Source organism: Genypterus blacodes, unplaced genomic scaffold, assembly GCF_046128005.1.
Source record: "Genypterus blacodes isolate CSIRO-AG114 ecotype Tasmania unplaced genomic scaffold, CSIRO-AGI_Gbla_v1 ptg000392l_1, whole genome shotgun sequence".
NCBI classification, from domain to species: Eukaryota; Metazoa; Chordata; class Actinopteri; order Ophidiiformes; family Ophidiidae; genus Genypterus; species Genypterus blacodes.
The window spans coordinates 417,947-490,035 of NW_027467170.1; the positions used below are offsets into that span (position 1 = coordinate 417,947).

Genomic DNA, 72,089 nt, shown 5'->3' on the forward strand with positions numbered 1-72,089 from the left:
TCTCCCGCCGCGTCAGATCAGAACAGGACGTCTTCAGTTTGGACACACACTGTACATCACTGCAACCCGAGCCGCCCGACACTTCAGAAACTTCAAAACATCGAGTTTCACAGCAAGAAAGCTAAGACGGGAGGCTCAAGTCTGGACTTGTTGTCTGCTGACTGGAGCACTAACCTGCCAAACTGTGCTCCACACTTAGATAGCAGATAACACTGACAGGCCCCGCCCCCTCCTCAGGTGTGTGTGTGTATGTAAAAGTCAAGTAATGCAAACACAGGTAGTGTTTACAAAAAAAGGATGCTTATGAGCTGATAGGACTCATCAGCAGGTAGTGAGTCACGGCTGTGTTCTTTTGCGTTGCCGTGTCGACAAGCGCGGCGACAGTCCCACCGCTAACGTAGGGAGCGAGGGGAGGCGAGATGAGGCGAGGAGATCAAAGCGCAGGTGGAGCGTCGGCAGCATAGGGGCTGAGGCGGGATCGCAGCACCTCGAGATGAAAGAGACCAGTCGTCTCACAACGCCATAACAACCGCCCCGGCAACGCAGAGAGAGAGAGAGAGAGAGAGAGAGAGAGAGAGAGAGAGAGAGAGAGGCCGGTTACACTGTCGCCTTCAGAAGGTCTCATCTTATCTGGCGTATAAAGTGTCTGCGGTGGTTTTAGTGAGTGTGTGTGTATGTCTTTGAGAGCGTGAAGGAAGCGGAGGTGTGTGTGTGTGTGTGTGTGTTTGTTTGGGCTGGGGAAACACTTTTGGTTTGGTTTCTTTGAACGCGGCGCGGTTTGGTTCCCAACTCTCACCTGTTGTCTCGGTCTAGATCGCAATCACGGCTGATGTGTTTCCGCCCTCGCAGCTCGGGAGTATAAAGGCCGCCGCCGCCGCCTGGCATGTCCAACCGTCCCACATGTCCAATCCAAACTGGAGGACGTGGCTATAGACACTCATTATCCTGAAAACCCCTGAGAGAAATAGTTTTCAAAGGGAAAGCTAAAGTGACCTTAGTAGCAAAGTTAGCACTCTGATCTGAAATGAGCAAAGGCTTCCTGTTTCCTCCTAACAGATGTTTGGAATATGAACGTGTCGAGTGTTTCAGCCTCGATTCAGCTCAGCTCAGCTCGATGTGCCAAACACCTGAGACATCACAATAACAAATCAAGACCGATTACTCTGGAAGAGAGACGGATAATCTGGCCCACATGGTGTTTGGGCCATTATTTACCTCCATGAGAAGAAAAATAAAGTCCAAGAATCTGAGCTGAACACAAGACGGAGACTGAAGTTTGCAACAAAGATGAGTTTCCTGAGTGAATCTCTGGAATCGGGATGAATAATCTCGGAACCGCATCTCCAGATTTACTTTAATAGTGTTTTGGCTTTGTAGTGTGTGTGAGTGTGTGTGTGTGTGTGTGAGTGTGTGCAGGCAGGAGGACGAAATTAGACAAAGAAAGAATCGTGTGTTCCCTCCCCTCCATGCTGTTTGTGCAAATACTGATACCTTTCCCTCTGTTTGCCTGCTCTCTCTCTCTCTCTCTCTCTCTCTCTCTCCCACTCTCTCTCTCTCTCTCTGTGAGGTGACTCTCGAGCTCCACAGCCTTTGAGGCCCGACAAAAGCAACCACTGTATAAACTCAGAGCTTTTCTATAACCAGATTTTGATATTGCCTCGTTTTTGCGGAAACACTGCACACAGTCACAAAAGGCCTGAAAGAGAGAGAGAGAGGGAGAGAGAGAGAGAGAGAGATGGAGAGACACGTTGTTCTTGCCTCTCAGTCGATGCCGACCTCTCTCCCGATTCCCATCTCCCTACGTTTTACGCGGGGGCACGGCATCAACAGCATTTGATATTTGGGCTGCGTCTCTGTGGGAGTGTTTGGGAGGGAGACGGTATAGCGGCGTGGAGCTCTATAGATGATACTCACTGCTCTCCTTCAATCATTAATCACTCTTGTTGGCGAAGAGACGGCTCAATCTTGAAAATGTATTAAAGTTAAAACCCTGACTTGCCGGTTGATGAATTAATGATAATCCTCACATGAAGGAGAAAATGGTGCGATTTGAAGTCTCTGTGCCGTCGCTTTAGACTTTTAAGATCCAGATGAAGGGGCGAAGGGGGCCGGACTTCAAACGCAAATGAGTCTTGTGTGTGTGTGTGTGTGTGTGTGTGTGTGTGTGTGTGTGTGTGTGTATGAATGTGGCTTCTTCTTTCTGTCGATATTGCACTCGGAGATCAAAAGGGATAAAAGTAAAGTAGACCTAAGGGACGGGACGGGACGGGACGAGGAGTATAGACCTGAGGGACATGAGCTCGGGACCTTGTGAGGGGTGAGGTGACGGCACCCATAGGTCTCCACCTGGCTGGGCATTCCAGACACGTACATCTGTGAGGGAGGGATTACGGATCCCATCTAGCCCGGGAACATCTCTGGAGCCTCTAGTAAGACTTGGAGGATGTGGCTAAAGGAGCAGGAGATCCTGTGTGGCTCGGATAAGTCAAGGAAAATGGACGGTTGGGCTGGAGGGAGGGATGGATGCAATGAAAGGGTGAAAGAGAGACGCTTTCAACCCTCAAGCTGGCCTGACATTACGCAAACATTCTGAGTATCCATAATTAGAGAGGTCAAGAGGGTCGGTAATGGAGTTCTTTCCTTTCCCTAACCCTGTGTGCAGGCAGAAGGAAACACAGGGTGTGTAAGTGAGTGTGTGTTACAGACAAAACGGCGGGCGCTCGGCTATAATCAAGCTGCCAGGACCTGCTGCCTCGGCATCTTTCTCCTTCGACGTAGGAGGCGTAGCAACCTGCCAGGTACCTGCGAGCCGGTCGGGAGGAGGCGAGCGCAAAGGTCAGGAGGAATGTTTCTCCACCGAGCCGGACGGAGAGCGGAGCGATGAAAGGTGAGGCGGTTGTAGAGACCCTCTCTCCCTGCTTCCTACACATCAACGCCGGCGCCACCGTGAGGTTTCTGCTGCAGTTATTAGCTCTCTCTGACCTGTTTTCGGCGTTGGGAAAGGTTAAGTGTGAATGATGTCAGACCTGGCAACGTGAAATCTCTCCCAGTTTGCGTCTAAATATTCTCTTTATCTCTCATTCCTTTGGCCCAAACTGACAGCTCACATACTTAACTATCAGCAGCTCAGCAAGCTATCAGGGGGCAGGGGAGGGGTTCAGCTCTGAGTGCTATGAGGCATCGCTGCAGTCAGACAATGCTTCAGCCTGAAAGTGAATCACTGGAGATAATCACCTTGGCTTCTTTGTTCTCAATAAAGTAAACCCACTCGACACTTTCCACCCAAAAGCCTTTAGAAACGTGTTTTTGTGCCTGACCTTGATCATAAAGTCTAATATTATGAGCTGAAAAACTGAGGGTCATTTTATTCAATCTTGTGTAGAAACCTTCACAGAAAATCAGATTAATGAGAGGATTTGTATTGGGAACATGTTTTTGTGGGCTTAAGGACCTTGTGATTTGTTAAAAGGAGAATTTTTCTGCTCTAAACTCAGCCTGGACCTGCAGTGACCCAGCTGCACACTGGAGCTGGATTCCTCAATTATGCATGTTGCTGCAGAGAGAAACTCTGGGCTCATCTGTTGTTCTACAGGCAATCTGACAGCTTCCCAAACCTGCGGATAATTCCTCCGCTCCCGCCTTTGAAGCTGCTCACCGCTCACAGTTGGAACTGTTTTGGCTTCCGACTCTTTCTTCTGGGAACAGGGACGGCTGGCTGCACTGATCCCTTAAGATGACACGGAGACTTATGTGCGTCTGCAAAATTAAACTAATGAAGACGTGCGGGAAAGACGGCTGGTTAGAGGAAGTGCAGGAGTGTGTTATCGCTGAGACGAACTGTGTGATTGTGTTCTTTTCAAATGAAATTGGAGAGAAAATGTGAAGGAATGCGTTTTTGCAGAATCATGATTTAACATAATGAAGCCAAATCTGAATCTGTGCGTAAAGATGCTTATTAATCCCTAACTTAATAAACTAATAGTGTCTAACAGGCATTATTCACACACTCAGACCGCGTGCTGCACATCAGAGGTTGTCAGTTTATCCGCGTGTTCAAAAGCACAAACGCTTGATCCTGAATATCTCGGACGTTGCGCAACAAGCCGGCCAAGCGCAACGACGCACGAGTGTCGGCGAGCAAGCGAGCGGAAAGATAAAACGGGCCTCTGAAAGCAAAGCAAAGACTTTAAGAGACCAAAATAAGCAGCTTTGCGGCGACTCTAATGCAGCCCTGCAATAAACAAAATTACAGATCAGCTTGGCTCCGTTTCACTTTCCTCTAACCCCAGAAGAAGCTGATTTCCTGTTTATTTGGACGGGCAGATCGGGGGGAGTTTAGAGGGGGAGTGGAGGGGGGAGGCGCGGAACTTCCCAATCCGTCATTTGTTGCTCTTGTTGCCCCAGACAGCAACAAGAGCAAATTAACCACTGTGACTCTGACTCGACATCTGCGGCTCTGACACACACTCACGCTCACTCACATGACTCATTAGTGTGCGCATGTGTCACATCAGGTCAGGGGGGTAAAAGTGTGTGTGCGTGTGTGTGTGTGTGTGTGTGTGAGGAGAACAGTCACCAGTCAGCGCTCTTGTCACGGTGTGTGTCCAGATAGACGGACAGATGTGTGTGGGTGTTTGTCGGTGGGTAAGAATGTGTAGACAGGCAAACCTGCAGGACAGATTTCACTCCCCTGCAGACCGTATGAGCTGCAGGAGGCGAGAGACGAGGCGAGGGAGGACGAGGCGAGGGAGGACGCTTGTCACGGCTCAAACGGAGAGCCCGGCCATTTATTTATCAAGCACAGAGGGGAGAAAATACATCAGAATATACAGAGAACAAACCCCCCCTCCCCCAAAACAAGCATTTAAATACAAGCGGAGGAAACATTCAGCCGCTGCAGACTTGACCCCGCAGGCGAATGAGGTCATGGCAGCGATAACAACGAGCCGCTTCAACAGACTTCCCTGTCAACAATGTGGAGCTTGAGTTACCAGTGGATTAGCTCAGAGACTTCATTCACTGCTCAGCCTGTCCTCACGCTGACAATAAGCCCCTGTGACAGTTACATCGCTGTTTACCACCCACTATATTCAGAGGTGAGGAGGAGGAGGAGGAGGAGGAGGAGGAGGAGGGAGGAAGTGACAAAGAGGCCCAGCGGGTCCCACAACTGACCCGCTGAATTAGCTTCTCAGAGGACAGAGCGACCCGGGCTGGAGATCCAATGATGCATTAGGGATCAGAACACACATGTAGGATCGGGAGAGGTGAGGAAGATGATCCGACCTGACAGGAAGTCGCTCAAGGCTCCACTCGGGTGTCAGACGGTGACCCAGTGTCCATGGCGACGGCGCGGGATCTGACCCGCCCCGTTTAGACTGAACAGAAGAGGGAACCCGGCAGAATTCAGAGATACTGTCGACCTTCCCGGCATGTCAGAGGTCAATGTATAGACGATCTGAACGCATGAATGGAGGTTTGTTCTTACTCTTTCACTCTGTTCTCCACTTATTTAAATGATTCTATTCTGAATCCCTCAGAAGTGGAGAAACTGTACAAGTTTGTTTGTAATAATTGGGGGATTGTTACTTCATTAATAATTCAATTCATTAATACATTAATTCCCCGACCTGCTTCAGTCAGAGGCAGGGCGAGTTTGTCTCCATGTTGGATTCCACTCGGCTCTCCGCTCATTTCGCCTCTCGTCTTGGCTTCAGTCCTGCCGTGATGATTGAAAACATAATTGCAGGTTATAACCAAAACGTAAAAAGTAAACACTTTTAGATTGTTGCCCGGGGCTGCTGACTTCTCTTACACTAACGCAGACACACACACACACACACACACCTGTATTTACTACCCTCGCCCCCCCCACCCTCGAGCTGTCTAAATCAACTTTCACACACTTCTCTCACACACACTTCCCTCGCTGGCGGCGCTCCAGCAGGCACCGGATGCACGTCGGCGTTCTGCAGATATAAATCTTCAACATAAACCTCATTAATTAGCACTACTTTACACCGCACACATGGTTAATATTCAATAAACTACACCCCGGGAGTCGGTGTGAAAGTAAATCTGCGGCGGCGGCGGCAGGGGCGGCGGGGGGATCCCACTTGATTACAGACTTTGCGGGAGCGGCGTTTGGTGTAACGACAGGAGTTTACGCAATCTCTCAGAAATGCGAGCGTGTTTAAAAAGGTGATCTTCCCTCAGGCTGAGACTCTGACAGCTTCAACTCTCACTGCTATCAAAATACACGGGATATTCCTGAGCGGAGGCCCAAGGCTAAATACAAGGCGCAGTCGCCCGGCTCGGCCTCCCCGCGTGAAACACAATACAATAGCCAATAAATTCCTCCAACCCTTAAGCTTTGGCCTTAAAACCTTAACGCATGAATGTAAAATGAACTCACTTGTCAGGAAACACCCTTTTAGCACCGGCGGGATGAGCGGCCCGGGCGGGGAAGGGGGGGCGCTGGAGTCAATCAGGAGGCCCGGGGAAAGGATCAGGATCAGGACCTGCGTTTGGTACGATCCAAGGAGGCGAAGGAGTCCGTTTGCTAAACTTACCACGGATTACCAAGCGGGTCACTCAGTCTAAAGCTCCATGTGCCGTATTGATGTCCGGCTCCCTCCGGGTTAATCTATCCGCCAACTGAACAAACGTGTGTGTGTGTGTGTACGGTGTGTGTGGGTGTGTGTGGCTCTGCGGGCTCGCCGGCTGGACCCTGTGGGAAGATCGGCCAGCAACAAATGACATCGAATCACTTAGTGCCACATGTTCCAGGAACTTGACACCATTGATTTGGGTTATTAGACACAGACGTCTTTACGGCTCTAATACGGGAGCCACAGGGCGCTCTCTCTCTGTGTGTGTGTGTGTGTGTGTGTGTGTGTGATCAGTGCATGAGCTCCCACAGTAAATCAGCGACTCTGTTTTTAATCTTTTCACCCCCGCGGGATTGAAAATCTAATAGCAAAAATGCGGCGATTCCACTGTGTTTGGCTTTAAAATAAAACTTTTGCTGTGACCTAAAGGAGCAAATGTGTTCAGGTTAAAGCTTTACAGCCACAAATCACCAAATTTCAATCAGATCTATTTAAGATCAAGAGGAACTCAACTGTCAACGCTTCACAATCCTGTCACTGTGTGATTTTAATAGGAAATGCGGAGATACACACTGAGACACACGCTGAGATACACACAGATACACACCGAGAGAGTTTAGGAGACAACAACATTTAGCAGGGCCCTGAATCAGACGTCCTCTTACTTCTGACCCACTTTCAAACACGTTACAAACACATGGGACCTTAACCGTGACCTCCCTCGGCTCTGTGAGCAGCATTACCGCGCCGAGATAATCTAATAATTAGCGTAAGAAGTGGTGCCGTAGCGATGTAATGGCCGGGCTTCAGAGTGACAGAGTGACCTTGCTGCAGCTGCTCGCTCCGTCAGGCTCAGCCGTGCCACATTCGGCAGCTGAGGAGCCATTTTGGGGCCCGATGCATTCAACAGCTGGTGGTGCCAAAGCCCGGGGCGGGTGGACGAGGCGAGACGGTGGCGGTGGGCGGGGGTGGGGGGGGCGAGGTCGTCTGTTCTGTTAGGGCTGGTGGAAACGCGATGCAGACCATGTCGGACAAACAGGCACGAGGCCAGACGGCTAAAACAATGTTTTGCGGGGAGGAAGAGGCTCTCGCTCTCTCCCTGGATACATTTCTGAAACCTGGAATCACATTAAAGCCGCGACGCTGCCGTGCGACGCGTGTGAGCGGCCCCTGTGAGGCGCTTCAGGAATGAGGGATGACGTCTGCCCATAAAAGCGACCTGAGTGGCGTCAGATAATAGAACAAATCTGCAATTTTGAATGTTTAGACGCTGGAGGTAATGAGAGAAGGAGCCGTTTAGTGGATGACCTCTGTCTTCAAACATCTCAGACCTCCTGCTTCACCTCATTCCAGCTCACTCACTCATCCACAGCCAGATGTTCAAAGCCCCTTTTTGGTTATTCTTTCTTTCCTGGCGCTGTTTGGAGCGTTGCGGTGCTCGTTGAGCCTTCGCTTGGCTCCCAGCGACGCCACATGAAGGTGCAGCTCCCTGGGACCATGTTGATTCTTTCCTCAAATGTAAATCATCCCGGACCTCTGATCAAACACACACACACAAAGACACACATACACACACAAGCACACACACGCACTCGCTGGGTCTCGATCTTGCAACCTGCTGCGAGCGTTTGTGCCTCCCCATCCCTCCTCGCTGTTTAGACGTCACACTCGCTGTACTGTGTGTGTGTGTGTGTGTGTGTGTGTGTGCCGTGTGATTGGACCGGCGTATGCAGAGATGACGAGGCAGCTGAGCAAATGAAGGACATGCGGACGTGACACACCAGGTGGATGATGATGGCGTTGTGACGAATCACTCTGTGAGCTCAGACTCACTCACACCGATTGTGTCTTTAGACAAACAACGGAGCCTCCAGTCTTGATTTTCTGTCACAAACTTCCAGACATCATCAGCATGCATGTCGTCTCTCTCTATAGGCGCCAATCCACCGTTGGTTACATCGCTTAATTATGCACCAATATGCAAATGAACATCACACGCCACTCCATGTAATCTGCTCACGGGGTGGATAAATGTGTTTCTGAGGGTTTGAGTGTCAAGATCCTCCTGAAAAACACGGTTAATGCTAATGAAACCTGTGTGTGTGTGTGTGTGTGTGTGTGTGTGTGTGTGTGTGTGTGTGTGTGTCTCGCCCTCCCACCATATAGAGTGTGTGGTACGAGCTAACATGGCGTGCTGTATGTCTGTGTAGATCCTTAAACTTCACTTTGAATTGATCAGAAAAGTGCCTTGTTTTCACTCAGCGTGCACAGCAGCATGGATTGATGTGATTTTTTATTTGCCACGTTAACGACAATAGGAGCCTGGAACTCAGCGGACGCGTGTTCTCCTGTACCGGGCTTGTTTGTGTGATTAGATTAGCGTGGATGAGCCCATGCTGCCACGTCCTCACTGAACGCGGCGCCCACACACTTCAGCCCGGAGACCCCCCGAGGTGTGCCAATGAATATATTCAGGGATTGAAGAAAGAAGGGGGATATTATTATTCCCGACTTAGAAGTGCTGGCACAGGCTGCGGCGCTACAGGTGGGGCATTAGCTTCAGGCACGCACAGGGCAGCCAGGTAATGCACTGAGACACCGCTGTCTCAGGTCAGATCCCCTTCTCCTTTCCTGCTCCGATAAGAGAAGAAGGTCACAAAAGACGGAAGAAAGGGAAGCGTGTTAATGCAGAGCTGCGAGTCAAAGTAGCTGCCAGCACGGATTAGCCTGAACGTGCTTTGGCTCAGCTTCGATCTCCAGATGAGCGAAGGCGACGCCGTCACTTCAGACGCTTCCAAGTTTCCTCTCGAATTCTTTACGGGACCTGACGGCTGCCCCCCATACACACCTCCTTAACATCTGAGCTCCTTATCCAATCCCCTTACCTTAAACGTTTAGATGTGAGTGTGTTACCTTCAGTGTTCCAACCTGCAGATGTTTCTCAGATGCTAATCCAAACTAGCAGGGTGACTCAGGTTGTTCTCAGACGTATGGGGGAGGATTTCTGCTTAGCTGTCGCATCGTCGCGTCCCACTTCTGTTGTATTCCGGCTCAAACCTCTTTTCCCGTCACAATGACATCGCCGCACAGAGAAATTGCCTTTAACCACTCGCTGTACAAACACTTTGACGTAAACCATGCGTGAAAGCTGGCGAGGAGCGTCTTCACCCCCCCCCCCCTTCCCCCGCCCCCCCGAGCTCTATTTTAATAAAGGAAAAGGCACAAAGTATAAATGTGACACCCGGCTTTGATATAAAGCTCTGCAATCTACGCACGGCTAAACAGGCGATAACGTCGGACGTGTTAAACAGCGGCGCCGGGATCTCATAAGTATGTGCAAAGCGTCGAACCCAATATTTGGATATGAGAGGCGCATTATGCTCGGCTGCCAGCTCTGAATCTGTAAGAGGCACTTTGACTGCAGCTACAAAGGAGCCACGAGCGCTATTCACGCTTCTTTCACTGGCATCCATGACAATACATCTGCACGTCGAGTATCCGTCTCCTTTCATGTGTCTTTCCCCCCCCGGGGCTCCCAGGCCGCTATCACGGCCGCTATCCGCCGCATCCGCCGCCGTTCTGCCAATTTATTTTCCATGAGGCCGCGTCACTCAGGCTCTTAAATAATACAGCCTGAGTGCCGGTAAAAACGTTTTAGTAAGTCTAAGTAAATAGGGCCGCCTCCATATGAAAGCCGTCCCCATGGCACCGGCTTTCAGCGTCGTTTGTCGTTGTCGTCATGCGGTTGCCGTGCGGTCTGATGCTAATCTTCTCTGCGGCCTCGGCCTCTGCGACCTCGACTGAGGGCTTCAGGATTAGGAAAGAATGGGTTTGACTGTATTTAATAATATCTCTCAATGATATCTGCTATTCACCAAAATTAATTTGTGATTAAAGTCTCTCTTGGAGCGTTTTTCCCTTTTTCTAATCTGAACAATACTGGACCTGTGTGCACCCAGAGGAGGGAAACAGACCTGAGCATGGAATACATCTGGGACTAAATGGACCAGACTGGACCAGACTGGACCAGCTGTGTGTGTGTGTGTGTGTGTGTGTGTGTGTGTGTGAGAGAGAGTGTGAACTGGGTGCTGGAGAGACTCAGGGCTGTTTTTCTTTGGCGGTAGCGTGCAGCGAGAAGGTTTACGTTGTCGCCTTGCCATGCGCCGGGCGGAGGAAATGGGCCTTTATTAATACGTTTAAGAGCGTCAGGCCCCCGAGTGACTTATGAGCTATGTGAGCCCATGTGAAGGCGCATTGTCGGCAACTCTGACAAATAAAGACGCAGGCGGAGAAGAGATGGAAAGAAAAACATTCTCCAGGGGCCTCTGTGGAGCGAGAGGGAGGGGGGAGGGGGGAGGAAGGGGGCACTGGCCGGTTTTGGAGGCCCCTGTGGCGAGGGTGAGCGAGGCGTTTCAGCCGAGCCTCTGCGTTCCAGGTGTTGCTTTTTAATTGGCAATTCCATGAGCAATAAAGCATTTTGCTTACTTTTCGCTTGTAAAGTGCTTTCATTCCATCTACAAAATGATGTAATTACCCTCCATCTCTCTCTCTCTCTCTCTCTCTCCTTCCCTCTCTCTCTCTCTTCCTCCCCTCCCTCTCTCCTTCTCTCTCTCTGTCCACCTCCCCCTCTCCCCCCTCTCTCCCTCCATCTCCCCCCTCCATCTCTCTCTCCCTCTCTCCTTCCCTCCCTCTCTCCTTCCCTCTCTCTCTCCTTTCCTCTCTCTCTCTCTCTCTCTCTCTTCCTCCCCTCCCTCTCTCCTTCTCTCTCTCTGTCCACCTCCCCCTCTCCCCCTCCATCTCCCCCCTCCATCTCTCTCTCCCTCTCTCCTTCCCTCCCTCTCTCCTTCTCTCTCTCTCTCTCTCTCTTCCTCCCTCCCCTCCCTCTCTCTCTCTCTACACCCCCCCCCCCCCCCCTCTCTCTCTCTGAGCAGCCCGGTGAAGGTTTCCTGTAGTATGTTTTCATTTAGGAATCCAAACACCATAAATTCAGCTTGTGGCCGTTTGCACAATAAATGTGCACTTTAATTTCATTTCTTAGCTCTCCCGCTGCTCCGCTGTAGCTTTCCTGAGTCATATTGCTACAAACGACACAAAAAAAGGGAGAGAAAGTAAAAAATACAGGTTTGGAATGTGGTTTGATGTCTAAAGTGGGACGGGAGGCGTTTCCTCTCCGCTCACAGACGCTAATGGTGATGGATTTAGTTTTGCCATAAAGCTGCAGGAGCACATTCTTGCTCCGGTCGCAGTTTGAGGTCAGATTTTGTCGTATTTAAGTGAAAGATGAGTAAACGCCTTCGTATGCTTCTTTTTCTCCCACACTACGTTTGGCACCCGTCTCCTTTATGACATCAGACAGAAAACGGCCTCCAACGGTTTCAGAAAAAGGAACTAAGGCTCCAATTGCAAATATGCAAATGAGCTCAGTGAACCCACAGGGCGATGTTATCTTTCAGAGGTGAAAGAAAAAGGGTGTAACTCCCTCTGAGACGCAGAGAAAAGGTTAAGAGCAAAGCCAAGTGTCTGTGGGCCAAACCTGTATTGTCGTGTAACTCGAACCCGGAGTCGCTTGGCAGAGACAGATCTCGTGATCGACCTGAGGACGGCGAGTTCAGCCTGTCAGCTCGTGGCACCACTCAACATCGCCCGACAGCGGGGGCGAATAACGCAAATTCTGCCGAATCCGCGTAACCAAATAACCCAAAGGCGCCTGCGAACACGCGGAAGAGAAAGTCAAAGGCGTCCAGGCGTAGGAAACATTCCCCTCGTAAGGCCGACCTGGCAGCGCGTCTGCATATCAGACCTCCACAGCGCCTGTCACTATTCCAGCAGAGGCAACATTGCCAAAAAACACAAAAACAAGCTGTTCGCTATCACTGCGGTTCCCATGGGAACAAGCCCACAGAGGGTGTGCCCGCGCCGACGCTCATCTGCACAAACATCATGAAAGTCTACTCCCCGCAGCACGTTACACAAACCGTGAGCCCGGGCGCCGCCAGGGCCGCAGCCTCCTCCTCCTCCTCCTCCTCCTCCTCCTCCGCCCCCGGGCCCGGTTCTCCCAGCGCCGGGGCCTCACGGAGCAGCGCCGCTATCAGTGTGAGCGATTAGCCGGGCCTCCGCTCGGTGCCACGAGGGGGGAAAAGGGATCAAGATTCCTGAGATGTCGGGCCTGCAGCGCCGGTTCACACACACACACACACACTTCCTCTCCCTTAATGGAGACCACACAGATCTCCAAAAGGGGGCCGGGTGCAGCGCAGGGGTCCGGCCCCAGACGGCGGATTCAAAGGGCGGCGGAGAGCTGAGAGAGGAAAGGATGGAGTAAACAGAGCGGAGGAAGAGGAGGAAGAGGAGGAGAGGCAAAGCGGTTAACAAGCCGAGGCCAGGCCGCTTCAATCAGACACGCTTATTAAAGAGCCGAGCTGTGAGGAGGAAAGAGAATCTGATGAGGCGTCTTTGTCTTCCTCTTTCAAGTGGACGCTCCATGTCGTCACCTTGAAACGAGGAGTTAAAGCTTCGGTTCATAGCTGAAGATGATTTGATGGAGGATAGCTCTCATGTAAATACCATCAAAGGTAGTGGAGCTCAAGTTGAAGGTATGGAAAGAAGAGAAGCAGAGTGAATACATGAGAGATGTGTGTGAGAGGATTCAGCTGCTTTGTGTTTCCTCTTCCTGAATCTGAATCCAGAACTTTTAAGACCTTTTTACTAATCTCCTCTAAGGACCCTAAGGAGGATTCACTTACTCACTTCTCACATTTAAGCAACTCTTTCAAACTTTCTCACACATTTGGCAATCTCCATAGTTACGCGCTCTTTGTTTCCCCTAGCAAGTCGTCCTTGACATGTACTCGCTTCTTTATTCTTTCTTTAAAGGACATCAAATAACAGCCAACGCAACACGCCGCCGCCTTCATATCTACGCCGCCGCTCCCGGAAGAAGATCACACGGCTGGAAGCTTTTGTCTGCGTGATCAAACGGGCTTCAGGTGGTCGTCAGGAACTTTTTGTGCGTGCGGACACTTCAGTTGTCGAGGCAGAGACGAGACACAAAGCTCTGGACCCAAAGCTCCTCTCTCTCTCTTCTAGTCCCCCCTGCCTCTCTCTCTCTCTTCCTCCCCTCTCTCTCTCTCTCTCTCTCTCTCTCTCGCTCTCCCTCTCTCCCTCTCTCTCTCCGGTTCTTGACGCGAGTGAAGATGAAGATTGTCGGAGACGAGCTGAGAGAAGATGAAAAGTGAGGCAACTTCAACATCTGTGTGAAACGTCTCCTCACATCCTCGGCTGCACAAATAAAGGTAGATGTGTGTCTCGGTGTGTGTGTGCTCGTGTGTGTGTGTCCCTGCGTGTCCGTCCCGTCGCTTCCACGCCACACGTGTGCTTTAATTATAGAATCTGCATAAGTGGGACAAACATTGTGCTGCGGCGTTTGGAGACGTTACAGAAAACTTCACCCACCCCTGAGGTCTAAGTGAGCAATAAATCTGGCACTTAGAGAAAGGATCTCTCTCTCTCTGTGTGTGTGTGTGTGTGTGTGTGTGAATGTACTCGCTGTCCTCATGTCCATAGCCTCCAGTGCTGTCAAATGTGCTCTGGCCCCCACAACATCCGTAACCTCCTGACCCCTGTAACTCCTGTTTTGTTCACAGCACTCCAGACTCCTCATACGCTCCCCCACATGACTCACATGACTCACACACACACACTCACACACTCACACACACGTACACAGACACCCTCTTCTCCTCTTCACCCTCCGCTCCTCCACACTACCCGAGTAGCCTTTGACCTCCCCGGCACCTCTGTCTCTCTGCCCTCTGCATTCCCGTCAGGCTCACACACACACGTACACACACACACACACACACCCCGCCACCCCCCCGTCACTGTAACCTGAGCCCGTGATGAGATCATCGCCTAGCCCGCGGAATAAAGAGTTAAATGATACCGAAAAAAGAGAGAAAACGGAGCGAGAGAGAGAGAGTAAGAGAGAGAGAGAGTGAGAGTGAGAGAAAGAGAGAGAGAGAGGCAGGCGCTGGTGTAGGACAGGTCTGGAACTGGTTCTGTGTGTGTTTGCCAGGGCTCCTCGGGGGTTAAGTTACACTGGAGAAACAGAGGAGGAAGGAAGAGGAAGGAGACGGAGAAGAAGAAGAAGAAGAAGCTGCCGGCTCGCTCTTCCAAGTCTCAGGCTTTTGTCTCTTTCTTTCTTTCTCTCTTTTTTTTGCTGCCTGCCGTTTCCTCCCGACACACTCCGGCGGCCCCCCCCTCGCGTCGGCTCTCGTCTGAGGGAGAAGAAGAAGGAGGAGGAGGGGGGAGATGTGAGCGTAACACCTAGGAGGTCACCCTCCCTCGCTCCCTCGCTCCCTCGCTCCCTCACTCCCTCACTCCCTCGTTCCCTCGTTCCCTCGCTCCCCTGCTCCTCTGACCCCGACGTGACCAACGATGGTAAGTGTCCCTCTTTAAAAAGGTCTTACAGTGTTTGTTTGTGTATGTGTGTGTGTGTGTGTGTGTGTGTGTGTGTGTGTGTGTGTGTGTGTGTGTGCGTGTGTGTGCGTGTGTGTGCGTGTGTGTGTGAGGATAGAGAGCTGAGTCTCTCTCTGTTCTGTGCGAGCTGGGCATCATTGTGATTCACGTCTCGCTTTGTGTCAAGTATCATTAAGAGGCTTAATCACCACAAACATAATTAAACCAATCAGTGTCTCACTCAAGCTGAGTTTGGAGGGCGACTGCAGGAAAAAAAGGAACAGAAGAAGAAGAAGCTGCTAAGTGAGTGAAAGGAGCTTTTTATCCACGAGTCCAAAGCTCAAAATGAACTTTGCAAACTTTCATCAGAGCCATTAGATCAAACTGCTCACACACACACACACACACACACACACACACACATACATTATTCATGGACGCCTCGTGTTCTTTTCTGGTTCACTGGCTGTTGTCCTCTTCGTCTCCTCCGCTCGTCCTCCTGACCCGGCGCTCGTGTTCCCGTCAAGCCTCCGATGTGACAGGATTCCTCGGGAGCTCCGCCGCCGTGTAAAGGTGGAGCTCAGCGGCTAAACGGCGCGACAGCCATTATAAATATTCAAAGCGGTTTTTAAAAAAAGGCCAGATTCCATTTGTAAAAAGCTGCCACCTTCCTTCTCCTTTCTTCTGCGGAGCAATTTAAAATAATGACGCCTGTTTCCCCGCAGTAACTTCAAAATAAAAACGCTAACAATCCTAATGCTCTCATCGTTATTTAAGTGGATGTGAAGTCGAGTAAACACGCCGCCGCCGCCGCATCGCTGTGATCAAGAGCTTTCATTTTAGTTTTGTATCTTTTAACACCAAGTGTGACTGAGGAAACATGAGGACTTGGATGGATCGTATACGGGACGTTTACATCTTTGAAACCTGAGCCTTTATTCTTATTCTCTCTGCTCCTAAATGACCCAGGCTCTGATCCTCATTCGTCCAAAAGGTCAAAGGTCAAAGGCCATTAGTGCTGTGACAGAATTTGAGGATGATTTGACTGAAATATAGAAGCACCTGAATGTGTGGATTTTCCTGAATTAAACATGAAGACGAAGACAAGATCGAAATCTGCGAATATGTTCTTTAATCTTTAAATCCGTTATTTTTGGATGTAATGAGAAAATTCTGTTTTTTATAGATTCAGGTTTGAAGATTAAGTGCAGATTATTTTATATTTAGTGTATCAGCTGGGGTCAGTGTGAAACAGAGTACATTAGGGAGAGGGCGGTCGACCTTTATGGAGGGGGGGGGGTCGACCTTTAGGGGGGGGGGGGGGGGGGTTCTTCCACCTCCGACTGCTGCAGGGGACAGACGAGCTCGTCGAGCCTGTTCTCTTTTTTTCTCTTCAAGAAGAAGAAGAAGTGCATGAACGAACACATCTGACAGCTGGAATGTGCCTTTGTGTCTTAGCGGGAGGGGGAGAGAGAAAAGAGAAAGACAGAGGACAAAGTGGAGCCTCCTTTGTCCTCCTGCCGTCCACCTCAGGTCCAAGAGCGCGAGGAGGCCGAGGACCAGCCGTGACGTTACAGCTCAACGCAACAATAGAGACGTCTCACTCAGCCTAGCATGAGTCAGGACAGATAAATTGGACAGACAATGGAGCCGGACGCAGCCTTCCCCCCCCCCACACACACACCCCCGCCCATTATCTGTACAACATGCCAGCCAGATGAGGAAGAGCTTCCCACAGTCTGTACATTAGCCAGAGGAGGGGCAGCCTGTGTGTGTGTGTGTGTGTGTATGTGTGTGTGTGTGTGTGTGTGTGTGAGCTGAGTCTGCAAGAGAGTCCAGCTGACCTTTCAAGTTCAAACAAGTCCACCGGGCTGAACTTGGCCGGCTACAATAAATCACTAAACGAGTCCAACATGGAAATCAAAATCGTACATTTCCTGCCTCTTAATTATGGGACTCTTATTTTGGTAGATTACTTTCTTATTTGGACACTTAGGCCGGAGTATATCAGGGGGCCTGGCAGGGGGATCGAACCCGGCCGAGCCCCTCCGATAGCCGTGAAGGAGCGAGATGAGCGGCGGCCAAAACCAAAGCATGAATCAGACGTTGTCTGGCGCTGGACGTGACATGGGGGGGGGGCACAGAGAGGGAGAGGGGGAGAGAGGGAGGTTCTCAGGGAGCCCCGGCACAAGGAGAAGCTTGTTCCCGGCCCTCCTGCGGGCTCGGAGCAGGAGGAGATGGCCTCGGCTGGTTGAAAGACAAATAGAGGCGAATACCAGAGGATAATGTGATTACAGGCAAATGGGAGAGCGAGGGTTAATTGGAGCTAAGTGTCTATAAAAAACATCTTAATATAAACATCTGAGCGCCGGCGTCCACGTCTGCCCGCTGAGCTCCCACTCTCAAATAAACACATAATTCAATGATTCTGGAGGAATGTTACCGATGTGTGTGTGTGTCGAGGAGAAGGAACACGCAGCCGGACCGGACAGAATCCAGTCCTGGTTTTATATCACACACTCAGGCTAATGCTGTAACTCTGCATAAAAGTTAATACATGTGTAGGAAAATGTCAGGCTTAGAATATTCAAAGTTCATAAATTTTAAATAAAAAAATAAATTAATAAAAAAAAAATGTTTGTACTGTTTTTCAATTTTAGTCAGCATTTCAAAAACTACATGTTGCTTATTATATATGAAAAATATTGAAATTAACACTTTAAAATACCCAAACCTCCTCCAATTGATTAGCATTAGCACCTTGGAAAATATACTTAAAGCTAATAAATGTCATCATAAAGGTGAAACGTCTTGGTGACATCTTGGCTCACAGTATTTTAATAAATGCCTCTGAAGGCGACAAATGATTTTCCTTTCCTGAGCGAACCTTTCTGGGTTTACCGGCACCTTTTCTGATCGTACTTTACAGCTGCGGCGTGAAAAGAGGAAATCACCCCTTTGATTGCCGCGCTAACAATGCGCTGAGAAAGCCATGTAATTTCAGCCACTTAGGGACGAACCCAACCCCGTAAACACTGAGCGCAGACGTTTCTATCTGACTGTCTTTATGGATAAAGACCAGCAACTGTAAATAACAAATTACTGTAATAACAAACGGAAATGGAAGGGTCCTTTCTCTCGTCTGGGCTCTAATCCCCCTCAAAGACCTTTTCAGATCTATTAACCATCTTGAGATCAGCTTGATGGCGCTAAGTAAAGACTTAATGACTTTCTGTTCTTTCTCGTATTTCCTCCTCATTCTGCGGCGTTAGTAAAGACAAAGCGAGGCTGCATTTGTCTACATTACTTGACTTGGTGGGCCTCAGTCGTGTGTTCAGTCTCTCCTTCCTCTCTGATATTCCACACGTTTCTTAAATCAAAACAAGATGATGTCGCTTATCGCAACAATCAGAGCGTTAAGTTAAGTTATGTAATGATGTGCCAGAACCTTCCAGAGAATATGACAGAATGAGGCAGAGAACACACACACACACACACACACACACACACACACTTCACAGTAGCTTTGAGCAGATACTTCTCTGCAGTTTGAAGGCTTTGAGTCATTAACCTTGGAAAAGAGATGAATTTGAAAAAGCTAACTATCTAATTTCAAGCACATTTAATAAAATTTTTTCATGGCTTATGTGAAGGTAAACACACTTTTTTTGTGCGGTTTTTAATTTCTTAATCTCTCTGCAGGTTAGTTGAGCGCCGCATTAGAATCGAGAGAGTCCGAAAAATTTGGCGACAATTTTCAGAAACAAAACTGTGTTGTTGTGATTTAAAGGCATTGGATTTTTTTTAAGTGAGTAGATTAGATCTTGTTAGGAAGATCATGTTAGGAGATATGGCTTGTTATTGTACATCAGCTGTGCAGAGTTACGTGTCATTAGTTGCTGTGGTAACGTATGGACACGAAGCAGCAGTTTACATGAAGTCCTGCCGACGCCTCCTCTCCTCTCCTCTCGCCCCTCACACTGCAACTCTCACGGCGACGGCTTCACACACACACACACACGCTGCTGGAGCGGCGGCGGCGACGGCGGCGGCGGCCAGGTGTGATGTCACCCTCATGTGTTCCGCGTTACGATTCCGCTGAGCGACCCCGGAGCTTGAAATCCGATTCTAGGCCCAATTTTAGAAATGCGATTTGACTCAGATTTCCAACCCGGCGAGGAACGACGACACGTTTTGGCGGCGCGGACTGAAGAAAGCTAAACCTGATTCCCATCTGGATCTGCCCAAGAAATCAGACCGGGGCGCCAAGCTAAACATTTCACATACGCCTCTTTATGCGTCTTAATGCGTCTTTATGCGCCTCTTCTCGCTCTCACGCTGCAGATAAGCTGGCAGAGTCACAGTGAGGCTCAGACTCATGACTCAGCCAAAGCAGGTTGACTCAAAGGTTTAGTCAACACGATACATCAGCTGCACCTCCAAACCAAACACAGCACAGATGTGACGCCGCTGCAGAGACTTCCTGTTCACCATCATCAACAAAACGTTATTATTAAACGAGACGAGTCAGCAAAAATAAATTAATTGTTTTTAATAGAAAATTAATAGATGTGCGGATTTCTTGATTCACTGTGATGATGTCACTGTTTCTCCGCCCTCGCCGCTGCTCCTGGTCTGATGTCAACAGTGTGTTTGTGTGTGTGTGTGTGTGTGTGTGTGTGTGTGTGTGTACGTTCGTCACATGTGATGAATGTGCTGGAATGTGTTTTTATTTTTTTACGCCCTCGCTGGTTTCTGTGAATCGATTCCTCCTTTCCCTCCTTGTTTCCCTGCATGTTCTGTCCGTCTCGTCACTCCCGGCACTCTGGCAGCTCTGGCACTCGGCCGCCATTATTCTTCCGTTTTGCACGCGGCATGCTGAGTTAGCTCGCACACTCGGCCGCCCGCTGACTGATGCGCTCCCCTCCGTCCCCGCAGCTCCACGGTAATTGCTGGGTAATTGTCCGCTAATGCAGCTAGCATAGCTCCGTCTCTCATGGTGTCAGCTCAATCGTCTCCGGCGGAGTTCAGACCTTGTGGCCATAAAATCAGCACTTTTATTCCAGAAACGCAATTATTCAAATAAGCTCTGTAGAGACGAGGGAGTGGCGCCTCTCCTCCCAGTGCGCTGGACATCTCTGGCTTGTTTTGAAGATAAATTAGCCATCTTGACTGAACACAGCCTCTGGCAAAGATCCCGCCGGGCCGCATTCCACATTCACGCGACCTTTTGGCAGACCTGCCCCCGAGCCACAGCGAGTCAGAGTCCTTCCCTCACCGCGCCTCCGCTTTGCCCAGCCTGCATGATTCAAGGCCTCTCTCTCTCTCTCTCCCTGTCTCTCTCTCTCTGTCTCTCTCTCCCGCTCTCCGGCTTTGAAGTACCTTTATCTTATCGTCCTCGGCCTCCGCTCGCTGTTTACTAGTTTGATTAAACTCGGCCAGGGCTGCAGCCTGGGCTTGTGAGTTACATTTATGTGTGTGTGTAAGGTTGTTTTTATGAGGACGGACGTGACCGCGGCAGCTGCTTTGAACTTCGTCAGGACAGAGGTCGTGTTTAACAGATGTTGTCTGCCTGGACATGGACATAGATGTTGTGATTCTCCTGCCAGATAAGGATAAATGGCTTAAGTTTAATAGAACAAATGTAGGAGAGTGGTGCATTATGGGTACTGCTGCTGTGTGGAGATGTACAGTGAAGTCTCCGTGTGTTGATGTTGACATTTACGTCTTTGTTGTCGTTAAATCGGGTTTGTGTGTGTGTTGTGTCTGAGCTCTTAGCGAGGAAGATAGAAACTTTGCAGGAGCCGGCCTGCCGCTCAGCAGGGGGTAAGCACTCGCCGCTCACAGATGAGTTTTATACAGAATACCTCCAGGAATCAACTCTAAATCAAGCAGCGGCACTACAAGCTCCATCTGTGGACTCGCCTCTTATTTACAGCCCGACTCTGGATAAGAGAGGACACGCAACAACGCCGCGCTCCCAAGACGGGGAAGAGAATTGGCTTGTGCAAATGAAGGGGTGCGTGTGTGTGCATGTGTGTGCGTGTGCTTGTGTGTGTGTGTTTGTATTGAAGGAGCGACGGAACTGCTCGGAACTTTAATATCCCCAATAACGGCGGAGAGATGAGGCATCTGCTCCAGGATCCCACATGAAACGAGACAGCGTGTCAGCGCAGGGTCACCCATACATTTCCCTTCTTCTTCTTCTTCTTCCCATCAAGTGGCGGTAGGCGTGCGGGCGTGCACGGGGAGCCGGCAAGCGGAGGGAGGAGAGGGGAGGCGTGTAGATCTGTAGCACCGCCGCAGTTAGAACACGAAAACAAAATCTGCCAAATCAGCGATGGTATCGGAGGATCTGGTTCTGTTCTTGTTCTGTGGCGGCGCAGGAAAGGTTTGGACGTTTTCCCCCCGTGAGGGCATCTGGAGGAGATTAGGGTCCAACCTGACACTGCAGCCCCCCCACACACCCCCCCACCCTGTGAAACATGACTCAGGGATGAATGGAGGCTTTTAGCTCGGCGTCTGTCTTCCCACACGTTGCTCTGCTATCCTTTATTTGTCCGTCACCCAATAAAACACGCACGCCGTTATCTGATACCCGGGGAGTGCGGCTCAGCCGGTCGCTCGCCCCTCTCTCCCTCTAAGCAGCTCACACTTTATTGCTGCTGTCTACGCCGGATATTTTTATCACGCAACAAAGAGAGGAGGAAAAAAAAACAAAGATGTCACTGAAAATCGAATCACTTTGACGGAACGCAAGCAAGGCGTCTGTTCTTTCTCTTGTAACGGCAATGAGGGCGAGCGGGGGCGGGAACACGACGGAATAACTCCAGTTTGAGCTCAGCCGAGGCCAAATTACCTGCAGAGGAGTTTGTTCGGTGTTCTGATCCAGTCTGGGCCTCTGAGGGTTTTGGATCCTGGTAGTTAGGTCTTAGGCCTCCGAGGGGGGCGGGGCCTAACCCGTATCACCGACGCCACCTGCAGTTAGAGCAACACTGAGTTGACCGCCGCTCAGTCGGCAAGTAGCTCTGAGGTGGGCGAGTCCCAGTGATGTCAACACATCCCCGTTGTGTTGACGTTGTGTTACGACCCGGTCAGACTTCCATCGCCCAGTTTATCCCAAAGCTGTTGTCTTCTCGGTGTAATTGCTAGAGTAGATGCTGCCGCCTCTCTGCTGTCCACGTCTTTGGCACTTGTTTGTTTTTTTTTATCGTGAGAAAATGTGCAAGGCGAGGAAGTGACTTGACATCATACACACACACACACCTGCACACATACACGCACACACAGGCATATCTGCTGGCCTGCGTGCTCAGCCTGACAAACATTACCTCTGGGCCCTGAGGATATGTGTGTTTGTGAGCGTGTGTGTGTGTGTGTGTGTGTGTGTGTGTGTGTGTGAGAGAGAGAGATCCTACATTGTTTCCATTTCTTTAAACCGAGCAGAGGCAAGAACAGTCCCAGTTTATGATTTAATGATCATTTAAAAGCACATTCGGGTTGCCAGATTCTTGTGCGTGTCTACAATTATCAGCCAATTAAAATCCCCCAAAGTTTCCGTGACCTTTTCATCACGATTTGATTTAAAACAGCCTTTACAATTAAGGCCATAATTCATGTTTTTTGCAGATGACTCGGTACTTTAAATGCGACCGTGACGATTCATAATTTTCGTAATTACACTAAAAAAAAAAATCGTAAAATTGTCTCCTAACAACCACCAGTGGCAGACGTAAACATATCTTAAATGTTTTCACGGCTGTGTCTTTCTTGACTCTACCAGATTGTAACAGTTCTTAAATCGTAAAAAAACTTCCATGTCTTTTCCATCACGACTCAGAAAAGGAATTCTGCATCATATCCAGAATCGAGAATCGGTTGCGTTTATTGTCAATCAAGTTGTGCCGTTGTGGCTTGGAAAGCACATATTTTCCAGAATGCAAAACAGTCCAAACAATCCATCGCAGGGGGTCGGCGGGACATTAAAAGGATATTAAAAAAACAAGGCAATCAAATCTGGCAACCCAAACGCTGACTTATCCCTCAAATATGTCTCCGCCATTTCATCGCGGCGCTCCACTTCGACATTCTAAATATTTTCTCAGCGTGCCTTATTAGAGAGCGGTTCCCCGAGTCTCCCACCGTCGTCTTTGAGAGCGTGCCACCGTCCCTGCGCACCGCCGCCGCTTTCGGTTTCAACGCCGTCAGCACATCGGGGCCTTCGCAATTGCTTCCTACTGCAATTTATTACAGCCAAAATTGAAAGATTCCACGGCCCGGCTCGGTTTGTGTTGGCGCTCCGACACGCCGCCTGGTTACTTACAGTCATTTACTCGACCGCTCCCTCTCTCTCTCTCTCTCTCTTTTACATGGCTACAGCTGCTGAGTTGTCCCCATCTGGGTTTCTGTAGTTTTTGTAACCAACTCCTCGGATACAGACGGGAGCGGCGGCTGAGGGCGGGCGGGAGGGAGGGAGGGCGGGAGGCAGAAATTGCTGTTTGCCGCTTTTCCAAAGCAAAGAAGAGAATGGCGGCGGTCCCATTAGTTGACCCCGCGGGCGAGCTCTCATATAGGCTTACCAGCGTCAAAGGCGTAGGAATATGCGGCGGAGCGGCATCAAAGCTGCAGCGGCCGGGAGTTCAGCTGATAGCTTGCGGTGACATCGCCGCTGCACTCTACCGCCGTCATTACAGCCAGATCCCTCACATCGTCTATTTATAATCAATTTTCCATTGTGAAAACATAATGCGTCTCTGTCTCCCATGTGTTTTCGAGGAGCGAGAGAGAGAGAGGGAGAGGGAGAGGGAGAGAGAGAGAGAGAGAGAGAGAGAGAGAGAGAGAGAGAGAGATGGGGACAAGCAGGAGGAGGAGAGAGAGGAAGAAGGGAGCTTGGTTAAAACCCGAGTTGTGTATTTTGCGAACACACACTGGGGGAGGAAATTACCCAACAGGGAGCGTTCACATAAACGGACCCAGACGGTTTAGACCAGGCCGTTTCTCTGAAACCGGCTCCTGCTTCAGATCCGTCCCTGCTTTGAAATCGCAGGGGCGTTATTTTTGCGTCATCACGGCCTCATTTATACGCTCAGAGCTTTGCCAGCCGGCCGGCCTGTGGGTCGGGCGGTCGGTGTGTGAGGAGGGATCGTTCCGTCCGCTGCCATTCTCTCAGGAATGCTTTTACAGCGAGATCACAGCCGGTGTCGCTTTACACATTTTTTGCGTGTCACCATATCGAAAACGCACCCGCGGCTGGAATTTGCTTTCGCTTCGGTTTGATCGAGGAAGGAGACGAAGCATTGGTGTGTGTATGTGTGTGTGAGTGTGTGTTCTGGTTTCACTGCCTCCTCCCTGAGACACGGCGTTCTTGATGGAGGTGATGAACCCCCCTGAGATGCAGTGACGCTCTCTCTCTGTGTGTGTGTGTGTGTGTGTGTGCATCGTGTTATGTGTCTCCGAGTCGCCGTGCTGTAAGAGGAAGAGGAGGCAGCTCGAGCCCATTACCGCGACAGGGATATATGACCCCACGGCGAGACAATAGGGGTCAAGTGCTCGGCTTTTCCCTGCATCCTAATGGCTAATGCTCATTCAGGGACACACGGATGAGGTTGTCGGCCTCGCGTCTCCTCGAGGCGACAGTCATAAGCCTGAAGGTGTATCCAGTTTTAGAAATGATGCAGGTTAAGAGAAGAGGACGCCATCGTTGACCTTTCCGTTAATCCCTCTCCGCCTCTGGTTCACCCACAACATTAGAAAAGCGAGGAGAAAGCGGTGACACGGCGCCCGCCCAGGTTTTCTCGGGTTTAATTAACTTTAGTGTGATAATCTTTGACATTTTCGGGGGACAGATTTCGACTTTACATCTCTCAAGTAGAAATGAGTCAAAAGTGTTTGTGGAGGAAAAGAAGGAGACTCGTTTTCCCTGAGGAAGAGAAAGTGACGCTCGCTATTTCCAGCAGGAGGAAGTGGAAGGTTTGGATGCAAACAGATGTGAGCGAGAGCAGAGGGAGAGGAGACGGACACGTTTGACTGACAGGCGATCGGATTTTTTAGGTGGTATAAGACAAAAGGAGGTATAAGACAAAAACGTGGATTGTCACGTTCAAGTTCAACAAATCGCGGAAAACCATCTGCCCAAACAAAACACCCAAACTTCCTGTCGGTCTGACTTTACGCACAAACTCAGCCTGGATCAGAACGTTCGGAGTTAAACGCCAAACGACGGCGTGATCGGAAACAAAACTGGAAAAACTGGATCTCCTCTGAAACTCCTCTGATTCTCTTTACTTTGCTGACGTAAAATTATAATAACTACTCAGTGACACAACATGACATCATTAATATCTCTGATGTCATCGTTGGTGGCTTCGCCTGTTCCTCAAACAAGGTCAACCTCCAGCGGGTCAAAAGGAACGGCAGGAGTTTGTTCCCTCTCATCTAGTCTTCAAGCCAACAACGTTTCATCCCTTACGATAAACATCAGCAAAGAAGAAGAGAAAGGCGCCGGCCGCTGCTCCTGATGTCGCCGTCTCCGTTACGATAACAAAGTGACTCAGAGAGACGAGCTGAGGGGAAAAGAGGAACAAACATAAAACCAGCATGGGCTCCTCCATCTGCTTCCTGCACTCAGCACACACACACACACACACACACACACACGCTCTGCCTACTCTAGAATTATGGGAGTGTTTGATGAGTAGTTGTGTGGAGTTGGAAGGTCCTTGGCGAGAGGCCTTGGGCGCCATTTGGAGACTATCAGGGTGCAGACTCATTAGAAATCCCTCATCCTCCGCACTGCCGCCGCCGCCACGGAAACGGCCCGGCCTCCGATCTCAGCAGTCTGAGCGAGGCCCCGAGAACGGATCGCCCTCCGTCTGGGGTCGGAGATTGGAGAGCGAGCGGGAGGAGCGCTGGCCAAAACGTCGGCACACAAAGTTATGTGTTCCCGTTTATGGAGCGCTGCAGAGATCCGTAAACGGTTTCAAGGCAGAGGAAAGTTTGGAAGTGTTTCCCCCATCAGCACTGCAGCCATTAGAGAGAGACAAGTGACCGCCATCAAGGTCTGAAGTGACCAAGGAGACAGAGAACAGACTCAGACTCAGACTCTTCTTCCCTCTCGACATTTTCCCATCACTTTTGAACCGACAGACTTCAAATCCAAATTCCTTTTTTCTGGAATCCTTCTATCCAAATCGAGATTTTAGAATTTTTTATACTCATATAAAATGTTATCTTTGTAATTTTACATGTAGAATACCCCCACCAAGCCTGACAAAAGCCTAATTTTTGAACATTTGATCAAAATGGCTGCAAACACCAATGGGCCTGGAGTTCTTTGGTCAATAACTCTGGAAGCAGACGGGGGCGACATAAAAGTGTGTCTTAAAAATGTACAACATGTGCCAGAGTGTGTGTGTGTGTGTGTGTGTAAAATAGTAGTAGTTCTGGTGTGTTCCTGAACAGATAGACCCACAGTGAGCCACATTGTGCTGAAGGCTGGTTGGTGATTGGATGCACCTGTGTCTAATTGCCACAGCTGCAGCTGATTAACCAATCAGACGCTGACCTATTTCGTCTTGTGGCAGACGCACTGACAGACAGACAGCAGAGAGTCGTCGTGCGGGGAGAGTTTGGTTGTGGTTGGTTGAAAAAATCTGCTCTTTTATTTTCATTTCTTTAAAAAACAGGAAAGCATGAAGGTTGTCAGTCTCTGATCTGTGTGGCATCAATGAGCTCTCATGTGACACTTAGGAGGGGAAACAAAAGCCTGGCATGTGTTCTCACCCTGCAGCCATCAAACAGAATGCATGAAAGACTCCAAACCAAAGATAAACACACTGCCTGATGCAACAAGTGTATAGAAATAAAAGTATGAGACTGCATTCAGTCAGAAACACAGAGAGAACTATTCAGCCTTCAAGTACGTTTGAGCTCACACCGTCCCTTTAGTGCCCTTACCTCTCTTTAAGTGTCCTCAGCATTAAAACATCTAATTAAGAGAAGTGGAAATGTATAGACAAATGTGAAACTCGTTTAGAAAAGTCGTCAGCGTCCTTTTAAAGCAGCTGGATGCGTCTCTTCAGGTGTTAGACAGCTAATGAAGGACATGCTAAGCTCATTCACAGGCGGCGGCGGCAGTCACAGCGTGTTCCCTCTGATGAAAACAATCAGGGCGGAGGAGCATAAATGGAGCTGTGCCCTTTCACTCTGCTGCTTAATGTAGTCGCGCTTATTCATATTCAACCAAAGTCTGTGCGGAGATAAAAGATGTTTGACAGAGAAGAAGAAGAAGAAGGTTTGATGTCACGCTGACAGATGAGAGAACATCCAGTGACACAGACTTCAATCAAACTCTGTTTACTCCTCATCTCTCATCACAGCTCTGCTCTGTGTAAATATATCTGTATATGTGTACATTCAGGGAACATACCTCCACCCCTGCCTGTGACCTTTGACCCTACACATGGACTTATTGTTTGGGGAGTGCAGGTCTGAAATCTCTCCTTTTTAAATGAGATACAAATGCAGCAAAACACTCAAACCCATCCTTTTATCAGCCGTACTGTTCTGGAGTAGGTGTGCAGGTATACTGGAGGCATCTGATGAAAGATGAACTCGTAAAATAACCATAAAAAAAATATCTTCAAGCATTTTAAGTTGAGTACAAAAATATAGCATGTGTCGAAATCTATAACATCTTTATCACAAATATAAAATGTAACATAATAATCCCATGAGTGACTTATTGGTTAAATTAAAATGTCAGTAATTATTCATCAACATCTACAAGCAATTACACAGCAATTATGTCGTCAATGGCAATGTATGGAAACATACTAAGCTCATAGTGAGGACGCAGCTACAAGAGTAGATGCTATATGCATAACCGTATACTAAGATGTTCATTAGCAACGTGGTGATCAGGGCTCTGTTACTCCAGTCACAGTCTCAGTCTCAGTATAAGACATGGATCAGATGGTTGACTGACGTGTTGTTCTGCGTGGGTTAAGTGTTTTGAATCCGATCCTCTGCTCTGATATCTCCTCCATGTTCTCGGCTCCGGTTTAGGTTGCGGTACTTTTGCTCTCACGAGGTCACTTTACATTAGAATACTGACATTTCTGCTCCACTAAACAAATCCAGCACTTCTTCCCTGGTACAGTAACGTGTGTGTGTGTGTGTGTGTGTGTGTGTGTATTTATATACGTATTTAATTCCTTGCCCTCCCACCCTGCGTTACATTCCGTTCTTAACTAAGCACACAAATACTGCGAAAGCCCAAATGATCTCTGTTACGTGTAAACACAATAATAATCTGTGTGATGAAAGTAAATTAATAAGGAAAAAACATTAAATATACATTGAAAGTGATGGATTGTGTTCAGCTTGGAGGCCAGATGCTTCACACTCCAGGTTGGGTAGAGTGTGTGTGTGTGTGTGTGTGTGTGTGTGTGTTCAGTAGCTTGTGGGAGCAGACAGTAACATCTCCCCACTGTTCACACACCAGACGGGTTTAGACTTTGTGATGAGTCATAGTAGCGTTACGCAAAATTATAAAAAACAGCAGAAATGTTTTTCCTCTTTTAGCGCCTTGCCTCCGCGCTGAACTGCAGACACACTTTGCCAACATACGTGACGAGCAGCCGAGTGAGTAATGCTGCACTCGACCTCGCCGCTCGCCGCTCCATAGAGTGGGAGCCGGGGTTCACACACGAATGTACGCGAGAGAGGGGGAGAGGGAGAGAGAGACAGAGTTTACTTTAACTTTACCTTTCCTCAACTCTATCACTCACACACACACACACACACACACACACACACACACACACACACACACACACACACACACACAGGCGTCGTATCTCTTGCATATCCTGGTTGAAAGGTTCATCTTACCACAGGGATCATAACAATGGCTGCCTCTTCAAGTGTGATTGAGGTGCTGGGACCAAGAGCGAGACGGGCCCCCCTTAATTTCAGTACTGTTCCAGAAGCCCCCTTCCTGGGTTTGTGTGTGTGTGTGTGTGTGTGTGTGTGTGTGTGTGTGTGTTTATCAGCCTGCAGGTTTGGTGATATTTGCATTTGAGTATGAGTCCTTCTGTCTGTTTGTCTGTGAGCCCGATGGTTGTGGAGTGTGTTGATGTTTGAGTGTGCGTGTGTGTGTGTGTGTGCGTGCGTGTGTGTGTGTTTGTCTATCTGCTGGTCAATCTTTCATGTTTGCATTTCTCTCCCGAGTAATATTTGTATGTGTGTGTGTGTGTGTGTGTGTGAGTGCATGGGTCTGTGTGTGTGTGTGCGCTTAGTAGAAATAAAGCACTCCATTGATACGAACAAGTTCTTCTTGTTATCATATCAGCAGAACTGGACCAGGGCCAGCGCCGAGGTCCCGGGGGCGTCGTCCTACACAGCCCCCCGCTCTGACACGGCACTTACCGCTCTGCAGCCCGTCCATCGCCCGGGAACACAACATGTGTTAACACTCTCTCTCCCTCTCTCTCCCTCTCTCTCTCCCCTCCTAAGAGATACATCGGGACGTTGAGCAATGTTTCTCTACATCTCTCCAGCGGACGCCTGCTCCGCCGTCGCCCAAAAAACGCTTCCATGTGCAGCCGGTGCATTCCGCCCTACCTTTGCGAGGCATTCCCAGACTCTCCCCTCAGATACCCGATACCCAGGGGAAAGCAGATAGTCATGAGAAATACCTGCTAGCCCTGAGTTGCCATAACAGTTTTAAATAACAGCAGGGGGGATTTTTGCCATTCCCCCTCTGCTCCTCTCCGCACATGTGCCAGCTATTGTTTCCCTCCTCGTGTACGTCGTCACCGCGGCTCTGTCTCCGCGGCGATTTTATGACAGTGGTAATCACCGCCCCTGCCGGCTGCATGGGGACATCAGCTCCAATCTGCCAGGGCCGGGCACACCTCACTGTCAAATAAAAGTGTCTGGATGAAGGTCGGTGGGAGAACAAAGAGGTTCAGTGTGTGTGTGTGTGTGAAGTGTGTGTGTGTGTACGTACGTATGTGTGTGTTTGGAATAAGCGGCGAGCGGGGGCCGGCCAACCAACCCGCCGTCAGTGTGTGTGAACAGAGAAACAGAGAAACAGAGGGAGAGGGAGAGGGAGAGGGAGAGAGAGAGAGAGAGAGAGAGAGAGAGAGAGAGAGAGAGAGAGAGAGAGAGAGAGAGAGAGAGAGAGAGAGAGAGAGAGAGAGAGAGAGAGAGTCCTGCCCCGTCTATTTGTTTAAGCACAGCAGACCTCAGTGGATGTGGGGTAAAACACACACACACACACACACACACACACAAACACACACACGTGCTCGACAGCCGGGCCTATCGCAGTAAATCCGTGCACGGCCACATAATTAATCACAACAGTGGGTCGAACAAGTGGATCCACATGACGAATGCGTGCGGGCGGAGCGTGGAGGGAGCAGCAACATGGCGCTGAGCGGACACATTACATACGCCGCCTTTAATAAAAGACAGGATGCATTCAGATGCGCTCGGGTACGACCGGGGCAGAAGCTGGTAGGAGAGCTGCGTCGCTAACATCTGGTTCTACGGTCCGATCAGGAAACGCGAGGGCATCCGGGGATGAACCCGACCACAATGACAGACGAGGGCTTAGTTTCCTGCGTCTATATTTAATACATTATCATCCCTCAAACCTTCACAGGCTCTGGACGTTTACATTCGTGCGGACAGATTGACCGACGCCGCCCGCAGCGCTGGACATTACACGCAAATCCAAGCGCTGTGAGTTAAAAGGCGGCGGGACTTTGAAATGTATCCGCAGCTCCGTCGCCACCGTGGCATGCTTCCCATTATCCCCACTGTTTAAAGCTTTACCTCTTAACATAAATGTAAAGCGACAAATCCAAAGGGGTTCACACACACAGGACGGGGGGAACAAGGGGGGAGGAGGGGGTCTTAGAAATGGAATTGTCCCCATGGGCAATGAGCATAATATTCAGATCAAACCCGATCCATCTCCTGCTTGAGTTTCTAACCATGCAATCAGGGGCTGTGCCAAGCGAGGGAATACACCCTGATCAGTGTGACGATAAAGAGGGCGAGCTGCGGCTTTGTGCGCTCGTTAGGCTATCAGACGTCGCGAACAGATCGGGGATATTAGCTCATGTTAAACCACTGCTGAGGAAAGTCTAAAATCTCCTCTGACGGGAACCGAATAATCCGACGAAAGACACGACACACGCCGGGCTTTAAAAAGGACAAAACGTACACACACACACGCTCGCGCTAGCACGGCGGTGCTGTAATCAATCCGAGCGTCTGCGAGGTTACTGTGAGGTTTTGTTGACATTGTGTCAGAGAGGTGTTGATGCAGCTTCACGGCCATTTTATGGAGGCCGTGCGTAGCGGCTGAGCTGAGAACACACGAGGAGGGGAGAGCTTTGTGTTCAAATGTTTCCTTGGTTTGGAACAAACTCTTAAAACTTACTCTGTTACTAGAAAATGTACTGGAAGTCTTAAAATATGCTCCTTGTAGATTCTGGAAATGATTCAAATACAACAGCTAAATAAGACAAAAAGATGGAAACGAGCAAAGGACAGGAAGGGTGAAGGAAGGAGCAAAGAAAGAGAGAAGAGGAGGGAAGCAGGGATGAAGCAAGGACTGACTTTTCTCTTGTAAACTCATGTAAACCTTTCCATGCGGTGGACTCTTAGTCTGAAGTGTCACTAATGCATCTGGGCTGAATATTCATCAGACTCCCATGTTCCTTAATGGCCGCCCTCCTGCTCTGTCCTCTTGTTTTAGTGCTGTTATTCCGGGCAGCGGCTCTTATAAATAACTAATAAAGACCCGAAGCTGTGACGCATTGGTCTTAATGCCGTGCGGCGGCGAGGGACAGGTGATCTAGCTTATTCTTACCTTTCTTCCAGACGGCACCATTAATCTGCTTTGTGCCACGTTGGAGAAAGAGGAGAGGAGAGGAAGCTGGACACCAAGGAAAGGTGGAAGTCATGAATTATTACAGTGAACTGAAAGCGGCAAAGGGCTGATTCTTCCTCTGTCCACCTCTCTCCCCCTCCTCCTCCTCTTCCTCACCTGTTCTCTCCATCCTAACTTTTATGTTGCGACCGCTCCCGAAATAGAAAGCAGAAGCGGATCGGTGATTGAGGGATATTAGCCAAACTCTCCGGTCCCCTTCCTGGCCCTTCCTCTCACTCCCCCCCTCTCTCTCGGCACACGTCCTCCCTTTGTCCTCTCCCTTCCACGAACCCGGCTAATAAAAGGACAAAGCAGATCCATCAGACGTCCCAGAGTGCAATGTTGTAGCTGTGGCGTGTCGTAGGCGTCTCGTCTTCAAACTGGGGCGACGTGCTGCGGCAGTCAGTGAAAGCGAAACAGGGGGGACTAAAGAGGCGAAGGGCTCCACCGCAGAGACCAGATGGGACCGCAGCTCGTTTTAAAGCGGGCTACTGCCTCAGCAAAACCATACGGAGCTAAAAATGCTATTTAGCCAAATCTCAATTCTGTTTTTCACAACATGATGAGCGGCGCTGTAGGGTCTTGTAAACAAAAAGATAAACTGCTCTGCGTAATGAAAACGTGCAAACGCAGGAGCCTCGTCAGTGTGTGTGTGTGTGTGTGTGTGTGTGTGTGAGAGAGACTCTCAGGGAGGGGGGGGCCCAGACGTTTGATTTCAGCAATATTTCAAAATAAGTGCAACTAACCGCTTTGCCAAGCTGTAACACCAGAACGCATCGAGTTACAGCGAACGCTTTGCCAAACCCAATACTGCACGGCTGATTGTCGCTGGAATAAATAGTCTGAGAAAAACGTTGATTATGATGAATTAAGCAGGCAGGGGAAAAGAAATGTATATTGAGTAACGCGGTAAGAAATATAAAATGACTACATTGGAGAGGAAAAAGACAAGCAAACAGCGATGAGATGCAGCGTCTGACAGCTCAATTAGGTCCTCAGATGTCTGTTTCTGTGAGGCGTCTCACCTGCTTGTGATTTCATCTGGATTCAAATATGGATTGTTTGTAAAACTAGACCTTGTTTGCAGAAACCGGGTGATATTTAATTGAAATACAGACGTTAATAAGCGAATTTAGAGCCGCGCAATGTCGTGTCAGACGCAGGGACGAGCTGTCAGGGGGAGCGGCGGTGGCAACGGCGGCGTTGGTGTTGCGTTGGGTTTAGTTAATTAGTTAGACGGGTGAGCCGAAGATAAACACAGATTTTCTCTGGAGCGCAGGCAGCTTGTCCAAACACTGAGCCGCTGCTGTGAATTATTGATCAAAAATCCAGAGAGTTTGTCAAAGTTTGGCAGGTTGTTGTGGACGAGGCGGCACGCAGGGTCAGGTTGCGCAACAACGTGAAGATCGGCGGTAATGTGCTGTTTTTCTTTGTCGCTTGTGTAACAAATAGACACTCTGACTGGACTTTCTTTACTGAAAAGACCGGATTGATTCATTGATTGATTGTGTCGATGCAGATTTGGGTTGTAAGCGTTTTGGCTCAGCGGGAACAAAGCTGAGCTGACAATGACGGACGGGAATCGATCCGGAATATGCCAGGAAAAGAAGCGTAGGTTGACGATACACACTGTTGTGTTCCTCAAGATGCAGATCTGTTGTTAGACGAGCTCGTATCTGCTGCGGACAGTCTATGACCAAGCGACCGCTGGGACATATGTGTGTGTGTGTGTGTGTGATCGCGGCTCCCCTGTGAGGAGGGGTGAGTCCTGGTCTGGATCTCATGGTCTTGTCAGGCCTGAGCTTAAGCGACTCATTGATCTGCAGTATTTGTACAGTTTAGCCTGGGAGGCAGAGCGGCCCCCCGAGCCCCCCCACCCCACACACACACACACACACACCCAGGGTATCCGCATGCTAAGACTTCCTCTGTGCAGGGGAAATTCAGCCCAGATGTCGACTTCAAACAAAGGAAAAGCTGCAGGGATTGGAGGTGGGATCAGACCCATCCTCCGCTCGACCCGGGGACCTGCTCCTTCCTGGCATCTGTCTATTTTCCTCCCGTTCTCCTCTTTCGCCGATCATCCCTCCTATCTGTGTGTTCCCCTCTCCCTTCTCTTTTTCTCACTCCTCCACAGTTTCATGTTGCCTCTTCCTCACGTTTTCCGCCTGCAGTAAACGGCGTAAAATGCGGCGTCCGCCCAAGTGTGGCGGCGTAATAGTTTGACCAAATAAGGTGATTTTTGTGGATTTGTGAGGTTCCTAAAAACTGGAACGCCCTTAAACCTTCAAACAGCTTAGGATCTGTTTCCTCCGGTGTTTCTTATTCCTTTATACACGACAGAAGAGAACAACAGAAACATGTTATCATGACACATTGATGTACGTGTAAAGTCAACATATAGATTACATTAAACAATAAACATTTAAGGTCTATAAAACTAAGACATCTAGGAAAACATTACACATGTTAATCTGTCACATACATTGACATATCATGTATTTTAAGCATGATTAATATACTTAATATGCCAAAATAGTGTGTATGAATAGTGATTCATGATCTGTGAGTGTGAGTCACATGGCGCTGAGCTCTGGCTGCTGATTGGCTGCAGCTTGTCTCTAATCACCACAGCTGCAGCTCGTTTATCAATCAGGCCCTGACCTGTTTATGTGTGTGTCTAACAGGTTCACAGTAATTGCAGGCACAGTGTGGCGTTCATGTCCATGTACATGTTCATGTATGTGGAGCTGTGAGTCTGAACATGTTAGGCTGGCTCATAGAAATGTGTTTGAGAAGAGTGTTGATTAGAAATCCCTCATGTGGGAGCTCGGCAACGTCGCCGTGGGAGATGAGGAAGTAAAATAAATGGAGACAAATACACAACATGTAGGTCAAATGAATGTGTAAATAAAATCACTGCGCTGGAAACCAACAGAGACCGAATGAAGACTAAATCACTTATTTTAATTCCATTTAAGTCCATCTGGGGTTTGGTTGTTCCTTTAAGATAAATATATACAAACATCTCTTTTCTAAACAGAGTCAAGGACGATGAAGCGTCAGCACAAAGCGCTCGCAGCTTATCGCCACAATTAATGAAGATACGTCGCTTTGTCGTTAGTCTGCAGTTTTAAAACCGAGTGACGCAACCGCCACATGTCAAAATCTCTCTCTCTCTCTCTCTCCCTCTCTCTCTCTCTCCTCTCTCCCCCTCTCTCTCTCGAACTACAGGGGTTTGCTTGTTGTCAACTCAGTGTTTTTACAGCCTGGCATTAGCACAGGGCAGCATTCAGACTGGACTCACGTCTCTCTCTCTCTCTCTCTCTCTCACACACACACACACATACACCGCGTGGCGTGTTTGTTTGGCTGATGAGTAAAAAGGCGTCCCTTCTCCTGAGGGCGAGTCCCGCTGTGACATCAGATGCATGTAGATTGATAATCGACAGGGGCAAACGTAATTACATCGCGTTGGGGAAAATTAATGAATCCATTGATCGCGCAGCTCCAAACATAATTGGTGTATTTTTCTTTGGGGCCACTGAGATCTCAGCGAGGAGTCCGGCGATATCGCAGCTTCGCCAATTTGCGGTACCACAGAGGTTTCAAAGACCTCCACCATAATTGCACGACAGGCGTTTAAGCGCTGATGTTGACACCTATTCTCTGCTTTTTTAAGTGCTTTTCCAAGTGTCCAGATGTAAATTCATGCGCAGGGGGAAGGAAGGCGATAAGCTAATGACGTCCCCGGGGAGCAAGCACAGCCGGGGGAGGGGTAAACATATCTGCATATCAGAGTGGACTTTACTTTCTCCCCACCTTTTTGGATAAACAGCTTGTGGCGTGGACGGCAGCAGATGGACGGCGCGGGCTTTGATGTGTGCAGCGCTATCGTGCGGTTTCATCGACGTGCAGTGCAGAGTAAATACGCCGCACCAAATCTGTGGGAGGGGGAATTCCACTTTCTCTGCATTTGTGCATTTGGAAACCTTAAACATGCGTATCGGTACCGGGGCGGAGTCGCTCGCTGTGTTTACACACGGCGAATAATCCGAATTCTTTCCGTCCCGTGATTAACAAAGGGAGAGAATTAATAGGATTCTGCTGTTTTTCCGACATGTTGCGTAATCGCACACACACATACGGCACGAGCAGAGTTTGCACTTGTAGGTTGAGCTGAATTGGCGTCGCTCCCATCCCGTGACTGAGTCCATCCCCGATCTGTAGCTCCTCTCTTATCCCACTCCTGTTCACGTATTTCATGTGACAACAATGAACAAATCAAATTAACACCCCATGGAAAATGCTTGAATACATTCTCCTGCCCCTCCGCCTTTTTTTTTTTTACCCATTTAAGTGTGTGCCTTTGTTCCCCTGTTCGCCTGGCAGAGAGAGACACTTCACAATGCCTCCCACAGCCGTGGCGGGAACGCCGACGGGAGCCGAGCGCCGCCGCCGCATAACATGTCCATCAAGGGGGAGCAAATAAAAATAGGCTGTTTCCTCTAAATTCATCCAATCAATAATTCATACCATCGCAGGGAAGCTTGATTTATGACTGGATTAAACGCTGCAGACTGGATTGGGCCCGTTTGCGAGCGCTGCGCCATAATTAGACATGAAATAGCAGAAGCGGAGGGGGATGATGTCGTCGACGGCTGACGGGTTAGAGAGCTTCACCGCCGCGCTTGCGTGACTTTGGCCGATTGGACGCGAGCCCACGTGGATTTGCTCTAAAACCCCTGAGTTATTATGTACGTTGAAGTGGGTCACCAGATGCCCAACGGCTACATTAATATTAGCTGACAACTGAAGCCAAAGATCAGAAAGAAATATGTACCTGCTGACCTGTGAGGATCATGTGACTCCTGGTGCCTCTCTGACACGGGATGGAGCTATAAACTAGCATGGAGACCCACAACACGGCACTTTGAGTGTGTGTGTGTGTGTGTGTGTGTAGCTGAACATCTGTGTTTGTGTATAGGTGTGTGTGTGTGTGTGTTGGCCCAAACCCTTTGACTTTGTAATTCTGTGTTTTCTAATTAAACATAAAGGAAAGTGACCTGCTCTTTTTTCCAGGCTTCACCTCCGCAGGTCAACACACTTCTACTTTAGTATCCGCAGTAAACGAGCTCATTGTGAATCATATTTTATTCATTGTTATGCATCTGGTGCTGCAGATTTTTAAAGCATTAAGAACTTAAAAATAAAAATCCCCCAAATCCCCTCTATGGGGTTTTTCATCTCTAACTTTGGAGCAGAATAGAACAGATTCTTATATTAAATAATAAAAAAACTTCTTCATTCTTCCTGCTCGCTTGAACATTTTTTGAGATGATGTATTGTGCAGTCAAACTAAAACAAAGCTGCTGGCCCCTGGAGGCCTGCAGCACCAAGCCCTGTGTAACACGGTTACTTACTGTTAGACTCCAAGAAATGATATATACTTTTACTTCAATGTGTATTTCTGAATGTTTAAGCTTATTCCTCAAAATATCAGGACGAAAATATGAACTCAAAGGGTGGGAAGAGAGTAGAAGAAGAGAAAAGAGGGTGAGGGGGGAAAAAAGATAAAGTTTGGGGTCCTAAGTTGAAATTCTTCTTTGGGCCCCTAAAACTCTAGAGCCGGCCCTGTGTGAGATACACAGCTACATGCCTCACTGATCGTCTTATACCTTTACATTACATTATATTACATTACTGCATTGTAAAGATGTAATGGAGTAAAAAGTATCTCCATGTATAAATAAAAAAATATCACCTGAGTAAAAGTTTAAATGAGAACTAAACCCGGAAACACACGCCACTGACAGCTTTCTAACGTGTGTGTTTTAGTGGTCTATGTGGCGTTTGAAACTGCACCTAGTGCGAGTGTGTGTGTGTGTGTGTGTGTGTGTGACTGTGTGGACAAAGCAATAATGCAATGCTGAATCAGTGTATAGCGCAAAGCAGCGCAGTCAGATGAAGCCTGTGGCTGTCAGTGCGTCTAAATGAGGCAGAGGAAGCTCGGAGGAGACCTCGCTCTCCACTCGGGCCTAATTATCCCGCTGTAATTAAAACAACCCTCACTAGACGGAAGAGAATCCTTTAATTGTCTGTAGCGGCTCAGATATTCCAGTAAATGGCCGCTGTAGGCGCAGTTACACCTCTGACTTTAGGCGTTCAGACGCACAGCGGACCTGCGCGTCGGAGTCGTGGAATGTGTGAGTTACAAAAACGCCTTTTCGTGGCCAAAACCGTAGATCCTCCTCTTGGAAACGGCCGTCGAAGCGCCGAGACGCAGTGCCGCTGAGGGAACGAGGCGCAGGGTTACAGCGAGAACCGAGACGCAACTATTTTCTGCAGTGTTGAGGGCAGCAGGGAGGATCTGTGGCGAGGAGCCATCACGGAGCTGCTGGAGCAGGAGGAGGAGGAGGAGAGGCTTTCTTTATTCTGAGGAGGGGAGGAGGGACTGAAGGAGGGAGAGAGGGAGGGAAAGAGAGAGAGAGAGAGAGAGAGAGAGAGAGAGAGCGAGAGAGGGGTGAGCAGATCACACTCCGCGCACTATCAGCCGAAACCATCTGAGAAAAAACAACTCGCAGGGAGTCTGACGCTCCGACGCTCCGTCTGCACTAAAGGCAAGTTTTGATCCCCCGCACCGATATACCGACACCTCCAGCACAGCGGACGCGGGGCCGTCATGGCCCGAGGCGGATCAGGCGGCGGACACCCCGGTCAGTGCGTCCTCAGCGCTCCGGCGGCGGAGTGGAAATTAAGGGACATCTGGGCACCGCGACCCGCTCCGTCTGCGCTCCTCTCACGCACGGTGCAGCCGAGTTACTAAAGTGCGGACCGGACCTGCGACCACAACCCGGGCGGGGACACACACACGGGAACCGGGAGGGGGGGCAGACAAGGCACACAGATATGCGGCTCCGTAGTCTCGCCGGTTTCGTGCTGCCGATCGGAACCAGCCCGCCGCACCAGCGTTACCGAGCGGACCTTTACGCACGATCTGTTACCAGGACCGCATGAAGGACAGAGGCGCAGAGGGGGGAACGGGAAAGTTGAACGCGGTAGCCGGTTTGTAATGGAGAAAGACTCGGCAAAGGTACAGTGGATGTTTGTCATGAACGCATGGAAAGAGAGAGAGAGAAAGAAAGAGAGAGAGAGAGAGAGAGAGAGCACAGTTTAACCTGAGGCCTGAGATATGAATCAGCGCTATATAACAAATGATAAATGTGGGATTGAATCGATGACGTCAACATTGATCTGAACCAGCACAGATCCATGTGTGTGTTCAGTTTTCACCCCTAAACTAGCAGCAACTTCTCGCTCCGAGCGCCGCCGGAGGAGAGCCGTCGGCGGGCGGGCAGCAGTTGTCATCCACCCGCCGAAACCCGGAGACTTTAAACATTAATTAAAACCTTTTGTATAATTTATTTGGGCGGTTAATGAGATTTTCCACCGTGTCAGAGATGATCGCGGTCCGGAGCGCAGACCTGCGTGTGTGTGTGTGTGTGTGTGTGTGTCTTTGGAAATAACGCATTGAAATGAACAGCGAGGAGCCTTTGAAGTCCAGCCTGATCCGCCTCTTAAACACCAAATTCACCCTTTAAAAAAAAATACTCTTTAATTAAATTTTCTTGTCGTCTAATCTTGAAAAAACTCGACTTGGATTTTTTTTTTTAACGATAAAAGCAAAAAGGAGGTGAACAAATCCAGCTTTCTCTCTTTAACACACACACTGTGGACACTTCTGCTCTTTGATATCGATTTGTTGCCAAATATCAAAGGTTTTGCATGAAAAGCAACTCTCTCCCCCCCCCCCAGATTCTTATTTGGGTTTCTTCTGGTGTTTTTCTGCTGCAGCTATAATCATCTCGATGCTGCCGCTGCTGCTTCCTTCTGCTGTTGATTCTGCTGCTGTGGCTGCACATTTTATCGCCTCATGTGGTTGCTTATTCCTTCTCTTTCTCCCCCCTCCCTCCTCTTCCTCACCCCCCTCTTTGCTACCCCACCCCAAGCTTATTTGATTAAATTTAGCTCTTTCAATTTAGAAAAGTAGATCACAGATGTGTGTCAAAAAGATTGTTTCTCCGTCTCTCTCCCCCTCTTTCTCTCTCTCTCTCTCTCGCTCTCTCTCTCTCACCGCCACAAGGAGGGTTGATGCAGGCTGCATCTCATCAACAAACATCACGGCGTATTTGAAGAATCAGAGCTTCCCGGGGAAACAGATGGATTTAATTTTCGCTTCATTTTATTCCATCTCTCCTCCTCCTCCTCCTCATTTTCTTCCTCCTGGGCTTAGACATATTACACTCATATCTTTATCTTTACGTCCCCCTAACTGCCCCCGTTCCCCAGCACCTCCCGGAGCACCTTCACCCACATTCATGGTCACTCCTGTGTTTAACATTCATCCCTCCTTCCTGGCCGTGATTGCGTCACGTCAGGCATTGACTTAAGGAGGAGCCGGGAGCAGTTAAGATGAAAGCCACGATGACAACAACTATCTTTCAATCATGCGGAAAAGAGGAAGAAGAAGGGGGGGCTGAAGAAACGGTGTTTGATAGGTTGATAGGTTACAAAAGCTGGAATAATGGAGCCGGGGTTGTGCTGTGGTCCTGTGGCCTTGTGCTGAAAAATAGCCTGTATCGATCATTTATCCCAGGTAGAAGGACTAAATTATTTTCCAATCCCATTTCATGTGACAGCCTGTGTATGTCACTCTGCTGAGAGGAAGGAAGTTGATGTGTAAGGGTCTTTATTACCCCCCTCCCTCCCTCCCTCCCTCCCTCCCTCACCTTTAATTCCACTCGGCGGAGCCTTAATTCACCAGTTTGACGACGTGTGTTTGAGTTCTTCACGTTACATCCTCCTCGGGCCCCGCCGGCAAAAACATGGCCTCCGTTTACTGTAAGCACGGCTGTGTTTGCTCACGCGCCCTCTGTGCTCCGCCGTCGCTCCAGCACACACAGAAAGGCAGTTGTACCTCTTTTTCTCTCTCTTTTTTTCCCTTCTTTCTCAGCCGTGCATTGTCGTGTGTCTTGTGACTTCTTGTTTACTCACTTAAAGGAAAACCAGCCGATGTCTTGATCGGCTCTTATCTGTTTTTATCTCTCGGTCTGCGTGTTTTTCCGCTGAAGATGTTGATATGCGGCTTTAGAGCCTCTTCTCAATCCTCAACTGTGTGTGTGTGTGTGTGTGTCCAAGCAGTGCTCTATTCCCTCCTGTGATAGAGCGCACGGAATAAAAGCCTCCTTTATGTGTGCCAAACCGGATGTGAAAGAGCTGTTCTGAATATTTATCAGATGGTTTGGCATTTTTTGTTAGAAATAGCCGGCGCATAATTTCAGTGCAGCAGTGAAGGCTATGTTTTGTGACTCGGGTCTGTCTGTTTGGGAGAGATTGAGGGCGAGCAAGAGGAGGAAAGAGCAAGCGTGTGTGTGTGTGTGTGTGTGTGTGTGCGTGTGTGACAGACACAGAGAGAGAAAAGGAGAGCGAGAGGCCCTTTTCCTGAGAACAGGCCAACCCTGAAACTACTCATCTAGCATTTCTTTGTTTCCCTGCAGGTCTGTGGATCCAAATGTCACCCCACTTGGACTTTGCCCCGGTCGGGCACCAGCAGTGTGTGACGGAACAGGCAAGTGGAGCCTGCGGTGGCTCTCGACTGTGCGGCTTGAAATTGGCCCTGGCTGGGCTCTGCATGGAGCAACGAATGAAGAGTCCTGCTCTGGTCTGATGTCTCAGCATGGATGGAGTCAGTCAGAGGACTGGCCACCGCTAATGAGACCATCGCTCTTCAGCTGAGGACTAGCATTTACAGGATTACTCCCACAGTTTCCTGCTCTTTTCCCAGCTAACTGCATCATTACCAAACCCTGCGAGGTGGACTTTCCTGGGTCTGGGTTTTTAGTGGATATATACTTAATTGCCTTTTTTTGAATTTCCTATTTGCTTTATTCACCGTATTTCTTTTTTTATTACGGGTTTTCCTTTTGAAGTTTTTTTCCACTATGGAGTTTCTGGTTGGACCCTGGAATAAAGATTGGGCTTCATTCTTGCAATTTTGGTTGACTGTCATCCTGAGCCTCCAGATGCAGTTCAGGCCGGGCGCCTCTTGCCCGGAGGAGTGTCGTTGTGACAAGCCGTTTGTGTACTGCAACGAGCGCAGCCTGACATCAGTGCCTCTGGGGATACGGGAGGGCTTCAAGGTTCTCTACCTTCACAACAACCAGATTAACAATGCAGGCTTCCCCATGGAGCTCCACAATCTAGAATCTGTGGAGACGGTGTATCTTTATGGTAACCAGCTGGACGAGTTCCCCATCAACCTGCCCAAAAACACCCGCGTGCTGCACCTCCAGGAGAACAACATCCAGACTATCTCAAGGGCGGCCCTGGCACAGCTGACGCGCCTGGAGGAGCTGCACCTTGATGATAACTCCATCTCCACAGTGGGGGTGGAAGAAGGGGCCTTCAGGGAGGCACTCAGCCTCAAACTCCTCTTCCTCACCAAGAACCACTTGAGCAGCGTTCCTATCGGTCTTCCAGAGGACCTGAAGGAGCTGCGTCTGGATGAGAACCGCATTGCTGTCATAGCAGAGGAGGCCTTCCAGAATGTAACTCGCCTACAGCGCCTCTTGCTGGACGGGAACCTGCTCACCGATGAGGGTATCGCACCAGGGACCTTCCAGGACCTGGTGAACCTCCGTGAGCTGGCCCTGGCCCGCAATTCGCTCACCTTCCCCCCTCCCCTGCTGCCTGGCCAGGCGCTGGTCAAACTGAGCCTGCAGGAGAACCAGATAGACCAGATCCCTGTGGCTGCCTTCTCTGGTCTCCTGAGGCTGGAAAAACTGGATGTGTCCAGCAACCAGCTCCAGACTCTGACGCAGGGTGTGTTTGACAGCCTGTCGAGCCTCCGGCAGCTCACCGTGCGCAGTAACCCCTGGCGCTGTGACTGTGCTGTGAAATGGGTCGTGGTCTGGCTCAAGTCGCTGCCGTCCTCCCTCAACGTGCGAGGGTTCATGTGCCTGAGTCCGGAGAAGGTGCGCGGCATGGCCATCAGAGAGCTCACGCTGGATAATATCGAGTGCCCGGTCGACGCCGACCTCCCGCCCTGGCCCACCCTGCGCTCCACTCCCCCTCCCCCACCCACCACCACCCCCCTCACCACCATCATCACCTCCCTCATCACCACTTCCATCCCGCCCTACTTTGACTCACCCTCCCCTCCTCTACCTCCCATCCTAAACATCCCCTCTGGGCCGCTGCCTCCGTACGAGGACCCCCTGCAGATCTCCTACCATGTGGTCAACTCCACCTGCATCGAGGTGAGCTGGGCCTCTTATTTCACCGTCACGGCCTACAAGGTCACGTGGGTCAAAAGGGGCCAAAGCCAAATAACTGACGGCATGCGTGAGAGGACTGTGAGCGGGGAACGCCGGCAAACCAGCCTCACCAACCTGGAGCCACGGTCGGTGTACCGGATCTGTGTGCATGTGCTGGACGCCCTCAACTCCTACCGGCCCGGGGAGGATACTATCTGCTCCGAGGCCAGGACCAAGTCGGCCTCCACTACTAAGCCGACGGGCTCAGAGCAGGCGGCTCCCGAGGACATCAGCTCCACGCTGATGTTGGCCGGGATCATAGGCGGGGCGGTGCTTATCGTCCTGGTAACGCTACTGAGCCTGTTCTGCTGGCACATGCACAAGAAGAACCGGTCGGATTCGAACAAGTGGAAATACAACCGGGGCAGGAGAAAAGACGACTACTGCGAGGCTGGAACCAAGAAGGATAACTCCATTCTGGAGATGACTGAGACCAGTTTCCAGATTGTGGCGCTGAACAATGAGCAGCTGCTCAAGGGCGATTTCCGCATTCAGCCCATCTACACACCCAATGGGGGCATTGGATTTAGAGACTGTCACCACAGTAACAACAGCATAGCCTACTGCAAGAGCAGCAACGTGCCCAGTACAGAGTTCTGTCACACGTGATGCAGCAGCAGCTTGCCCGGCAGCGTGTACACACGTTCTCTCACACACACACACACAGACACACACACACACTCACACATACCTAGAAACACTTGATGCACATACATGCATAAACACAGAAACACACACACACACATTATTTGTGTAGGCAACAAAAACATTTTAAAAAATCTAGTGAAATATAACTGTACTATATATATTTCCAATTTCTGTCTACGATGTAATTTATACTGTGGATAATAATGTGGGATTCTCTGCTATCTTTTTTATTCTTAGTAAAAGAGATACAAGTTTCTTTTTTTATAACCAGCAGGGTTTTGGAAGTTGTTTTAACGGTCAGTACTGTACATGAACATGGATTTGTACAATCACGGCACCCCGGGCGTCGCTTCTGACGGAACGCTGTCGGCCTCGCAGCCGTCGGGCGCTGGGAGGGCCGCGATCCTTTGCTAACCACAGAAGCAAAACACGGCCTTTTCCTTTCTGCGCTCGAAAACACTGCAAACCTTCTGGATGTGACAGAACGGTAGAAAAGACAACACAGCACTGGGGGAAACACAAACACTGCTGATTAGAGCGCTGTGGAGCAGAATAGCACCGCTTCATAGAGAGAGAGGGAGAGAGAGAGAGAGAGAGAGGGGGGAAAGAATGACTCAAAGTGCACTTTCTTATTAACGAAAACCATTGCAGGAAATAGGCGAAGGTGGGAATCACTTGGGAGGGATTGGGAAAGGTTGTGTGGAGGGAATGTCACCGGTGCTGCTGGAAAAAAGAGGTCGGGTGTGATTTTCCAAAAGTGCCTTAACACTAAAGGCATCACTGTTCTATTGGCTCATAATGGAACAAAGGTGAGCTTAGTGGGGAGACGCTTTTGGAAACAACCTCTCCTCTTGAAAAAGGACGTGTCGTTTCTGCCGCACTTCACGTCAATTTAGCGAGGAAGCGTGAGGATTTAAAAGGAGCGCGGACGAGATCAGAGGGTTTATGGTGGAGTGTGTGTGTGTGTGTGGGGATGTGCTGTGAGTTGCGGAACCTCCTGGAGAATTTCCCCTCTTGTGTCACCTTCAGGCTGTTCTCTCTCTCTCTCCCCTGCTCAGACTGTTATGGCGAGTGTGGCCACAAGGGGGCAGGCCTGTGCGGCGACAGGAGAGGAGAGAGAGAGAGAGAGAGAGAGAGGGAGAGAGAGACAGAGGAAGATCACTTTACCTCTCACATTCCCCTGGAGTCCATTACCCAGACGGAATTACTCATCTTCAGACAGCATTGTTTAGAGTATTAATGCTCCCGGAGCTCCTTAACGATGTGGAATCATCTCAGAGTAACGCGTGACTTCAGTGTTTGGAGGCTAAACGATCTGGATTCTGGTCTCAAACGCGTCGGAGCAGGGCGGCGACACGACGTGATCAATTTTCCACCAAAAAAACGGCAAACGTTATTACACGCTGGCTTTATTTCTGCCCCGTCGCCGCGTTCATTAGGATTTATGATGGATGGGTGAAGAACAACAGGAAGCTCTCTCGCTCGTCTGGCTCCTCATCATTTACTTCATTGTCCTCGTTTATGAGTCTGTCTATTTCATTTATGGCCTTCCCTCACCTGAACAATGCACCTGTGCTCTTCACAACAAACTCCATTAGCGGCCACATTGATTAGACCTCACACTCCATGCCCCCTCCTCCCCCTCCTCTTCCTCTACGTCTCCTGCTCATCCCCGTGGCGCTGCAGCTCTCGGGGACATGGTGGCAGCTTCTAGAGTTCTTAGTCTTCTTCAAACCTTACTTGATTTGACGAGATTTAATCTTCGAAGCTTAATAAATTCCCACCGCTGACCCCTCTGCCTCCCCCTCCTCCTCCTCTGCCTCCACCCCCTCCTCCTCCTAATCCTTTGTCCAAAAAAGGGAGAAAAATATGTAGACCTAGAGATTCTCACTTGGCTGCACAAATCTCACACCAGGAGAGCGAGAGAGAGAGAGAGAGCGAGAGAGAACATGGAGCGAACAAGGAGTGTGTTAACTCCTTGCGAGGCTCCAGCGCTCCCAGTTGAACACATAGAGGCAAACATCTAAGGGCTCCTGCAGGGCGAGGAGTCTTGTTCCTGAGAGGATCTTACTCCTCTCAGCGTAGTCGCACACCTGTAATCCCAGCAATAGATCAGATCAGACACACGGGCAGGAACATACACCAGACCCCATGTTTAAACTCTGCTGGAGCTTGAGAACGGTTCTGTGTTAACTCCTCATTTATTGCCACTTTTACGATTTCTATTTGTGTACAAACACCAAAAATGACCACAGACAAGTGTTTGTGCGCTAATTTACAGTGAAAGGACGCTTGCTGATGTTTTGTTGCCGTTGTCATGACTCCTCCCTGTTATGCCGTGTCTCTTGCGACACACAGAAAACACACTGGCACCTTCAAGCGACCCTCAGATTGCATCTTTGAAGAGTTTTCGTGATATGAAAGCTATTTTCATTTTGTCAGGGTTTTTTTGGTTCCCAATGAGGAAGAAGCCGTCGGGGGGGAAATGTAAATTAGGGCTAAAAGCGCTTCACTGGCAAAATAAGATGTTAAGACTCGATGAGAAATCACTTCTTAAGATAGAATGGTCTTGCTTTGCGGATTTATTATGATCCAAATCTTCTGTGGTTATCAAAGCGTTTCCACTTTTTACTTTCTCCTTTTCTATTAATATCCACATATCAGCAAACCCGACACACACTGTCCATCACGCAGCGCCCCCCCGACCCGCTTATCACACAGCTGTTCAGCCATTACGTCCCCGTGTGCTTTGCTCCATGTTGTACCAGCTGGACATAATCTCACGCGAGGAAACATTCGATCCTTCACGTCTTGACTTAGTTAACAAACGAGTACCGGTTTGTTATCTGTCTCTCCCCCCCCTCCGTCTGTGAATGTGTATCAGAGACTGAAATTTGCCTTAATGCAGCACTGAATGAGCTCCAGAGACTTCCGAGTAGAACAGAAAGCACATTTCTACCACCGCAGCGGCGAAAACAACAGTGAGCATGACGAGACTGTTCATCTGTGCAGCAAAGACTCGGCCAATGAGTCGGGACAGGAAGGAGCTTTGTTGAGTTATTTAGCGGCGCAAGTTACTCTTCGTTTCGTACCCGCTTGATGAAAGATCACGCTTGCGGTGCAGCGAACGATTGCGTAGCGGAAACGTCTTGCAGAATGCGAGCGTCGGTTCCCTTAAAGCTCATCGACGTCTGCGTCTTGGCGGTTGAACATAACGACCCCAACGCTTGAGCCGTTCAAACCCAACAGCAAATCTTTCTTTCAACAAGCTTGTTTTCATCCATTTTCACACGACTTCACAGGTTTCATTTCCTTCCCGAATCCATCAGGTTTGGGGTTTAAGTGACCATCCGGAAGGTTCTTGTGCGGTTTGGGGTGGAATCGTAAGTGCATGTAAATGGGCTCTGTTTGGATTCTTTACCGTCCAGGCTTCTCATGGAGACACCACAGTGTTTCAGTCAACCATCCGCAACAAGACGTTTCGTAGGAACCAAAGTTTAAAGTTTTCTGTTGTCATGATGAAATATTGATGTTGTTCCATGTATGTGCCTTGAGGTTGAACTTACAATGTAAAGTCCTTGAAAACCTTTAAATGTTTTTGCACAAAATGTAAATACTTAAGTGAAGCTTTTTGAAAATAAAAGAGCCATTGGATTTGAGCGATTATTCATTTTGCGTTTCATGCATACAGGATCGATTGATAAGTTCTGAGCCAACCTGGAAATTATAAAATTCCTCAACATTTTGCAGATCAAATTTCACTCAAGCTGCATGATTCTAACGTATGTGACTATATGCAGTAGTTACTTTATGTACACTTGTTACTATGACTACCGCAGCCCCCTCCCTACTCACCCGATTTTGGCCCTCAACACAGCCTCCTTCCAAGAACACGTAAAAGGTTTTAACATTCCACTTCACAAGATGTCGCCTCGCCATGTCAGCCGTGAAGGATTTATTTTGGTTTGGTAAAAAAAAAAGCTCCAGCACTAACAGTTCTTTCATCACTCCAACTCCAGATTTACAATCTTAGTGCCTTGGCCAAGGGCAGAGGCAGAAGCATTAAAGTAACACACCATGGTGGAAGAAAATGTAGTACCTCAAGGAAACCCACAAAAACATGGGGAAGAACATGGAAACTCCTCACAAATGTTGTTTAGAGGCCAGCAAAGGGTTCAAGAATAGGACTTTACTGTTGGGTTAGTCTTAAAAAACACTATTTGTTATGTATCCTGCTATCCTGAGCTAAATATACTTACATTTTAGGGAGGCATTTAAAAAAAAGTCCTGCATTCTCCTCTGGATCCAGATGAGTTTGGGGAAAATTGTTTTGGAAGTTTGTGTTTTTTGTGTTTATTTTAGCAGGATTACACAGAAAAACAGTAAAAACCTTCCTGACAACAGAGGCCCAGAACTTATCAATCAAGCCTCTGAAATTTGTTTATCAAAGAAATGATCCTGTTTGGTTTGGTGCGCACGCTTTGTTGGAGAAACTCCGGCCCGGCTCCGTCTATTTTGGGGTCGGACTAATTCTGGGTCAAACGCTGTGAGCTGCTGTAGGAACGCCGTGCCAAGTCTTCCTCTTATACTTCCATACTGGAAGCCTGGAGACATGTTAGTGTAGCCACCGCAGCTTAGCGTTCAGCTGGGGAAAATCCAGCATACTCTCTTATTCTCCGTGTACGGCAACAATAAACCCCCCCTCTCCCTCTCTCTCCAAAAACCCTGCGTTCTTCCCAAAATTCCATCTTTTTTTCCCTGGCTGACCACATCCCAATGTTGCCTTTATAACCTCCAGCCCGCTAAAACCCACATTAGCCCAATCTTAATTCACTATGACAATTAACCACAATGTATTCAGCTGAAACACAAGAGGATACGCCGCTTTGGTATTTCGAGAGGGGAAACTGGTATTTTTCTGAAAATCCCAAAATGTCTAAATTTGATTTGTTATTGCAGAGGCGTAGCGTGTGTGGGGAAGGCCGAGAGACGGGAGAGGAAAGAGGCTTTGGCTCTCAACTCATCAAGTTTCCATTTTCCCTTCTTTGTGTTCCTTTGCATGAGGAGAGATCCGGAGGCGTCTCACACCTGCGCGTTAATCACACTGCAGCCTTTATCATCAACAGGGAGAGAAGCGGCGTCACCGCAACGTTTTCCAGCACATTTCGTTTCCGGACATATAAATGTGAGCGCCGTGGGTCGTTTCATTCTGTGGTTGTCAGATTCCATTTGGGAGCGGTGACTGAAATGTGGAGTTCTGCTTCTGAGTTGTTGAAATGTGTTGAGTGGCGTTTTAATTCTTTCTTTCCGAAACCAACATGTACGTTGTTTCATAAAAAAAGCTTTTTATGTAGGAAAAGAGAGTAACATTTCTCAAAGGTAAAAAAATTGAGAACAAGATAATTACACAGATTTTCTGCCCAATTTTCGCCTTCCAGCAAATCGCAGAATCATGTTTTAGACTTTATTCCTTAAACATTTTCTACAGATTCTGCAGTTGAACTAATACTATCACAAGAGAATTCAAAACCTAAATATTAAACAAGCTCAAGATCTAGTCTGTTTTAATACCGTGCACTTAAGTTTAAAAAACTGAGGTGACATGGGAAAGGACGATAGCCGATTAGCAGCTAAGCTAAGCTAACTGAAACAGTGGGGGGCTCAGAGATTCTGACATCACAATTAGTGACCTTTGATATTATGAATCAAAGTCATGACAGCAACTTTCTTATTTTCTGTTTTTTAATTTGTGAGAAAGCGTGGAACAGACAGCTAAAAGCTAGCAGCTAACACAGCTGTTTAAAGTGTGTTTGTTCTCCACACACTACAAGCGCAAACGCTGTGAAAACAGGGCTCTTGTGGCCACACTCTCTGAAATGTTCTCATTTCAGGCATTACAGAACCGGACATCTGGCAGATGTAACAGCCAAAAGGTTCGTCTTAAGTCTCCCCGCTCTCCGTCTTGCTTTGCCCTCAGTAGAGTCTAATTAGCGGCTGAATGCAGGTGAGGCCTCTGCTTCTTTCACAGCGCATCAGGCTAATGCGTGTCAGCTCGGCTCTCTGGATCTCTGCCCATTTGCTGCCACCTCTCAGTGCCGTGCACATTAAGTAAAAACTAACCAAATCAATTCACCAGCGCTGTGCTTTTGTGCTCTAAAATGACATTAAACAGCAGGTACTTGAAGCATCTTTCAGAGAGGCGTTTGTGATGGTGAAAGGGAGCGCGGCCTTGATTTCTGTCCTCCTGTTTCCTCTTTTTAGCTGAGATTTTCTGGGCTGAGACTAAAAACTCCACAATAACACCAGAAACACTGAACATGGGGGATATTTCATGATATTTCCTTAACCATCATCTATTTCTAGGTGTAAATAAATTGTCCACGTTGCCTATAGCTTCATGTCATGTCAGCAAAATCCTCAAAATGTCCCAGATTTCGGAAAAGTCATGGAAATTTGTCATGATGATTGTAATCTTGACAAGTCGAGAGAAATCCACTCCCTTGTGATTCCCTATGGAACCATCACTGCTGTAGCCAATGGCCACTAAATGGTAGAAACCCAGAGCGTCCAGCGTGTGTGTGCGTGTCGTGTGCGTGTGCGTGTGTACAGCACCAAAACACAAACTCATACTTTAAATATGAGCGAACCAAATTTGACAGAAGTTCGTGTCTTAAATCAATGCTGTTCATTTCTCTGCCTTTTATGAAGCTGCAAATCTGTGACCAAATTGATTCCAGACTAAGTTTCCTCCCAAGAAGCCACTCGTGCTTAAAACGGCAAGTACAGCTGTGTGCACAATAACAGCATCACCCTTAAGCATGAATGGATTTGAACTCCTTGCTCATTTCAGGAGCTGCACTCGGTGAGATTTCTGTGTTTTTGCTAAACGGCGCCTGTAATATTTATTTACGGCTCGGGTCACAGATGTTACCGAGTCCCAGCAGGGGGGCAAGAGCTCGTTCACCTCCACAATTTACAATTCATTTCCTGTTCCCGTTTCATGACGCCGTCCTGAACTTCGCAATCGGTCAATTTCATGAAGTCAATCGGTTCCCTGAGTGCGTAAACAACAAGAATAGTGACTCTGCCCTCATTACACACAAAATATATACAATGAATATCTTTAACCATCTTAGAGTTGAAAATAACAAGGTAATGTTTTATGTAGGCTGTAGATCATGCATACAAAATAAACATCATTATTAGTTTTCCTGGTTATAGTAAGCTATCTAATCTAATCATGATCATGATTTGTTTTATTTATATATTTATCATTTTCATCCCATGATTGACAATCATCAGAAGTGCAGTTTGATTCAGATCTAAATTCATCAGATATTGTTGATTATTTCCATTCAATGCAAAGAAGGTTGAGGGTTTGAAATCCTGTGCTGCCCGTGGTTTCTTCAGCCCTCCTCATGTTGTCTGAGTTTCATGCTCCAGCAGCGTCTCGATCACATCTCACAGCGTCCCTTGTTGGTTTACGTAAGGGTGCAGTCTGACAAGTTGTTATTATTGTTAAACACTTAAACCGGCGCTCAGGCATCATGTAAGCAATCAAGCCATCCCAGCTTTTCCACAGGTCCGTCTCCACCTCTCTTGTCGGTCTTTGCTGCTGCTTTGCTAAAGAATTCTTGACTGAGGTGAAACTTGTGAATTTTTGCATTCTAATTGGAAATTTCCGTCCCTGGGAAAGTGAGTCTGCTATCATGGGCAAGGTGATTCTCCAAACATACAGCCGTATTTTCGAGGGAATAATTGGCACGAGTTTGTAACGAGTCCTCCGCCTCGCCGCTCTCGATTTGAAGGAGTCGCGGTTCCACCAGCGGCCCCTGTGAAATGTGTCAGAAATCTTGCGGAGCGTTAAGTTTGCAGAGAGCAGAAGTTATTTCAGATGGTGATTAGAGTTCATGTTTATGCATGAGCCGCACGCAAGGGCACAAATGGGAAAAGGCAGAGATGCTTAAATTGACTTCATATTTGCAACAAATCCGCGGCCTTGCCTGCGAGTTGTTGCCTTCCGCGAAGAAAAGTCGCCTGTGACTAAACTCAAAAGTGAACCGGGCGTTTTCAATAATTAAAACGCCACCTGTCAGGGAGGCGAGGAGATAATTCCCTGGTAGCCCGACGGATTAAAGTTTAACTTCCTCCCCTGGACCGCATGGAGTGTGGCGGCTGCTCCATATGTGTTGGGCCAGCGGGGTCGCGGGAGTCGCAATTCGCAGGTGTGGGAGAGCAGCTGTGACCTTGAGCGAGGCACGCCGTCGCTCGCTCAAGCCCGTAATGAATGACGACGGTGATGAATAGCGAAGGGAAATGACTTGCAGGTTTTTTGGAGGTGAAACGGTGACGCTTGTGTCCCGCTTGGGTTCACGCCGGAGGCAAAATGTGTTATTAGAAGCGAACTGACGTAATTAAAAGGAAAACACAAACTAATTAGGTGTTTCTATGTCTTCAGGGGGTCTTAGTGGGACCACAGACACCCTGGGTTTGATCCCTGGTCCTCTCTGTGCGAGTGTGTGTGTGTGTGTGCTCCAAGTAGGTAGGGTTGGTTGTGAAGAAGAGAGGGGTTGATTCAAAGAAGATTCAAGACAGATTTGCACTTGGCTCGTTCTGCCCTGGTGGAGGTATGAGCTCGAGTGGCGTCAGCAGTCAGTCGAGGCAAATGTGGGTAATGAACCCTTAACTTAAAGGTAATATCAGCAGAGGCTTGAGATTAAGAGTCCTGCCTGATGTATACAGAGTGAATTCTTTGGGTCGTAGTCACGGTGGAATATCTGTGGAGTGCTGAAGTCTGCGGTGCTGAAAGGCTCAGAGAGAAACGTTCTGCTGTTTGTGATGGAAAGACCCGACTAAGCGTTTGTTATTCCCATCGTGCCTGAGAAACAGCTGCAGCTCATCGAACGCTGGAAAACGGCTTTCAGCGCGAACTCGACTAATTTTTTCGGAATTAGAATTGAAGCAAACAAGAAGCAGAGACGTTTGGCTGCACATTCATGACTGTTAGACATCCTGCTGCATGAAAAGACTCTATAACTGAAGGAGGTTGGCTTTTGTTGATTCAAAACAGTAATTATTGTGTTGTAAGCCCATCCTTGCAAACAGGTGTGTGTGTGTGTGTGTGTGTGTGTGTGTGTGTGTGTGTGTGTGTTCTAAAGTACACACAGGCTTTTCCTCCGCTGGCTTAAGTTCTGTCAGTGGCTATAAGAGGTAAACAGGAAACCTAACATCACTATTTCCTCCGGGTCTTGACGGCATCAAACTCAATCTGTCTCCAAATGCCATCCGCTTCGATTTGCACGTCTTGCCAAACTCGACGGGAACAAATCCCTGCAAACTCTGTCGCCTAAATATTGAGAGCTCATTAGAGTCTCGCAAACAATCCACTGAGAGGGGAAAGAAAAGCCAGACATTATGAATTGATTTCTCCATGTCCCGACCGTAAAAAGCCGAGTGCATTAGCGTTAGAGAAGATGAACATCTGAGATCAGCAGAGGGGCGAGAGAGGGCTGAGAGAGAGCGGCGTGGAATTAAGCAGACGTGTTTAACAAGCTGTTAACAAGTCTCACTCTCTCTCGCTCTTGTAAGGTACAGAGACGAAAACCAGCTCCGGCCCGAACGGGAGCGAGATCCCGCGAGGAACAAAACGTGGCGGTCGGGTCGATGGGTTGAGGAAGTCCCAACCCAAGACACAAAGCAGAAGCCTCTTTGTCTCACAGCTGGAGGCGAACGGCGGCGGCTGCGAGCTGCTTAAAAACGTTCCGGCGGGCAGGAGTGGTTCTTAGGAGCCGCGGGTCCGGAGTGCACATTACACGTTAATGAGTTGGAACGCGGACAGCGGCGCAGAGGCTCAAACTGCCAATTAAGCATATGCTGCAGACGCCACTGGTGTTCAGACGCAACCATCTGATAGCGCTCAAGCTTGGCCCGCAGATCCGAAATCTCTCTCAGCGGGATGTGGAGGCGCTCCAATGGTGAGTCATTAGCCACAGACATCCCTGAAAACCACCACGGAATATAAGCAGATGCTGATTGGATGCCCCTCGTTCGCCTCTGTCCTCCGTCTCTCCTTCTCCCTCTCTCCATCACTTTCTTCTTGGGCTCAGATTACCTCCGTCTCTCTTCTTCTCGCCCGGTTTGTTTAGTCTGACTCTCGGCGATGATGTTGTGTGTCTTTCCGACGAGTAAACAAACTGCGCTCCAAAGCTTTTTCGGGTTTCCGTTTCGGCCCCGCGGATGCGCAGACGAGCCGAAAAAAATCATTTGTTTGTTATTATGAAACTGTCAGGACAATATTGGGTTGTTATTAAGACGCCTGGATGGGAGTCCAGATGAAGCCACAACAAAGAGGCTCAAGTTACAGACGGGTCACTGGTTCTTCGTCACGCAGAGTCCATGAAGGCGTCGTAGAAGAAGAAGCAGATCCGCCATCGCTCCGAGCATATCTCTGGCTTTCGTCTGTAGTTGCCATGGCGTTTATCACTTGTTCGTTTCTTTTATTCGTTGTGATTCTTGTCCTGCTGCGGTAAAATGATTTGTATACAGTCACAGCGTCTGACTTGTGCTGCAGTGGGATGCCAGATCTTTAAAATCAAAGGGAGGATGGCAAGTCACATTATGAAGCCACATGGGGATACTTCACAGGGTAGCAGCACCGCCGTGCAAGAGGGTTTCTTAACTTTGTCACAATAACAAGCTTTACTGGAGGCATGCCATCGTTTTTTGAAGAAAGTTACAAGGTTTTGTCTTCTCTCGCACGCTCCGTCTTCCTCCGCAGACATGTTAGAGACGGAGTTCTGAGCTTTCACCGTGACTTAGACGTCTGCGAGGAGTCGCCAGAGACCCCAGGTCGCTCCTGAAGACTGGAAAGAGACATCATGTGTCAGGGACGACCACGGTGTCGACCGTAGTGTCAAAGACTGAAAAGAAAAGAGGAGAGAAACGGGCCAAAACAAACTGGGAGAGACAGAGGGAAACATCCCAAAGCAGTGCCAGTGTGGCAGCAGAACACGGTCACATGATCTGAAACATACAATGTGTATGTAGCACGTGTTCACAGGACAGAACTTGAAGGCTTTTTCGGGTTTCATCTGCTAAAACCTCTTCAACAAAGTCTCACAGATCAAACGTCTCTGTGGCTGATGTCCTTTGACGTTTTGATATGATGATACATCGATTCTAAGCGGCCGCTCTGCTCGCCGTCTCCATGTGAAGCGTCTCGCTGGGTAAACACGGCGCACACGTCTCGCTCTCTCAGTCTGCTCTGGTTCTTTGTGTCGTACACGCCGGCGAGCAGGACCTCATATTGTGCTATTGTTGAAAGTTCATTTTCTCCTCAATATGCAAGCGGCAAAATCAACAGTGACAATTCAATTTTCCCCGTTCTGGGACGGCTCAGGCGCTCGGCGGGGCCTAAACCGCACGCATCTGCTGATAAGCGTCTCCGCCGCGCCGAGCAAAGTTGGTGCCAAAAGCAGTTTGCGCGGCATCTTTTTGACCTTGGCGTGATTGCCTCTGAGCCACTTTAATTTAATCAGCTTCCCCGAGCTTGAAGCTGTGCTCATTGTTGAGGAGAGCGGGAATGAAGAGCGACACACACACACACACACACACTGAGAGGCGTGCTCCTCCTTGCACTGAGGGAAGGTTAGCTACAGACCAAAGCTCCAGGGACCCCAGCGGCCTCACATCCACACAAAGGCCAACAGACAGAGGAGATTGCGAGGCATCTCCATCAAACAGCCCCGTCTCTAATTATGTCATCAATCAGGGACCAGATGACGGGCAGGTACTCAATTAATGGCCATTGGAATGCAGGACGGGGTCTTCGGGCGCTGTGCCATCTCTGTCATCTCAGGCAGGCAACAGGACACACACATCAATGAAAATTCATGAGGCTGGAGGAGGCAGGACACACGCACACACACACAGGCACACACACGCAGCCATTGTCCAGAGGAATGTGAAAGCTAGAGTGTGTAAGCGCCTCACACTGTACACGGGTTTATAGTCGCCCCGTATTGGCACGTTGACGGTCTGTTGACGCTCTGCCGCCTTGTTAGTTTGGTTGTCGATGGGCCGGCCGCTCGGTCCGATCCTCATATTTCACGTCGGGCGTTGAGGTTTACGGCCGTTTGTTGCTGTGTTGTGGCAATACGACACCAATTAACTTTATATTGGCTCCATATAAAGTGTGGACGGTTTGATTCAAGATCAAAATATGTAACTAATTAAGTCCAATTCCGATAATAGCTGCACTCCACTCCGCTAATTAACCTCATGTGGACGCCGTCATTAAACTGTAGAGTTCTGACATTTAACAGGCAGTAAAGGCGACTGATAGGGTGGCGGCTGATTCATGCTGCTGATGTTATATAAAAGCAAACATCTGGAGCCGATTGTGAGCATTAAATATTATATAAAAAGTGTAATTATGGCCCTCCGTCAAGCCTTCAGACTCACATGGCGTGGGCTGTGTGTTCTGAAAGGCAGCGGGCCGTCATCCAGGCGTCCATCTTTCCCGTCAGTCTCATTAGGGCCCAAATGGACTTTGATCAGCGATTCGGCTACAAAAATGAATTGCCGTGAAATTAATGAGGTTGGATTGCGCCCACCGGCCCACATGTGAGAGACGAACCGCGCTTGTCGGCCCCTCCCACCGAGCTGTGCGGGCGTGAAAGCGGGCGTGGACGGCGGCCCGGGCCTGGATGTGCAGCGCGCAGCACTATCAGCTGCTGCCTCAGATAAGAGCCGGGCCTGATGGATCCACCGGGCACAAATGCACTTAAACTGATTCATTTGATTAGTATTGAATGCCTGTTTTTCTTACCGTGCAGCTTTCTGGAAGACGAGCGAGGGGGCCGGCGTCTGCGGCTGGCTGTGTTTGCGTGCATTGATGACAGATGTTCTTTGGGTCAAACCTCCCCTACAAGTGAATTAAACCAGAGCCAGTACTCAAGTCCCACACCAACAGATCCTTTATACCAGCCTGGATCAATGCAGACGGCTTCTGCTGGGCTGAGATATCCCAGGGACCGAGCTGGACGGGAGCTCGGCCGAGGCTTTAGAAGACGTAAAGGAACGCTCGCCAAGAACGCTGCCAATCGGATGCCAACAAATTTACATCCTGAGAATTATAAAGGCTTAGGAGCGTCACCAGAGGGCTTCAGTGGAGGAAACTAATGAAGGGATGAGGTTTACTATACATTCCTATATCAACTCAATCCTGTGTGCTGCAAAGGAAACATGAAAGTATTCATATGCAGCTGATATTCTGTGTATAAATTCTGTTTTGCATCATTAATATCCACTAATAAAACACATTTGAGTGTTTTTCTACCCCTGAAAATGGGATACAAGGTGAATTAAAGCTCCGCATTCACACCAGCAGCCATCAGATAAATAAAGTAGAAAATGGTAAACAAGAGAAGAAATAGATGAAAGTGGCTCATGAGTGCGGCGGGTACGTTGCGAAAGTTCCGTAATCTCACATTTACATGAAGGACGATAACATTTAAAGAGTGTCGGTGGAGACTGAAGGCTCTTTGTTATCCTCAGTCCTCTTGAAACACTTCAGTTTCAAAGTGTCGTTAACAAGCGGAATGCGGCGTTCCTGCCTCTCCTTTTCCCTGCCGCCATCATGGAAAACAATGAGAACAAATATTCCCATACTCCACACTTATTTCTCGCTTTACATCTGAGGTTGAATGAGAACAAAAGAGCCCAGAAAGCGTTTTGACTTCCTCCTCCTCCAGAGACCAGGAGGCTTTGTTCAACGCAGATTCCATTAATAAATGTATTTGTATGCCAGTCGGGAGACGATGTGAAATATTTATTGCGTTGTTTTTCCCAGGGTTTTTGGGTTCTAGGCCTTGATCGAGCAGATATGAGCCGCGTCTCCTTGCTCCTCTTCTGCTCCTCCTGAGGGATCGTCATCCCCAGGCTGAGGTCCAAATTATCTCCAGCAAACAATAACAAATAGACGATTTCTGTTTTAATCTTTTTCTACGCAGCAAAACTAAAAAATTGAGCTAAAAGGAGCTTGCAGTGAGTGAGAGATTAGACGCAGGTATTATGTCTCAACTTCCTCCAGTGTCCATCACCTGCATGGTGGAATAAAGGAGTGATTCATGCTGGAGGCTTCGGGCAAAGCCGAGCACGGAGTTTGTTCTGGGCGGTTCTGGATGAAGTCGTTCCTCATTTAGGTTTAACAGAACTTTCTGAAGCGTGTCATTCAGCACATCACGGCTCCACAGCACCTCTGTGACAGAAGCGCCGCCCGGCTACGTTAACCTTTAATTACTGCTCTATATTATGGAGCGATGAAAGGCCTCATTGAGAGGATTTAATAAGCGGGGCATTAAAGTAAAGCTCACACACACACACACACACACTAGTGAATAACAACCCACGGAAGGTTCAGCTCCACTGCTCTGATTGGCTGAGGCGTGTTGCGTTCAAGGTTCAGAGGTCATTTCACGATGACTGATCACCGCCTCTGTGCTGAACCGGCAGAAACTAATGATGCATTGTATTGACGGGTATTGATCCGAGCAGAGTACCATACCTGATAAGTGGAAGTGTGACGCTGGTGAAGCTGCCATTGATTCCCTGCAGCTCCACCCTTATCTTCTTCTTTTGTTATCTGTGTCCCATTTTGAACAACAGCAATACAAATGTGTATGTTAGCGGATAATGTGTCATTTTTCACAGTCATAATGGCTTCAGCAGGTAAATGTCAGCTCACTAAAGAGAGAAGAACACTTACTGAGTCACAAAGACTTCATTCTCCTGCATTTAAAGACTTACAAGAACACACACACCGTGGATCTTAATTGGCGCTTCACTGGAAGCAGACAGGAGGAAACCAAGGTTAACGCGCTAAGCTGACGTGCGTACATGTGAGGAGACGGATGACAGACGCTGGCCACACACACCTTTGTGTCGAGGTGGCTGTTGTCAAGATGCTTTTATTAGAGCTCTAAACGCGCACACACACACACACACAAACACATCAGCTGCCTGTCTTCACTTTGTCATAACGACATCATCCACTGATCATTTTTCAGGCAATTTGCATAAACAGCTTGTGCTTATTGTTTACACTCTGAACTGCAGGCCAAGTGTGACTCCTCTAAACCATTCTACATGAGGTTAACAATGATAATCTGTTACTTTGATCAATCTATCTGGTTGATATGTCCACTTAACACCATAATCACAGTAACATGGAGGAAACACACAGCAGAGGAAGTGTCTGTGAAGTGACTCAGACATGTGAGCGTCATGCTGTGAGGCTGTGGAGTCTTCATCACAGAACAAACTCTCACATCAAGGTGGAAACTATCTGAGCATCAAACTGACACGTCGGCCATTTCCAAATATTAGTTTGACTAAATTTCAGCCTTATTATGATACAAAGCAACGCCTCGTCCTTATTCATGTCTTAGCAATTAATCATCTTCAATAATTACACTAATATGACAGTGAAACATTGAAAAACAAAACTAGGTTGTGTGTGTGTGTGTGTGTGTGTGCGCAGAGATGAAGCTCTCACACTTCTGTTCATTAAACAGTTTGGCTCCATTTCTTGTCTAATTGCAGCAATATGTTTCCTCAAGTTCATGTGTTGAACTGAGCAGTCAAGTTTGAAGGGTGTGTTTACAGATACGACAGGTGTGTGTGCCTGTGCGTGTCTATGGAGGACTCTGTGTGAGTGTGTGTGTGTGTGTGACGGTCCAACACAGTGCATGCTACAGCCCAGGCTAATGAAGGCTGACTGGGTGAAAGAGCAGAACGGCGCCAAGGATCCCCGCCTGGTCCCTGGCCCCCTGGGGAATCACAAAGGCCCTGCGAGCGGAGGGGAGCAGCGGCCGTGCCAATCCCTGATACCCTCTGGAAAGGACACACATTGTCTGGCCTGCGCTCTGATGCCTGGAAATAAGCATTCCTCTGGGCAATTTGAGCCGGCGTGGGTGCCAGAGAGGAGAGGAGAGGAGAGGAGAGGGATCAGCTGATCGGAGGTTAACACCACAGACTTCACTGCTTTTGATTTAAGCATTCAAGCATATTTCACTCCAAATATGGATCTGCAGTCACTCGCTCAAACTGCTGAATTGCCCTTTATGTTAGGGGTTGTGTTTTCTGTTGTCAACAACACAAATATGACACCGAGACTAAATGCATTGTTCTAACTATAACACAGAACTGTACAATAAAGTGATCTGGAGAGAGAAGCAGCTTGACTGAAGATGCATCTGTCACTATTAGAGAACTTGCTGATTCAGCATCATGGCAGGTTTCGTGTTCCTCACCCTAATTTGCGACTCCCTGACCGAGCAAAACCTGAATCCGGATCTGAACCTGAATCTGGATCAGGCACAGCACCGGTGCATCATGGGAATAGACAAACAAACAGAAAGCCCCAGTCTTGCAGTGTGAATGGTGTGGATGTATTTACTCTTCCTCGCCTCTCTCTCACTCTCAGATTCCTATCCTGACCACACGTCTCTGTGGACTCGGTTCTCTTATTGAATCAGCACTCCAGCGTTGTATTTATTCTATTTTCCCTGCATTACTGCGTCTCTTTCAATTCTCCTCCTTCAAGGTTTCATCCTTTTTAGGGAATCCTTTCTCCCTTTTTCCCTGATAAGGACGAGATTCCTGCTCTCTTGCTTCAGCCTCCAGTCTGTCAACCAGCCAGTCGTCTGCCTATTAATCTGCGGCGTGCACGGGAATGTGCGGCCGAGCCAAAGGGAGACGAACCCCGACAACATCCTCCAGCAAAATGGATCCAATATTAAAACAGTGTTTAAAGTCAAACCTCCCTGTTGTCCTCGGTGAGGCGTTTGGTAATTTTTTGGGGGGGCGGAGTCTTTTAAAATGCAAACCTTCTAATTCACAAGTAACACAGAACGGGAACGGGACCAAACCGAGCAGCTGGAGGAAGTCGAGGCGTTGAGGAAGAATGGCCGGGGCGATTAGCATAATCACAGAGAACGTGCTTGAGTCAGCGAGAGGCGCCGACTCAGAAGCTTGACCCAAACGGTGAGCCCGGTGACAACAGCTGCCGCGTCTGTGGGTGCCAGCAGCTGAAAACGTGGAAAAAAGGCCGCGAACGCCATCCACATATCAATCACGCCTCTAAGTGCTTTCACGTGTGATCACGAGCCGTGTGGATGTCGCAGCAAAACCGCCGCCGCCGCGCAATTGAAACACCAGTCACATACACACACACACACACACGAGCGAGCGAGCGGGGAAGCTGCTTTATGGAGCGAGACAGGGATGTATTCAACACAAGCTGCTGCTGTTTGTGTATAATCTATCCTGGGAATATATTTTTTTTACAGGGAGACTAAACATAATCAATCAGAATAAAGATATAAGTTTATGATTTTACTGCTTTTTCTCCCCTCTTTCCCCTCCCGCGGTCATATTGGCCCATAGATCACCCGGGGCCTGACGCTTGGATGAGCCCATTCCAAGCGAGTGATATTGCGCCATAGATTTTAGCAACGTGACAGAAACACCAATACGGCGCTGAACAAAGAGGCATTAAGGCAAAGATAAACCTCCCAGGAAAGCACATCAATCTGCACGCCGGCGCTTTAAGATTGGAGCCTGGAAGGGTGATGGCCATTTTTAATCAATAAGGAGCTCATCAGGAAAGGTTTCTGTCACACCCATCAAACTTACACCGTGACGGGGAGAGGGGGGTTTGCTTTTAGCGTACGCTGGCACTATTACTTAACAACTGTGCGGGCAAACGTTATGGAGCCATAAAGGAAGGGTTTTTTTAAACTCTTTGGAGTCTTTTTCATGTTTTCTCTGATGCAAACAGACAAGAACAATATATAAGATCGTATAGGGAGGTTAATGTTTAGAAACGCAAACAACCCTCAGAAATGCTGAGAAAAGAACATTTATTCGACATTTCAGCATTTTGTAGCTGTTTAACATGTTAGCTGTACATTTCCATCACCCTGTTGAAGCTTAAATCTCATTCAGAACCATTTGAAAGCTTTGTTTCATTTTATTTTCTCTAGGAATAACAGCATGAGCTTGCAGAGTTCATCCCTCAGGTCTCCAGTCTTCTCTAGTCTCTCTCCCTATACGGAGCCTTTGACACGGTCTACTTCTACATCTTGCATGGACACACATCAACCTGAGCTGGATTTGAACCCATGTTTCCCCTCTTCTCCCCTCAGTACAGGAATGTTTCCACAGGCAGCTGAAATCCCCAAACCCTGCCTGTTTCTGGTTGCTCTGAGTTTCCTACCTTGGTCCGGCTTTGATTCGCGCCTCAGCACAGCCGGACTTTAGTCTCTGGGATTTCAGCAAACCAAGAACCTTTGCCGCTTACTAGCAGGCAGGGAGGAAAAACCACAACATCAGATTTAAGCAAATGTAATTCTCTTATTTATAAGCCAGAGCTGAGGAGGAGGCAGACAGAGGAAGAGGAAGAGAAGAAGGTGTGAGCGCTCAGTGTTGATAGGATTCTTGTCACAACATGCAAATGTGTGTGTGTGTGTGTTCGCCTAGAGACTTCCAAACATGCCACCATGTAAACAGGGCTTAGGGGCTGGAGTGTCTCATCTGCACCTCTGCCCGATTGCTCCTCCTGCAGAATGAGGTTAAGGCAACAGGTGCATCCTGAGATACTTGGTGACAAGTTCGTGTTCTTGACATTTACTGCAGAGCAGCGGAAGATAATTACACAGCTGGAGTCAGTCAGACAGGATACGACCACAGAAGAAGAGTAAGAGCCCTGCACCAATCACAGACACTTTCTAAAAATGGTTCTGTCGGGTGTCGTTCAGCTTCCTCTTCAAGGGAGCGACAAAACTTTCATGACATCAACATTAAAAATAGATAATGAGCTCATTTCCAAAGGTTATGTTTCATTTTTGTTCTACAATTTAGTTTTATCAGCTTGAATTTATTTATAAGAAACATTTAATGAACCGAGCGCTCAGCACAGAGACAGAGAGAGGAGATGCCTTGCTCAAACACTTTTACAGGATCGCCTCTGCCTGTGAATGTCCACGTCCAGTCAAACTCTATCTGGATGGACTTTAGAGAGGCAGAGGTCTGATATCTGAACGGTGAGGAGTTCAGGGTCCGGCTACCTTGCCGGCTGTTATTGACATATCCTGGTTCATCCGGAGTTTATTTCTTGTGAAGCCAAAGAGCGGCGAGCGCAGCATTGAACCGGAGGTCTGAAATCGTCCTTCTACACCTTCAAAGCCGTGTAGCAGAGACGTGCGGGGAATGAGAAGATCGTTGATGCGTGGAGATGTGAGGCGTGATGCAAACACACGCTGCCGGTCCTGCTAATGAGTGTGTGTGTGTGTGTGTGTGTGTGTGTGTGTGTGTGTGTGTGTGTGTGTGTGTGTGTGTGTGTGTGTGTGTGTGTGTGTGTGTCTCAACCTGGAAATTTGGACATTTTCAAAGCGTATAATCATCCACAATCTATAATCAGGCGGTAATTTGACAGCTTGTTTGGCAGCTCTGATGGCCATGTTGCCTAATTACAGTGATAGTAACACGGCTGCTGTAAACTTTGAAAAACCTGCCAAAAAGATCGTTTTGACATCGTAGCAGAAACGCAACAAACATGGAGAAATGTCACGCATGTTAATGGAGTCACTGATTTACTCTCCGTGCCGTGTGTTTAGTGTGTTCAGTGTGTTTACGTCAGCGTTTGTGTCCCGGGCCAGGCAGCGTCGTTTATCAGGGGATTTATTCGTCACATTAATGATGAATGCGCGACACTTTTATAATGCTTGTATATAACCCAGAGAGAGTCACACTCACACACACTTCACAGCTACAAACGGACTTACAAGTTCGCCCAGCAAGGCCAGTTGGAAGAAATGTTGAGCAGGAATCGAACCGTCAACCCGCCAGTGGCCTAGATTCAGTTTATGGAGGAGATAAATTCTTTATATCTTCTTGTTCCCCCATGAAAGCAGTAAAGTAACAAAGTGTGTCCCTGGCATGAAATAGGGCGAAATGAACAAGAGTACACGCTGCCCGTTAGATCATAGGAGGCTTGGGGGCAGGCTAAGTAGACACGAGTCTGTGTGAGGACTTTAATGGGAATGACACAGCAGGTTTGTGCTCCAATTGATCCATCTGGGTATTAGAGTGGAGTAGACGCAGGAGATGAACTCAGTCAGAAACTCCAAAGAGTCATTGCGAGTCCTCGGCAAAGACTTGAATCCTCTCCTGGGTCACAATCACCTCTAGGGAGTGACTCAGCGTGGAGGTGGGGACGTAATGCTGGAGTTAATAACACAAGCAGTGGTTCAGTCATGGATAACAGTGACCATGTCTGTGTTAAAACTTTGATTAACTCCAATTAAGGCCATAAATCGACACTTTCACACGTCACATAAACACCCTAATTGGATTCAAATCGGCTTTAACAGCGACTGACCTGGATGATTTGATTGCAGAATGATTAAGTGGGGCGTAAACCAGGAGCCTCTGCATCATCTCCAACTCCACATGGAGACTCGGTTCATATTTAATTCCATCTGTGTGTTCATCTTACACACACACTTTCCTCTCGTACACTGTGTATTATGGCTATACGACTTTTATGACCTTATGTTTTATTGCCGATACGACAGCGAGCTTCACATACAAATCAAAGGCTGCAAAATTCTCTTTTTCCTTGTATCTGAAGGGCTCAAGCCTGAAACACTGATTCTACTGTTTTCCAGTCCTGGGTTCATTGTGTGTGACCCCTGAGTGTCAGTCTGCTCCTCAGGGGCCCCTCACACAGCCCCCTCAGGGTCACGGGGTCTCCTGGGCTCGCAGGCATCTCACCGCCGAGCTGCTGCCCTCATTCCTCGGCTTGGGATAGGAGAGAAGGGCATCTGGAGAGGCCAGAATCCAAAATACATCGGAGAAGCTGGGAAAGAAAGGAAAGGGGCCCGTGGAGCGCCGAGCCTGCCGGTGCCTTGACAGGAATGATGGGGATAAAAATATTTGTGTAATCTCTCCAGACGGATTATGTTCCACCTTCCCTGCAGCAGGGTCGGATGATGGCAGTATTGTGTATCACGGCTGAAGGCTTCCATGATGAATGTTTCGGCGTCTCCATGGTAAAGAAACAAGAAGAAGAGGAAGTGTCATCTTTGATCTGAGTCTGGATTCCTCATCCTCAGCTGTTAAATCCCACCATGTCTGCATGTTTATTGTGCCGGAAAGATGCCTGGTGCAAGCGTAATATCAGCAGAGACGCCGGTGAAGTGCACACAAAGGACGCAGCCAAGACGATCTGACAGATCGTGAAAGATGTCTGACAGCAGCAGGTGGATTTGGAACAAACGGCTGTGATGAGTCCAATGCTGGCCTGAAGTTACAGAGCGCGCGCGCGCACACGCGCACACACACACACACACACACACACACACACACACACACACACACACACACACACACACACACACACACACACACACACACACAGGATATCAGTCAAACTACATTTCTAATTCCTAAAAAGGCAGATTTCATAACAACTTGACTGAGCAACTCTTGGGTTGCCAGGTTGGTAAATACTTTATTGACAATCTGAAAGTTATAAGACACTAATTTTCACACTTCTGACTTTCTTTGAGCCATTTAGCATTTTCAAATATTTCATGGTTTTTCAGATATCGCAAGTTTAAAACACCCCAGATTTTAAAGATTTCTCGAGCTTCCTCATGTGTTTGTTGTGGCCTGTTAGAGTGGAGGCAAGTTGAAGCCAGGCAGCTGAGAGCTCTGCACTCCAAGATCAGACAGAATGATGAAATGCTTTGGCGTCTCCAGATCCAAACTTAACTTCTTGACCGATAAAAGACGACCTGGAGAGAGAAAAACTCATCCACCGCCGCCAACGCATCAGAGCCGGAGCATGAAGAGACACATTAAGACAACATCTGCAACAGCTGTAAACATCCAGAAGATTACAGGACACATTCATTGTTGGGACTTCTACTGGTCTCAGTGGAATCACTTCATGAATCTCTGCTGTATAGAGACTCTGCAGCCTGAGAGGTCAGAGTTCCCAGGATGCTGGAGATGAACCTGGTACTTCCAACAGGCTGATGGCTATGTTACCATATGACATCACAGGAGTGTGAGGTTGCTACACCGCCCTGCAGGGGAGGCATAACGGGCTGTAAGGAAATAAGCTTCACCTTCAGACTGTCGGGGAGTAAAGCTGGGTGAAAGATACTAAACAGACTGAGTCCATGTTAAACATGAAAGACAGACATTTCAGTATCGAGTGCTGCAACATGAAGTCACAGACCAGGGCCCCGTTAGCCAGACCGTCTCCAGGTGAGTCCAGACAGGTTACAGCTTTGTCAGGCTCAGCTAGCAGAGCTACCAGGCTTCAGATGCTGCATCCTGTCTGGACTCACCTGGACTCGGCCTGTTTCCACCTCCCACGGCGAGGACGAGGGGTTGGATTTGTGGGAGGCCTCTACACTACTCTGTCGGCCCAAACTAAAGGCTCAAATGAGGGTGACGTTAGCAGCTAGTCTGCTCGATGCTACAGCTACATATAAGCTTCTACTTTAGCACTTCAACCACAAAGAGGACAGCTCATGTTTAGCATTAGCTGCTAGTTTGTCCTTTTCAATTTAATGCAACACTAAATGTAGTCCAACACGACTTCTTCCTGACCCTTCTCCAATGAAATTCACACAGGTGGTCCAATGTTGCAGGAGGTGCAACAATAGAGTGAAACACAATAGAGTGAAACACAATACAGCAAAATACATCTCATAGCAGTGTGGAGCAGCGGCGGCTCACCACACTGACACAACACAGCAGCATGGAGTGTTAGTGAAGCACACGGGCCTCTCCAAACACTCATAAGTTACATACACAAAGCAGAACAGCACTTTAAATGTTAGAGCACACGGGCTCGCAGGTTAACATACACATGTTGGAGTTCATAAAGGGTTAAGATGAAGACACACGGGCCTCCTCGGAAAGAAAACAGTATAGAAAATAACAAACAGATACATGGGGGGCACAGGGGGCAGAGGGGGCAGACATGGGGCACGTAAATATACATGTTACAGTTAATAAAGGGTAAAGATGAAGACACACAGGCCTCCATGCAAGGAAAACAGTATAGAAAATAACAAACAGATCCATGGGGGCACAGGGGGCACTTGGGGAATGGGGCACAGAGGGGGCAGACACAGGGAACATACACATACATGTTACAGTTAATAAAGGGTAAAGATGAAGACACACGGGCCTCCTCGGAAAGAAAACAGTATAGAAAATAAACAGATTTATGGGGGGCATATGGGGGGAATGGGGCACACAGGGACATAGGGGGCACACACACATATATGTTACAGTTAGTAAAGGGTAAAGATGAAGACACACGGGCCTCCAAGGAAGGAAAACAGTATAGAAAATAACAAACAGATTTATGGGGGGCATATGGGGGGAATGGGGCACACAGGGACATAGGGGGCACACACACATATATGTTACAGTTAGTAAAGGGTAAAGATGAAGACACACGGGCCTCCAAGGAAGGAAAACAGTATAGAAAATAACAAAGAGATCCATGGGGGAATAGGGGGCAGACGAGGCACACATGGGGGATGAGGGGGGGCACATGGGGACACGTTCATGTTGCAGTAAATAAAGAGTAAAGATGAAGACACGGGCAAACCACGCGAGGAAAACAGTATAGAAAACAAACCGATCCATGGGGGCACAGGGGGGCACATAGGCGAATGGGGGCACACAGGGACAGAGGGGGCAGACACAGGGAACTTACACACACATGTAACAGTTAATAAAGGGTAAAGATGAAGACACACGGGCCTCCTCGGAAAGAAAACAGTATAGAAAATAACAAACAGATCCATGGGGGCATAGGGGGCAGATGAGGCGCACATGGGGGCTCATACAGTTAAGAAAGGGTAAAGATGAAGACACAGGCCTCCGCTGAAGGACAACAGTATAGAAAACAACAAACCGATCCATGGGGGCACAGGGGGGCACATAGGCGAATGGGGCACACAGGGACAGAGGGGGCAGACACAGGGAACATACACATACATGTGACAGTTAATAAAGGGTAAAGATGAAGACACAGGCCTCCGCTGAAGGACAACAGTATAGAAAATAACAAACAGATCCATGGGGCACAGGGGGCACTTGGGGAATGGGGCACACGGGGACAGACATGGGGTACGTACATACATACATACGACAGTTAATAAAGGGTAAAGATGAAGACACACGGGCCTCCAAGGAAGGAAAACAGTATAGAAAACAACAAAGAGATCCATGGGGGAATAGGGGGCAGACGAGGCACACATGGGGACACGTTCATGTTGCAGTAAATAAAGAGTAAAGATGAAGACACGGGCAAACCACGCAAGGAAAACAGTATAGAAAACAACAAACCTATCCATGGGGGCACAGGGGGCAGATGGGGGCACACAGGGACAGAGGGCGCAGACACAGGGAACATACACATACATGTGACAGTTAATAAAGGGTAAAGATGAAGACACACGGGCCTCCTCGGAAAGAAAACAGTATAGAAAATAACAAACAGATCCATGGGGGCATAGGGGGCAGATGAGGCGCACATGGGGGCTCATACAGTTAAGGAAGGGTAAAGATGAAGACACAGGCCTCCGCTGAAGGACAACAGTATAGAAAATAACAAACAGATCCATGGGGGCACAGGGGGCACTTGGGGAATGGGGCACACGGGGACAAACATGGGGTACATACATACATACGACAGTTAATAAAGGGTAAAGATGAAGACACACGGGCCTCCTCGGAAAGAAAACAGTATAGAAAATAACAAACCGATCCATGGGGGCACAGGGGGCACATAGGGGAATGGGGGCACAGAGGGGGCAGACACAGGGAACATACACATACATGTGACAGTTAATAAAGGGTAAAGATGAAGACACACGGGCCTCCTCGGAAAGAAAACAGTATAGAAAATAACAAACAGATCTATGGGGGGCATATGGGGGGAATGGGGCGCACACACACATATATGTTACAGTTAATAAAGGGTAAAGATGAAGACACACGGGCCTCCAAGGAAGGAAAACAGTATAGAAAACAACAAAGAGATCCATGGGGGAATAGGGGGCAGACGAGGCACACATGGGGGATGAGGGGGGGCACATGGGGACACATTCATGTTGCAGTAAATACAGAGTAAAGATGAAGACACGGGCAAACCACGCGAGGAAAACAGTATAGAAAACAACAAACCGATCCATGGGGGCACAGGGGGCACATAGGGGAATGGGGGCACACAGGGACAGAGGGGGCAGACACAGGGAACATACACATACATGTTACAGTTAATAAAGGGTAAAGATGAAGACACACGGGCCTCCATGCAAGGAAAACAGTATAGAAAATAACAAACAGATCCATGGGGGCATAGGGGGCAGATGAGGCGCACATGGGGGCTCATACAGTTAAGAAAGGGTAAAGATGAAGACACAGGCCTCCGCTGAAGGACAACAGTATAGAAAATAACAAACAGATCCATTGGGGCACAGGGGGCACTTGGGGAATGGGGCACACGGGGACAGACATGGGGTACATACATACATACATACGACAGTTAATAAAGGGTAAAGATGAAGACACACGGGCCTCCTCGGAAAGAAAACAGTATAGAAAATATCAAACAGATCCATGGGGGACTAGGGGGCAGATGGGGGATGAGGGGGGGCACATGGGGGGCACATGGGGGGATCATACATGTGACAGTTAAGAAAGGGAAAAGATGAAGACACAGGCCTCCGCTTAGGGAGATCCATAGGGGGCACATAGGGGAATGAGGCACACAGGGTCAGAGGGGGCGGACATGGGGCACATACATATACATGTTACAGTTAATAAAGGGTATGAAGACACACGGGCCTCCACGCATGGAAAACAGTATAGAAAATAACAAACAGATCAATGGGGCGCACATATGGGGGGCATATGGGGGGGGGTGTCTGGACTCACCTGGACTCGGCCTGTTTCCACCTCCCACGGCGAGGACAAGGGGTTGGATTTCGGGAGGCACATACACTACTCTGGGGTCTCACACTAAAGGGTGACATGAGAGCGACATTAGCAGCTAGTCTGCTTGATGCTACAGCTACATATTAGCTTCTACTTTAGCACTTCAACCTCAAAGAGGACACAGCTCATGTTTAGCATTAGCTGCTAGTTTGTCCTTTTCAATGCCAATCTAACAATCATAAAATCACATCAGCAGTGTTTCTCACCTGTTGCTGTCATCTGGTTGAGGGACAGAAAGAGGCAGTGCTCCAGGTGAACTTTATTAGCCGGGTTAAACCATCACTGATTGATTAAAGGCTCAAATTGATTTGTTTCTTTTAAAAGGTAGAACGATGTTGACAAACTATGAGAAAACTACATATGAAGTGCTTTACATACTTTATAATTACATTTACATTTACATATATTTATATTTATCTATGGGGGCGGTGTTTATGTTTGTGTGTGAATGTGCTGAGCTTGGTTCAGTCCACACACGCAGATCACGTCAGTTGTGCGGCTGGAGACGCAAACTGCGGAAACACTGATGCGCATGCGTCGTGAAACTGAAGGTAGGAACAGACATGCTTTGATAAATGTTCGAATTCATATTTACTTTAATCGCCTTCTATACAACAAAGACGTTAAACAGCGGGTCACATCCGGTCCGCGCTACAATCGTATCCGACCCGTGAGATCGTATTTTCCGGCCGCCGGTATACAGCGTGCGCACCCCTGGGACTTCAAGTCCCATCGTGCACCGCGGTAGCTGTCGCGGTGGCATATCGTCTTTTACCTCTAATATGCTTTTTAAAGCCCAGAAGAACCGACGAGTGATGTAATGATCAATAGTCTGGTGAGGTCACATGATCACAGGCAGCTGATCACTAAACCTGCTCAAGTGGAGTTTGTGTACTAGTTTCAGTAAAACGTCCTCCTCTCATGACGTCATTCCCAATATGCTGATGTCCTAAAGTATCATGTTGTTGCACCTGAAACAAAAATCGGAATAAATGGGTTCCGCAGGTTAACCCCTAAGCCCCTGTGGATCCATGTCTCATTGATCAATCTAATGGTCTTTGGATTCATTTTCTGAGCAATTTCACGTTTGTTTTTGAATTGATTTGATATTTTAGTAAATTTTTCTTTCAGGTCATCTGCATCTGTGAAGGCTTTCAGTGCCTTACGATCTTCTTGGAGCATCTGCTCTCCTCAGCGGTGACGCCATCGCTCTTCTACATCTTTTGCATCTGCAGCTTGGTGCTTTTCAGTGAATGCTGAGTGTTTGTTTTGGAAATGTCTTTGAACTTTACATTGATTGTTGTTTGCTATCATTACTTCTCTTTCATTTCTCTCCAGCACATTATTATCATTAATGATGTCTCTCTCCTGTATTGTTGGAGAGCAGATGCATCTGTCCACGCAGAATAAAACGACTTAAACACAGGGAAAACTTGGAGTTGTACTTTTACATTCTGAGTTCTGATGCTCTGATTTGACCCTGGTTTAGTAGTTTTAGTAGGTGGCTTTTTAAACATCAACTTTATATTAAGTGACCTTGTGTCCAAGTAATATGACACAAAAAACAACATAAACACCTGAATATTGATTGAGAAACAAATACATTAAGACAAGAGATGTTGCTGATTTTTATTCCAGCAGCGACAGAAGAACTGAAGAAAATGTTGCGATGTGTAATTATGAGCCTGCACATCTCACCCATCTGCTTCTCCCTCTGGGCTATAAATGGCTTCATTCTTTCATTTTGTTCCTCCAAAGGCAAATGTTCCTTAAAACACAGTAATTACGCCCGGCCTTGTCTGCTAATGCAGGTTTGTTTATTTAGATGTGCCACCAAGATGACAAATTCATGCTTTGAATCCTCTCTCAACGCTGTATGTGAGGCATATTAATATTCTCCTCTTATTTTCTTGTCTGTTTTGAAGCTGCAGAGCATCGAAAAGTCTGAGA

At 48.4% G+C, this 72,089-nt stretch overlaps 1 protein-coding gene across 3 annotated transcripts; it reads left to right on the forward strand.

The window, feature by feature from the left end:
- Positions 1-14,625: 14,625 nt before the first annotated feature.
- flrt2 (fibronectin leucine rich transmembrane protein 2) lies at positions 14,626-47,699 on the forward strand. 3 transcript variants are annotated; one of them, XM_076138661.1, is made up of 2 exons: positions 14,626-15,047; positions 41,574-47,699. In XM_076138661.1, exon 2 carries the CDS (start codon positions 42,018-42,020, stop codon positions 43,998-44,000), a length of 1,983 nt encoding a protein of 660 aa, XP_075994776.1. In that variant the 5' UTR covers positions 14,626-15,047; positions 41,574-42,017; the 3' UTR covers positions 44,001-47,699. The 3 variants fall into 3 exon arrangements, with proteins under 3 accessions (XP_075994776.1, XP_075994774.1, XP_075994775.1); XM_076138659.1 differs by lacking the exon at positions 14,626-15,047 and adding an exon at positions 38,262-39,109; XM_076138660.1 differs by lacking the exon at positions 14,626-15,047 and adding an exon at positions 38,262-38,636.
- Positions 47,700-72,089: the final 24,390 nt, after the last annotated feature.

Bases quoted from the DNA above. Each gene is read 5' to 3' on its own strand.
- flrt2 (XM_076138661.1), top strand. From the start codon at position 42,018: ATGGAGTTTCTGGTTGGACCCTGGAATAAAGATTGGGCTTCATTCTTG.